The sequence below is a fragment of the Nipponia nippon genome, unplaced genomic scaffold (genome assembly GCF_047370975.1).
Source record: "Nipponia nippon isolate SJK-2023a ecotype South Korea unplaced genomic scaffold, ASM4737097v1 scaffold_3, whole genome shotgun sequence".
NCBI classification, from domain to species: domain Eukaryota; kingdom Metazoa; phylum Chordata; class Aves; order Pelecaniformes; family Threskiornithidae; genus Nipponia; species Nipponia nippon.
In genome coordinates, this window is record NW_028262347.1 from 48,180,199 (window position 1) to 48,252,287 (window position 72,089).

The following is a 72,089-nucleotide window of genomic DNA, read 5'->3' on the forward strand; positions in this document are numbered from 1 at the left end:
AGAACCTATATCAGTTTGTTGCAGGAGTTTTTGTTGTTGTTTGTTTGTTTGTTTTGTTATACTAGAAATTCCACAAACACACAAGAAGCCAAAGCAGAGAAAAAATTAGAAGGTGTAATGTAAAGCATCCAGTCATCACAATCTCTGGTTATTATGTAAACACAGATGGAAATAGGGAAGAAAAAAAAATTTCCGTGTATTATATTGTAGAGATTCTGTAGGGGCACACTAAGAAGATGAGCACTTAGTGTGCTGTATGTGGAAGGACTGCCCTACTGAACAGAGCAAAGTTGATGGTTTCATTAATTTATGGTGCTTTGCGAATCTATGCGCAAAACACCATGTCACTACATTGTACACATCATTGGTAGGAATGTTTTAGGGAGAAAACACAGAGGCTGTGTGTCACTGAGCGTGAATTAGTTTTAGAGTGCAAGACAGTACATAGCAAAATATTAAGGTTTCAAAGTTTGATTTTGAGTTTCTCAATAGAAACTGCGTCAGTTTTCACTCTTGGTAAACAGTTTAGGGGAATATTTAAACGGCTTTATGCTTCTTAATTAAATCATCAGGAAATTTATGACAGACAACAAATGTAGTTCAAGACATGATTCAGGAAAGAACACACATAAGCAAATCATTTGATTAATCTAAAATATTGAAAATATCTTTAGTACAGAAGTGTGGTGCTGCCTAAAAATCATCATGAGAGAACACAGAGAAGATCTGAGAGAAGAGCTCACCAAGGTCAAGGCTGATTCAAGTTCTTTTCTGTACCATTAAGCCACTCAATTGTCCTTATTAATATTTTTTCTGTATTGTCAATGCTATGCATTCATATAATGATTTTCCTAGGTAAAAAATAACAACTGAATCATGACTGATGCAAATTCTTTCATATTGTAGAATATAAATTTAGCATAAATCTCCAGTTCAAAGGAAATTTGCTGTTCCTCAATCATCTAACAGTTAACTCGTGAAAAGTTAATCATTTTATACTTTCTTGCAGAAACCCCTTTCTTCATCACCAATAAACTATGGTGAGTTGGCAAGAGGGTTTAGCAATTTTTTCCAAGAAGAGTTTCTTGTAAATTTCAAATCTAGTCAATGTTTTATTAGCTGGTTTCAGTTGGTTTGCATTTTGGTGATACAAGCCTCCACTCTCTCAGTAACTTCAGATCCATGCCATTCAAGCACTATGAGAGATATGCAGAGTCAAATGTTGTTGGAGATAAGGATTCAAATCTGTTTATTCAAAGAGTGCCCTAATGAATATACTTCATAGTAATACCTTTTTGCAGTTGTTCTACCTGACATACATCATTTATTCTCATCTGGTTCAACAGATATTCATTCCATATCCTGTTACGTAGGTCATTTTCTTCAGATGGCGAAGAATTTTATTCCTACTCCTGCTTTGAATCGAGTGCATGAGGATCATATAGCTTTCCAGCTTTTAGTGGGTGCTCCATCCAACAGGCTATAATTTACTTTCATCTGGGTCCAGAAATATCACCTTAGCGACATTTCTGTAGGAAACAGACATATGAAATATACAATTCTTCCTCTTTTTTCCCCAGTCAGTTCTAGAGACATGCCTTGAAGAAAGTGGTCCAAGCACTGCTTTACTTCAATAGTAAGTAAAGGCAGAAAATATTCCTTAATTTCTTTGAATTCTAGGTTTCACATTTATATTCCAGCAAATCGTGCTTGCTTTATTACAAATGCATGTAAATGAATGCATGAAGAAGCTCTCAAAGGTTTAGTGATTCATTTATTAGGAATCTTTTCCACAAACACTTACCAGAGGAACATTTTATGTCCATCTAATGATCTAGGTTATAAAAATCTGTTCATTAGAATTCATCTTAGGTGATCAGAAATATGTTAAAAATGTCCTGTTATACAATGCAGGTTGAAGCCTTTGCAAATTCAGCCTTTTCCCACAAGATGTTTATTTTCGTCAGTGCAGATGTGCTGAAGAGTCAAGTTAGCATATACCTTTGCTAATCCAGCTTGATAATGCTAGCATTATTTAGGTTACTCAAGTCATTAGCTACACAAAACAGGAACCGCAAACACAAGCGTTTTTTTTTTCACCCTGATTAATTTTCTTAGTACTTAATCTCTGAGGTTTAAGAGATCCTACTTGTTTTCCTTTTCAGTGATTGAAAATACTTCATTTAACATTTCCACACTTTAAATTCAGCATATTTCATGCAATATGATGCATTCGATTGCTTATGCATTGTAACTCCCTTTTTATAATGCAAACTCTGTCATTAAGACCTTAGAGCTCTCTTATATCAGCAGCTCCTGACAGGAATGTAAACCTGTGAGTGTGCTGGAACTGTTCAGTGTGAGTAGTAAAACTTCCACTCATGAACAAATTGTGGGGCACACTTAAAAATTTTCAAAGGCTTGGAAAAAAAAAAAAGGGGGGGGGGGGAAAGACCCATCACTTCTTAATAAGCATTGATGAAGAAATAAGCAAGCAGTCATAAACCAGTAAAACAGTAAAAATGTGAAAATCTAAGAAATAAAAAAGTGGATGAGAATAGATAAGCAACTTCAGAATGGGACAATTTTCTAAAAGATGGTGTGTTACCACACAAGTGCTATATAGCAATTTTAGTGAATTCTCTCAGAATATGAAATTTCTGTAAAGTGATTCTCCACTAAGCCTGTTAGTAAGATAATTTTAAAACTAAGGAAAGTCTTGCTATGAAGCCATGCAGCGAAAGCATCAGAAAAGGAGAAAGAGGATGACTATTCTTTCTTATCTAAACTTAGAATATTGTAAGAACTAGATATATTTAATTCAGAATTGTCTAGAACTGAGCAGCTTCATGTCTAAACCTGAATGGGACCAAAAACTAGTTGGAAAAATGCTTAAAAGAGTTTGAGGAAACCAATCTGGTAGACACACTGCAAGTAATCCTAATACCAAGCTATAGGACTGGGTTCCTGAAAAGAAAGAGATGCAGCCAGTCTCTATTAAAACAAAGGTGATAGTGTTCTGGGAATGTTTTCTAATATTCTAGAAGTTTTTGAATATCTGAAATTAGGAGCCCTGGGATTTCAGCAATATGGAGGCTGAATCCAAATTTCTTATATTCTTCAAAATTTCAGTATGGATTATAACATAACCTATACCATATTGCTAAGATTATACCAGCAAAATGCCAGTTTCTTGGAGTTAGGGCATATATAGAACTATATCGTGTCTGGAAATAGGCTCTTATCAAATATGTATGTTTTTTGTTACGTGAAAGAACAATGATTGCTCACAGTCCTAGGAGACATCACATGTATGGAAATGGAAAAAAAAAAAGTTTATGATGTTATCTCACTGGTTCTTAAAGGAGAAACTAAGATTGGTCTTTGGGCACCTCACATAGACTAATAATGTAAAATTACTTAGGCCAAAGAGACATTCTCCTTATAAAGCCATCCAAGAGCATAAGAGACAAATTCTACATTCAGTCTTTTTCTTCGCAATATCGAGTAAGTTAGGGAACAGAGTTTCTGAAGATGTGATCTCTCTATATCCTTCCTCCTTGAATTTCTCTCAGTATTTAGGCTTTTAGTCAGCTGTTTCATGTTTCCTTTTTTTTTTTGTTTGCATCTAATGTCTGGAGAGATACTTGATCCTCACCTCCGGAGATTCCAAAAAATAGGTGTTCACAGGGGATAAGGAAATTCTGACCACTTGCTACATGTTGTCATGTTCAGCAGTAACCCCAGTTATTCATGACGTAAGACTGTGTCACAGACAGACACAAGGAAGGTCCAGGTTGCTTTAAGAGAGCAGAGTTTGACCCTTGCTCACCTGCAACTGGCACTAAATCCCCCATCGCCTCCTTTCTGAATCATTGACATACAAAGTTGCCATAAGGTAACAGGGTAAGAACTATTTTCAGCCTGTCTATTTTTTTTCCCCTGAAATGCATTGAGACACCAAGCTGTCAAAGGGGCTATGGGTGACTGCCCGTGTCAGGACCCAGGTGGCAAACAGAGCCTATTACAAAGTCTCAGAAAATGGAGCAGGTAAAGCTGAAACACAAATGTAAAATAGCATGTGAACACAAAAATAACATAGTCATAGCAAAAAAAAATTACGTTCTTTAGTATAGTAAGGCAGGGATTAAAGTTAGATAAGAATAGAGAGTTTGTGCCAGCCCTGAAATAATACATCCAGGGATAAACAGATCTTTTTGAAAATGCATAAAGTTCAAGTGGCAATGGAAGAAACGGGGAGAAAACTGACACTAGTAGACTTCCCATAAGATGCAAGAGATCCACAGAAAGAGCACAGAGCTCATGGCCTTGTTGCCTACTTTTTCAATCACTCAGGTAAGAAGACTTAATTAGGAATCAAATGCTGGGATCACCTTTGTGTTTTACAGACAGAAATCATTGCAGCAGAGGAACTTATAGGCTCTATATAATGTCCGACTTTGGTAACCGCACAAAAGGCCGAAGTCTGACCGCCTGGATCACAGTATTGCCTTGGGGCTAAATATGCACTTCCTGTAGCTGCTTTCCTTTCACTCTCCCTTTCCTCTTTACTTCCTCCAGAAGCAGGAGAGAAGCTAGTCTTACAGCTCTGCTCCATGATTCCCCTTCCCTCAGCAACCTGGTACTGCAGGACCTGAGACTGTACCAACAATGTGGTACAAGTTGATTGCACCACACAGAAGTCACCACTAGCACCCAAAAACTCAAGCACAGTAATAGCAAATATAGAGGTCGGGGTCTTTATATGTCATGTCGTCATATGTTATTTGCCAGTTTTTTTTTAATAGAGACATTATACTGAAAGAAAGAAAATAAGAGAAAAATATTAAAATAGTACATATAGTAATATATGGACTGTTAAAATCACCTAAGTTTTTCATTATTGCTGAAGAAATTACTCTTCTGAGAAATGCCATTTTCTAAGAGGTTCTTTTCTCCTCTTTTCCCTGACTTAAATGTCTCCACAGACATTTCCACCCACCATTTGAAGTTTATAGAGAAGCAAACACAAATGAAGTTGATATGAGATGTTTACTGTGAAAAACAGTATTCTGCTTGTATCAACTGATTCAATTTAGCAGCTGAAAAACAGAACACACCAACCTTCAAAACTGAAGACTTTTCTGAAAATTCAACCAAAATAATTCTGTCTATAAGCAAAGCTCTTTGCAGAAAGACACATTAGATTTTCCAGCTGAGATGCATTAATATTTTAGTCAAGTCTTTCATGGCATTTAGTGTAGCATGTATAATGCAGGATTTGAAAAGTTGCCTGACTCTCTTAGGATCATAATTATTTCTGTAATTTTGAAACCTGGTAGGATATGGGTAACTGCAGTAATTATAGGCCAATTTTCTTAATTAATGCAGTCTGCAAAATACTCACACAAAAGCAATAGCAAAAATGATTAGAATTGATTCCTACCAAAATTAATTCATAAAAAAGAGACACTCAAACAATAACATAAGACTCTTCCTTGACCTCATTAATGAAATTTACAATAAAAGTAATGAACTGATAGATAGAGCATCAGCTAGAGCAAAGGGGCCAAATTCAAAATTTAATAGTGTAACATGCTCTTACCAGAGTACAGCCAGAATAATGAAATGGAAAAAAGAAAACTGATTTTTCTGCAAACATAATTTCCTAATTAGTTTAAACTGCTACTGATACCAAAGATATATATCAGCACAACAGGATTCTGTGGCTTTTGGTTTATTTTTGGCAAATAAAATGAAGTAATCAGAAATTTCTTTTATCCTTACCAGGTTTCAGTCATGATGGATACAAAGTTTTAGAAAAGACCAATACAAAAACAATCTCAAAGAGAATTAAAAATTGAGAATTAGTATTATAATTTTTCACACTCCCTGCAACACAACTGAAATAACTGAAGCAGTTCAGATCATTAGGCTCAAACTCTACCGAAACCAACAGGGGGGGGAAAAAAAAAAAAACACAAACAAGAAAAAAAACCCTTGCAATAATTCTGGAGGATTTTTTGATCAGAATTAAAACTAATATGTCCTAATGTATTTGAGAATTACTGTGAATATGATTATCATCATTTGCTATGAACACTTATAATATCAGAAGTAGCTGATATCTAGTGTTATTAAAGACAAATGTCTATTTACAAAAGATATGAAAGGAAATTTAAACTAATGATACATTAAATATAAATATCTAACAATATAGATAAATGTCTAACAAAACAAAACATTTTTGTAACTTGCTGACCTTCTTTTGGTATCATTTGCTAAGAAACATAGCAACTTATCTTACTCTGCATTGACAGATATTATATTGTATTAGAAAGAAAAAGTTCCCAGAAAAAACCAAAAAAGTTCAGAATGTTTCAGTGTTTTGTCAAATGAGCAACAAAGCCACCAGGATAATGATTCATTTTCTGAATTTTTAAATCTTTACTTTTTTTTTTTTATTACAAAGAAGCTTTTTTTTCTATTAATAGGTACCTCTCTCTCTTACTTTAGGCTCTTATGGAATCAAGAGCAACAGATTATGAAAATTTATATGAACTGTTACATTTGTAAACAAAAAAAGGTAACTATTCATACAATCCTAGAACAAGCCTAAAATCATGGATACACATGTAGAGATCTGATATTGGCTAGGACAGATTGCTTCCGCTCTGTTGCATTTTGCACAGTTCTGCTAGCACGAAGTGAATTTAAAGTGAGTTCAAAATGCAGCATGCAATTATCCAGAACTAGTAACAAACAGGCTTGTAAACCTACCCCACCAAGCATAGTCTATCACTACTCTGCCAGCAAAGCTTTGAGATGTTTAGAGATGAGAATTTTGTCTTGAATTGTAACTTAGGGTCTTGGACTATCAGCTTCTGACATGTGCAGACCTCTAGTTGCCTGCTCAGCTCAGGGAAAACTTCCAAGCTGCAGGGGAAGGCAGGACTCCTGACAAAGCTATCCTCAGAGCAGCTCTGTTATCAAGTGCAATACTGTCTTGGAAAGAGATAGTCTCATCTCAGCTTGTATCCAGCCAACAATACAGGTTAAAAAACATCCAAGAACTTTCTTGCCAGAACTTGGTCATTGAAGCTAAATGGATACAAGACAAGGCTCCATGTGACAAAGAACAAGCCTCCAAGACCCAACTGCCAAACTGGGAGAAGTTGCAAATGACCTGTATAATAACATGCCACATACACATACTGAAATCCAACGCATAAAGCCTACTTAATTTTGTTCAGCTTGGAGAAGAGAAGGCTGAGGGGTGACCTTATCATAGTCTATAACTTCCTTAAGGAGGGCAGCAGAGAGGGAGGTGCTGATCTCCTCTCTCTGGTGACCAGTGATAGCACACGAGGAAACGGAATGAAGCTGCATCAGGGGAAGTTCAGATTGGACATGAGGAAAAGGTTCTTCACTGAGAGGGTGGTCGGTCACTAGAACAGGCTCCCCAGGGAAGTAGTCATGGCACCCAACCTGTCAGAGTTCAAGGAGCATCTGGACAACACTCTTAGTCATATGATTTAATTTTAGGTAGTTCTGCAAGAAGCAGGGAGATGGACTCGATGATCCTTGTGGGTCACTTCCAAATTCAGATATTCTATGATTCTACTTATGCCCACACAGATCAACTACTGAACCAACATCAAACTAATTGTTTCTTCCTGTTTTAACCATATGTGCATAATTTCATGTATTTCAATGCTACCTGGCTGCTTTTCCAGGGACATGATAGTCAAATATAAAAAAAATGAATAAATAATTAGCATCTTGCCAGGCAACATAAGAGTCAAAGAACTTTTAGATCCTGTAAGAAAGCTAGAAGAAAGATGTTCCTATTACAAATCCCACAGGATCACAAAACAAGTTGTCTTGTTCTCTTATTGTCTTTTGTTTGTTTCTTCATAAATTGTGACTGAAGCAGCTAAGGGATGGTAAATGTTGTAAGAAACATCTGAAAAGGCAGATTAATGGCAATATCAAAACAAATAGCTAAAGATACACAAAAAAATATAATATAACCCATAAGTACGGCATGAATAACCTTTTATTCATGAGTATGCAATGCATTAATGCAACTCTAAAATCATAAAAGCCATGTGATTTAGAGCCTTTAGATTTTGTGTCTCCTGCACAAAATTATGTCCCTCAGTTTGCAAGCTTTACCTGAGAAAAAGTTACCTGAGTATCTTGCACTTTTTCATTTGTTAGAACTCAAGAACTGTGACTATTCTATTATCCTGGGTAAGAGACAAGTTTAAAAAACATGGTATACACCTATACCCAGCCACAGCATCATGGAGGATTTGCTGTAGGTGATGTTTAAGTTATTGCAGCTCCACCTAACTTCTGGTAAGGACAACTCCAGTGTTAGTGGGATGTAACAAAGTAGCATTCCCCTAAGAGTTCTATTCCCACATTGCATCCACAGAACTATTGTATAGGAATGGCTATAGCCACTCTCTTCTCTTTAGCTGAATTCACTGACTATTTAAGACTTTTGTAAAAAAGAGTAAATTTATCTTGTATTCCCATTCATAGGCAAATGCAATTTCCTATTGCCAACCAAAGTGCAAATATGACATCTATTCGGCAAGAAAAAATGTTCTTTCTAGCTTTCCAAAGATAGCTTATACATTGATCATTTATTGTTAAGAGTAAAAGGCATGCAGAGTAAAAAGGGAAGGAGGGTTTGGCTTTCCATTTAAATACAGTACTATTCTCCCTACATACATTTATCATTTGCTTCTTATGTTTTTACACTTAAAAAAAAAAAATAATTGCTAGAACATCCTTGACTGGTTGACCCTCCTGGTGAAGAAAGTAAGCTTGTTCCCATTTGTAATACACAGTCTGACTATCTTTTTCTTCACTTGCACAGCATTGCTTTACATCACGTGTACTTGTTTTCCAGATGGAAATCTTTCTGTGCAAATTTTGAGGAACTGATATGTTTACCTTGGATTTCCAGCTATGCAAGTTACACATATGATTCTTATTACATAGCTAATAGCATCAAACTTTTCACCAGTGACTGCCATTCTTCCAGAAACATCTGACATACACACACTGTAGTTGTAGAACGCCAAAGGTATGTCTGATGTTCTCTGAAAATGCTGGATGTAATGGCCATAATCTGTGCTATACAGTCAATGTGGATACAGAGTTGCTTCAAGAAAGCATCAGACTCCTTCACATATGATAAACAGTATGTTATGGTCATCTAGGAGATCCTCAATCAACATATGGTAACCCTACTCATGCATCACTAGATTCGGAAGGCCTGAGATTAGATATAGTTATATTCCTGTAATTCCTTATTCATAGTAATTCCTCATTCAATGGTAACATACAGATTGCTTCAGCACAAATTGTGGGAACCTTATAATACATTTGAGTTTGACTAATAACATGGGAACTTGCACTACCCTTCCATCATGATCTATCATTATATACTATTAAACAAGATTGATGGGATTTTTTCAGTTTTGGCTATCAAGGGATAGAGGAATAGGTTTACTTGTATTTCCCACTGTCAATTAATCTTGCGGGGGGGGGGGGGGGGGCATTCAGCAGCAAATAAAAGTATTTATTCTTTCAAATTAAGTATTCAGCAATTTATCCTTAACACAAGAGCTGTCTCCCAGTTCTTTGCCAAAGTTTGAAAAAATGCAAGTTTCAAATTAAAAAAAGTTCTCTGCAATTAGGATTCATATTTTCCTAACAGTCAGATGATCTAATCAAGATCAAGGCCATGAGGCATTATTATGCAAACTAAAAATAAGGAGTTCAGGAAGTAAAGGGAAATCAGTCACAGATCCTGTGCTATTTGCTCCCAGTAGTTCCCTGTATGCTGCCAGCTCTGAGCTTCTGGAAAGAAACATTGCGATGCTGCTGCACTCAGTAACTCCAATGGACTATGCAAAACAGGGTAGTGAGCATATCTTAAAAATTCTGTGGAAGTGTATTAATAAATAAAAAAATCTTATGCAGTAAGATACTGTCTTTGAAATTTTCCAGGCTTGTCAAATCATCTTGACAGCACGTCATGCCCTGTTACACTGGCACATTAGGTAAGGCTGAATGCCAAAATAAGAATGCATGACAGGCCAATTATCCTACCCGAGTGTCTTCTTAACTTTCAGTATTTCTCCAGTATTACCAAATGTTATACTAAATAAGAACTAAAATTGCATTGTTACTTGTGTGCAACCACAGAGGATCTTACAGTTCACACAGGTTAGAATTTATTTTCAAGAATACCAACTTTGCACCTAATGCCAAAGCCTGGCTATGCATTTCAAGTTTTGAATGCACATGAAGCATGGGCTGATTAAACTAATTTTTATCATGATTTTTTCTGTTAGTAGGAATCTCATAAAATAATTACCAGATAAAGCTCACACAGTCACAGCACAGAAAACTCATGATGTTTTTCAAAAAGGTTTGAATTTGAAAGGTTTCAGCAGGGGTGAGGTGATAAGTGAAGATCTACCAGTAAAGACTGACTTAATTCTAGCTATCTATAGGGTGTTTTTATGACAGTTTAAAAGCATTTCCTACATTAATTCCTTCCTCATCTTGTTCTCAGTCTGAAAAAATAAGTAGTCTCTCTTCACCGGCATTTTTCCCCTAACATTCTCAGTCACATTTGACAAGGCTGGCCAGCATCAGGATTGTCTCTTTTTCTACCTCCAGTGGATGGTTCAGGAACCATTCAATTAAGTGGCAGGTTGGTACTATAAAATACTTACTCACTATAGCTACCTACATTAGAATCTAGATAATCTGAAAATCATGATGTTATATGACTACTCATCCCCATCACCACAGTGATGGTTTTCCATTTCTGCCTTTATAACTGTGGATTTCCCATCGATTTTTTTTTCCCCACTAATTTTTGAAAATTAATCACTTACATAGGAATACCAATAACATGAACATTTTTACTTCTGAAATATAAAGTATATCACAAACACCCCCAAAATATATGTACAAGCAGAGATACTGAACCCTGAAAGCTTATTTTATTAATATTCAAATCACATTGTTTAAAAAATGTGCAGGCTTAACAAATGCACAAAGATTCATATGTCAATAATATAAACTGAAATTGTATTTATATATAAGTAGGATTAGGTTTTCAGCTAAGAAATGACTGAGATGATTTGAAGATGAATCACTAGCAACAGCAAGCTACAAAACAAGACAGAATGAGCAAATAGTCATCTTTAAGACTGATGACACAAGAACAACCATATAAACATTAAAACACACAAAGTTATAATGTAAACAGCCATCTCTTTACACTTGCCAATATGTATTTCTTAGAATTAGAATTAATGCAAGTAACATTAACAAAAATTACCGTGATGAAGTTGCTTAGAGATATTTAATTTTTTGAAGCTTCATTTACCATGTTCTCAGGTTAATTGTTTGAAATCATTCTTTCCATTTCCAAACTGAGAGATATTTTTAGATGATACAATATAAGCAACATTCTCCACGTGACTGGCATCTTCAAAACTTCTGGAGCAGTTTGTATCTTAGTAAACACATATATCTCTTCTGGAGTTCCAAAAGATTTTTCTAAAAAGAAGTTAGTCCTTAGTATGGCTGAAAACCTGCACATGAAATTTGATTTATTTTAGATTAAAAATTGCTGAGCAAAACATGTGAACATACAGAAAGAAATAGTTGTTCTGGGTAGCCAATAGGAAAAAGTACTAGGGTGGTAAACAATAACAAGGGCTACTGAGTTAAATCAGCAACACCAGATAACATTGATATACTTGCAGCTTAGATTCTCTTATGTACAGTCAAACTGGATGACATTGACTGGAAATGCTTTCCTTCAAATTTTAAAGAATGTTTTCCTGTTACCTAAAAGTAAACAGAACTGGAAAGCTGGACTACAAATTCCTGTTTCAGAAATCATAACACCACTTTCACTGTTTTCACCCTCAAATTTCTGTAATCATGCTTGTTTTCAAACTTTCATTATCTTTTGCTACAGTCAACAGGAAGGAGAAAAACAGGAGTAAGTGTCATTGATATTGACCTTATTCACCACCCAGGACAGTTTGGGGGTTGAGTTTATAGGAATACTTACAGAATCAGTCTTCCTAGCTAATTTTTTCCACTCAATGAAATAACAGCTGCATAGGTAATGATTCAGTATAATAATTAACTATTTGCTTCAGGCTAAACTCATCTTTAAAGCCTATTAATTTCAGTGACATTTAAAGTTCAGCACGGTTTTAGGTGCGTTGCTGAACTGGACATCCAGGTTAGCCTGCTAGCAGGTATTGTGTGCATCCCGTGACAGCCGTTCAGTCTTTCCTGACAACTGCTGTCAGTTCAGTGTTCCGAAATACCAGACATAACAGCGTTGTCCAGCGTGTACGTCCATTTTAATGTTAACAACAGACAAAATTTCAAGATCAATTACATCTGTTTGTCTCTCTAACAGAAACATATAAGTATTAAGACACATAATGAGTTTCCACTGTTCTAATGACTTTTAAATGTTAAACATGAAATACTGCCTGAGGTAGTTTCTCTAGCATATTTTTGGAACAGTTGCAATTGTCTTCAATATTTGGAAACAAGAATGATCACAAAATTGTCACTTCTTCAGAACAGCCTGCCATGGGAAAACAGCCAGTGTTCTTTACTGCAATGAAAAATGACCTAGCATTTAAAATTATGGTTAACAACTTGATACTATTAATTAACATTAACAGCTGTAGTTCTACTATCTAGGTTAAATTTGTAGCATATTGTTCATAGCGTCCTAGCAAACATATTAATACCTAAAAACGCAGAGTCAAGGTTTGCATTTCTTAATCAACTTAACAATAAAAACCAAAGATCAATTGTTTCTTTCTGCATTATTATAGCAGGACCCAATACCAGTTCCACTTGTAAATCCACAGAACAATTTTTCATGCATAAGAAAATGATTTTTCATCCATAAGACAAATATCTACATCAGTTGGTTTAGGGCAAGTTGGGCTCTTGTAAATTCTCTCCACCTAAATCCAAGCAGAGCTCAGACATGAGGCTGAACAGCAGACGCATAAAAGTGAGGTCTCTTACTCTCTATAGCACAGTCGTTAAGCAGTGGTTAAAAACACATGCAGGATCAGGTACATTCACCACCACCACCAGAGACTTCAGCAGAACCTGAAGCTCAAAAAGCAAATAGCTCTAATACCTCCAAGCTAAAACCCATGGTACAAAACCTGTCAGCTCCTGCCTTTTGGCTCTGAACTGGAACCAAGACTCCCTCTCCACACTGAATACTCTAAGAGATGAGCTGGAGTCTCTCTCATGCCTTTACAGAATTCTTTCTGCCCAGTCTCATACTATCAGTAGGGACAGTGGGATACATACTCATTGCTGAGCTTCTCGCTTTCTAAGTAGTCTTGGAAAGAATGATATGGGTGTTTGAGTCTGTTCAGCTGAGGAGGTGACCAAAACCACATTTCTTATTTGTCTGGAAAGTGCTCTGAACAGAAGACCTTTTATGAAAAAAGGATACAATCCACATATTCTCAGTTACCACAAGGTGAAAAGAAGATAGTGAGTTATAGTAATTTCTTTGAAATAACGGCATTGGCAACAACTGTCTCAGGAATATTCTGGACTGTGAACAGTAAATCACCCAACACCCCATAAACAGAACTACTTTTAACACACACTTTTCCTCCACATGTCCTTTTATGCATGTCTAAATACGATTTTTTTGTATTCAGATAGTCAAGTGATACATATTTTTGCTTCAGATCCCTACGGAAGAGCTGTCATAGCAGCATACAATCATATCTGGTAAAGAATTCTAGAGAATGAGGGGTTCTTAGAATTTATCAGAGCTATCAGGTTTGGTCCAGAGGAGCCAGAAGAGACCTGATATTTTATGCCATTTTTTGTGCTTTATTTTCTAACTTTTCAAAGCTCTAAATAGAAATAGCTGGAATTTTATCCAACTATCATTTGTGGCAGCAGACCAGCTATGCAGAGTAGTATTTATGGTTTTTTAGCCTATGTTATATTTAAGGAAAAAGAAGAGTGACTTAGGAAGGATTAGTGGTAATTCTCAAGGAAGAAAGCCTTAGAAGGCAGGAGGAGCAGTGTAACACACTAAGGAAAATATTTGCCTAGACATGAACAGAAGTTCTCCCAGTTGCTACAAATTTCTGTGTCAACCAAGAGGACTACACAGAGAGTAGAATTAATAGCCCAAATTATAAACTAGGAGAGGACGAATGAAAACAAGATAAAAAGTATATCATTTAATAATAAAAAGCACTCTGAAAATGACTATTATAAATCTAGAAAAGTATATCTTTATTCTGCAGATATTCAGCAAAGTTTATTGGGACAGTAGGACTTTCAAAACACTAGATAAAAAAGGTTTACACCATTTATATGGTGTGTAGCTGTACCCCACTTGTACGTGTAATTAAAACACTGGGTATTTTTCTTGTGAATTAAATCCAAATTGCCATTATATTGATGTAAAATTCAAGAGAAAAGACACTATGTTTTTTTTCCCATCCTGTTGTCTCTCATGAGGTGTTTTACATAACTCTAGAAAGGTGAGAAGAAAGAGCATTTAGTAGTATTTCTGGAGGTTTGTTTTTTCCCATCAAAGTGGGCTAGAGACGCACAAGATGCTAAAGATAAAGAATAGTCCCACTTATGGTCTATAGATAAGTTTTGTGGGCTAATATACAGACATTTTCAGATATACTAATCAGATATCCCTCCATAGTTGCAAAACATAGGTACCTGACACCTTTATCAGGTAATAAACAACCTTAGATCTATTTCATAAGTCCTATAGCACAAAGACCTCCTAGTAACATCTGGGGTTCCCAGTAACAAATAATCTACTGCTGTTGAACCTGTTCAGCAACCAGTTGGAAAAAAGTCAGAACTCATGTCTAATAGATCTAAAAAAAAAGCTCAACCAAACAAAAAATCCCAGGCTATTACAGAATTTTTCCCTGAAGAACACAAAAGTACTATCATTAGCACCATGAGAAAAGTCACCATCAAAATACATTTTTTACTTAATACTCATTAGAATCTATGAATTATGGCAAGACACAGAAATATGTTTTACCTTTTATCAAATATTTCATTTGCACAGATTTCATAATGATAAGTTTGGCAATGGAGCAGAATGTTCCCCAAAGACCACCACTGAAAGTATGCAAAATTATAAAGCACAGGCATACACCTTTGCAAATTTTTATAAGACAAGGAGGTAACAGCCTGTTTCAGATGGTGAAACATACTATCTTTCATAGATTCCTCCTGGCAGAGGTGTCATAACATAGTAAATAGTGCAAAAACTATGCCCTTTCAATATCATTTGGAGCACTACTAATGTGCTGTGCAGGAAAATAACCTGAGGCATTTACACATTTGCGTATCATTTTGGAAAGTTCATCAATCAGTCAATGTTGTCGTAATTTTCCCTCATTCTGCGGCGGTGACTGTAAGAGAATAGAACGTCAAAGCATTGTCTCAAAGCTTGCTTGTGTATTCTTGCCTGATAAGACACAGCGGAATTGCGAAACCCACGAAACCCAGAGACACCGCAGCCTGCAGGGAAACTTATGCAAACTTACTGAAGCAGCAGACCATTCTTTTGCTTATCAGGCACCATCAAAGCAAGATACCAACCATTGTCTGGGCTGAGCCAGCTGCCTGCCAAGAATATACATTGTTACCTTCTGATGGTCATGTATAGGCGTGACTTAGGCGAGACCTAAAGCACGTGAACAATGCAGGCATACACGCATGTACCAGACTGTGGACACGTGCTGTATATAAAAGACCATGGAAACAAACCACATTGTGTGCACCCACCACCGAAGAACTGAAGACTGAGGACCAACGGGACACCGCTGGATCCGTGGTGGTGACTATCCTTTGCTTGTCTTTCCAAATGCTTACTTAGTTTCCTCCTAATATTTCCTGCCTTTCCTATCGCTCCATTCTTCCACTTTTATCCAATAAAAACCTGATAGGTGGCATTTGACCTCATTTGTGTCTTAATCTCACTCTTGGGATCACTACAAACCTTCCCTGAGCCCAAAATCGGACCGGGACTTTACAGTGATATCTAGCCACAGAGTTGCCACAATTTATAAGACTGGAAGTTAACGTAAAAGCTAGCTGAGGTAGCAGAACTGTCAAGGGTTTATTTCACCCTTTTAAAGTCTCTGAAATTAAGGAAAATAAGGTGGGGAAGTAAAAATCTCTCATGTTTTTTGCTGCAGTCCTACACTACCATTGGTGACATACATATGAACAGAAATAAAGTTAGAGCAAATTTATTTCCAGAGACCTGAAACGTGTATCAGTCAATGTCCTGCTGATGCATAAAATCTGAGGTTGCTACTTAGTTTCATAAAACTGTCACTACAGTAAAAACTCCATGTTATGCATTACTTCTTGATATTTGTCAAAGTTGAATACAAAAGTTGTATGGCTCTATGTTACTACCCGTGCAGCAGACAGCTTGAAATCAGAGATGTGGGGCAGATTTTCTCTTCTTCAGGCAATGATTTTTAGATTTCAAGTTATGGCCTGTACCCTGCTGTAAGTATCATTTGAGCATTTTCTAAGACAGAAAATCAAGTACATATTTTTCCACCTTTTCTATTTCCCTGGATTTCTTAATACATGGGCATTACTTATTACTATTACTTAACTCACTAAATGATTGTGAGCCTTCACAATCACAATCAATGACTAAGCCCTTTATTTTTTTCCTTACTTGAAATTATCATTCAGAATGGCAGGCAATGTGCTTGCAGATGCAGAACTAACTTTCCTGCTCAAGATCCATAAAGGTGTTAAAAGAATCTAGTGAAGAGTGCTGATCTTTATCTCTACAGCAATAAACTCAAAGCAACTGGAGGATGTGTTATCCCAAATGCAGGGTCATTTGCCCGGTGTGCAGATGCCAATTAACACAGAGCCGAGGTATTTTTTTCCCTTCATATTTGCGCAAAGATGGGTGCCAGGTGGCAGTTCCACCAATCTAGCGGCACCTTCATACAAAACTGCAGTATATTTATCCTGCTACATGATTAGTATAAACCCTCCCAATTTACACTTATTGGTTAGTGATTAACATTTCATACGCTATTGGTTTACTGTATTTAAATTAGCCTTTCTTGCTATGCAAATTAGCACACATGCTCCTTTCAGGTGTGGGAGGGTGGGGGGGGCAAGTCTTTTCAGTCCTGAATTGAGTCAGTGGTCGTGATCTCCCCTTGCCACCTTTACTTTTCACCGAGTTACTGAAGTTTCATCAGACTTCATGTTTTTCTGGCCACCATCCAGTCTTTGGCGCTAAGACGTTCCCTTTTATCAGTCCGTTAGCTCTTCTTCAAGGGTATATCTGTTAGTTTTCCACAGTTCATTAATTAAACAAATATTCTTATATTCTTATATTCTCCTTCCCAAATTCCTTTCCCAGAGCACAGGTGGTTCATAGTTTTGCCCAGTGCAAAATTTTCACTTTCTGCAGGATATCAGGTGTGTGTAGTACAGTGCAAAGATACATATTCTTCATTCTTCATCTCTATAAATAACGGGTCAGCCAAAGCCTTTCACACAGAGGTCTATCAGTTTCTTCACAGTATCTACACAACAGAGGCAAAGACGTATACTCACTAGCTATTCAAAATGATATGCCAGTTCAGCTTACATGAGATGCATGGCTTTAAGCTTAGAAAATGAATCTTCCTTTACTTCATTAAGCAATTAACTTTCTCCTCTGACTTTCTACCCACAAAAAACAATACTAACTTACTGTAACCATACAGATTTCCAGAGGATGTGTTATTGCAAGCGCCTTAAGAGATCTTCTCACAGAAAAATCAAAAGCATTCTGGATCCTTATAACATTTTTCATTCTTTCATCTCACCTGAGAAAAGAAACCCTTATTTAGTCTTTTAATGTTTTCTTGTCCAGGGTTAAAAGTATTATGTGAGAAAGATGATACTTTCTTAGTACTAAAAACCTTTCTCTTAGTACTAAAAACCTTCAGCATGCTTAGCAGGATCCCAAAGTCCACAATATTGTGATCACTGCAGCCAAGGCTACCGCTAACCGAGATCCTACAAACCAGGTTTTCTTTGCTTGTGAGCAGCAAGTCCAGCAGTGCCTCATTCCTGGTTGGCACACTTAACATTTGTATGAGGAAGCAGTCCTCTACGCATTCCAGGAACTTGATGGATGGCATGTGAGCTGCTGTATTGTTCTTCCAGCAAATGTCTGGGTAGTTGAAGTCACCCATAAGAACCAGGTACTGTTGACCTGAGGCTTGCTTAAGTGACCCAAATATTGCTTCATTGGCCTTATTGTCTTGGTTTGGAAGTCAGTAGCAGATGCCTACTGTAAGATCCCCTCCTCCTTAACAGAGCGCACCTCCTCCTTCCCCTTCTTCCCTGCCCGTCTTTATGAAACGGCCTATAGCCATCCATCGCAATCCTCCACTCATGTGGGTTGTCCCACCATGCTTCAGTTATTCCTACGATATCATAACTTTCTGACTCAGCATGGAGCTCCAGTTCTTCCTGTTTGTTCCCCAGGCTGCATGCATTGGTATACACACACTTGAGATGGTTGGTCTTCTGGTTCTCATCTTGGGAGGCAGCTAAGGAACATTTGTTGCTGCTCTGGTTGGCCTGGCTTATTCCCCAGTTGGTTGCAATGGTGTGAGCTTTGCCATTTTGGACCCCACCCCCCAAGTCCTTCAGTTTTCTCCAATGCTTTCAATACAGTGTTCCATAGCCGCCTCCTAGAAAAACTGATGCGTTACAGTCTAGACAAGTGGTCTGTGCAGTGGGTGAGGAACTGGCTGACAGGCTGCACCCAGAGGATGGTGGTAAATACCTCCTTTTCAAACTGGCAACCTGTCACAAGTGAGATCCCCTAGGGATTGATATCAGGCCCAACGCTGTTTAATATCTTCATAAGTGATCCAGATGATGGGATCAAGAGTACCCTGATGAAGTTTGCCGGTGATACCAAACTGAGTGGGGAAGTGAACACTTCAGAAGGGAGAGCCACCCTGCGGTAAGACCTGGATAGGCTGGAAGAGTGGGTTAACAAGAACCTCATGAAGTTCAACAAGGACAAGTGTAAGGTCTTGCACCTGGGAAAACATAATCCAGGAGTGCAGCACAGGCTGGGATCCGCTTGGCTAGAGAGCAGCTCTGTGGAAAGGGACTTGGGGGTCCTGATGGACAACAAGCTCGATATGAGTGAACAGTGTGCTGCTCTGGCAAAGAAAGCCAACAGGATGCTAGGCTGCATCAAAAAGGGCATCACCAGCAGAGACAGAGAGGACATTATGCCACTCTACTCAGCGCTTGTCAGGCCACACCTGGAATACTGTGTTCAGTTTTGGTCCCCGCTATACAAAACAGACATGGGCAGGCTGGAGAGAGTCCAGAGAAGGGCCACAAAGACGATCAAAGGACTGAGAAGCCTGCCACGTGAGAAAAGGCTGAGAGAGCTGGGTTTGTTCAGCCTTGAGAAGAGGAGGCTTAGAAGTGATCTCATCACCATGTTCCAGTATTTAAAGGGTGGCTACAAAGAAGATGGAGGCTCCCTTTTTACAAGGAGTCACATGGAAAAGACGAGGGGTAACGGGTACAAGTTACTCCTGGGAAGATTCCAATTGGACACAAATAGGAAATTTTTTCACAATGAGAAAAATCAGTCATTGGAATCATCTCCTCAGGGAAATGATGGATTCCCCAACATTGGACACTTTTAAGATTCAGCTGGACAGGGTGCTGGGCCATCTTGTCTAAACCATGCTTTTGCCAAGAAAGGTTGGACCAGATGATCTTTGAGGTCCCTTCCAACCTGGTATTCCATGATTCTATGATTCTTTTGAACATTATGCTGATAACAATCTCTGGTTTATGAAGCATATGATCAAGTCTAAAAACTCAGAGAGGATTAATTCAGCCCATCTCTAGGATATTTTTTTTCATGTGGAATACTCATTCTGGAGATGTTCACTACTGTTATTATATACATGGGTACTAAATCAAAGCCATATGAAAAAGGTTATAATACTTTGTAGCTTTTTTTTTTTCCCCTCATGGAGTTTATTAGCATTATTTTTATAACAACAACAAAAAAAAGTCTTCCCCGATTAGAAACTCTTTCTATTGTGATTTTTTCGCTGAGCTTTCTCAATTCTATGCGTGTAAAGGACATGTTCTTTAAAGGAAATACCCATGATATTGGTCAGCAGCAGCAAGTAGCAGTTATCAGCAAGAATTCCTCCGTGTCAAAAATCTGCCCTACCTAGCAAAAAGTGTACTTTTTTTCTTTGTTTATGTTCTCAATCTTTTTCTAGAAAATAAGGGGGAAAAAGGATTTGGTATGTTAATCTTTCTATAAAACAATAATGCAACACAATCACTTATGAAGCTATACTGAAAATATTAACAAAAATCAAACAGAAGTTTCATCTTTTACCCCTTAGGCATATTTGCATCAAGGATCAATGACAAAATACAAAAATTAGTTATGTTTCAGCAGACCAGACTATGTACTTTAAATACATCAAGGATTTCGACTTCATAACCATTTTCAAAATCAATTTTTAAAAGAATCAAAGTAACTTTATAACTAGCTGAAAAAGAGGCAATGCTTCATCCCTGTCTGCGCTACAACTGTTATCTTTAGGTCACTCGGCAGTGGTTAAACAAATTTCTTTCTAAATAATTACATTGGTACAAATCAATAGAAAACCCCATACCGTCTTCAAAGGGAAGGGGGGAAAAAAAGAAAGTTTTCTATGAAAGCATTCTTCTTATGTCTCACAATAATAATTACAAATAAATAAACCTAGCTTAAATCTGTGTTATTCCTTATAAAAAGGAGATAACACAACAAAAAGGAAAGAACAGGAGGAAAAAACACAGAAGTTAAAAGAAAAGGTCTTTTTTATATGATATTTAATACGTTACTAAACTTATTAACTGGATAGATACCAAAATAAAACATACTAGGAAACAGATTATGTTAAACACATGCTTAAATAACACTTAGAAGCAGTGATACCTCACTCCACACTAGTAAAAAAATTTAGATCTCTTATTTTTCTTAAGCTAATTTTACATGGAAAAATCATATTATTATTATTATTATTTCATACTACTTTTTGTAGAAGGAGGGTTTATTCAATATAATTTTACTTTTGTGTTCTATCGCTGACTAGGGAAACCATTGGAAATGGTATGCAAATATCAAAAAGAAAAAGATAATTTTTTCCTTCCATTTAAGATTTGGTATTGAAGGAATATGTAAGTCAGCAGCAATGGTAATTCTTTGGATTATGAGAAAGGGTATTGAAGCATTAACCTTGAGGTTTGAGAGCAAAGTGAAGGATATTAAAAGTTCCAAAGGTAGGGAAAAGATAATGTATGTTCAAGTGTCTTGCATTTCATAAAATGCAATTTCTACATTTAGTATAAATTACATAAACTTGCACATAAAATTCCATATATATTATATTGACAAACAGCACATTTTTTCACAGTTTGAGAATGAAAATGTGGGGAAAAAATTGGGAAAAATATATATAAGAAATATTTTAGTTTGCTTATAAACATGAATGTTCTTTGGAAAATTCAGAAAGAATTTAGGCCTCTACTAGTGGTTTGAAAGCAATTCTGCCAATTTATCTGAAGGATAACCAGTACCCATTGAAGACATAATAATACTCCTCCTAAAGACAGGCCTCCTACAGACAGTACTTGTCAGCCCACATCTGTGCTTGAATCAAAACTTCAGGCCTAAGCAGCCAGCATCTGAAATATGACAGGGAAGAAAACTTCAGTCTGCCATAACATTTAGAGTCAATTTAAACTTGACTTGACCTATCTCATCAACTCTGCAGGTATCAGCTGTTTGGCCAGCTGATTCCCTCACCACATATGCCATTTTACCTTGCAGTGCCATTATAAGGTTAGAGCAATGCAGAATTGCTAGTGTCGTTTGCAGCTAACAGTGCAGGATGGAAATCAAGAAATACACTGTGCTTTAACATTCATCTGTAATGCGTAAAAAGTGCATATGCTGTCATGAGTAACTTCAGTATGATCAATAGTGATTTGTTAACTCTTGTTAATCAATGTTAATGTTAGTTCTGAAATAAAATTCTCAGAACTCTGACAGAGACACATCCCCTCATCTCAAATTTCCCTTTCATTGAATGTAGCATTCTACATCCCAGACCTTTCTTTGCTAAGAGTAGGAATTCATCACAGCACTGACAAGTGAATCTGGGAGTGGCAGGACCAAAACTGTGGTTTTCTACAGATTTGTGTCTCATGGTGGGTTGTCTAGCATATAAGATGATGTGAGCTCTGATTGAAGTTTTTCATAGCTGAAACATTCACAGTATCTCTCTCGCATCTGATGTTCAGCAAGAGGTAAAATGCTGAAATCTGTCTTCTCAATTTTCACAGAGTTTGAAGAAACTCCCTCCCTTAGGATAACTTGTGAGATTTCAGAAACAAGTGATCATGATTTAAACTCAGTCAAAAAAACAAAAAAAAAAAATTCTCTTGCTGAAATACACAGACGTGGTGTTTTAAGAGCTAGTGCTTTCACAAATTCAGCAAGCATCATCTGAAAAAAGAAACAAATGCTCTGATACATAGAAGTCACTTAAGATTTTTTTTACAAGATATGCAAAGAAGAGATCACACTGGATTAGAAAAAAAATAAATCACACTGGATTAAAAGTGCAGCCAAATTGAAAGCTTACAATGAATGGCAGAAAGGATAACAATGTTAATTAATGCAAATCAGGAACTACAAACTGAAGAAAATTTGTATGGTAAGCATAGGGACACAAGAGGAAAATAGCACAAACCACATAACAATGTGAGGAGGGTATTTTGAATGTACATTTAAAAAAATAGTAATCCTGATAAATGCATTAATATATTCCACAACAGAAAGAGTGGATAAAACTAGGAAGAACTAAGCATCTCTATTGTATGCTAGAAAAAGGAGAGTGGGAGGGGAAAGCTAAGTCATCAATCACAAGAACATTTTTAAAAAATAGGGTATTTCATCCTCATAGTCCAGACCAGGATCAACTATCCTACGCCATTCTAGACACTCATTTCTAAAACTAAAATTAATCCTCTAGCATGGGAAAGACCATATCTTTGTAGCATCCTTACTCGTCCTTGTAAGCTCCTCATCTGTGAGCTGTCTCCCTTAAAATAATCAAACCTCAAAATAATTTAACCTGAGTACTACTTGTTTTCACATATCTGGATGCGGAGACCATTTTGCCATTAATTAAACCCAGTTTCTAGTTACTTGGCTTGCTCATGCAATTTCAGGGGAGTGAAATTAACATTATACATTAAACTGATATAACGTGTAGACTGGGACAACCATTACAGCCTTCCTTCTTGTGCCATTAGAAGGTCATCTTTCTCAATATTTTTATAAGAAATATTTCTCTAGTAAACTAATATATATTATCTGTAATACTTTCACAGCTATAGGTCTCAGCAACAGGTAATCTTATTATGGGTATTTCCTATCACAATATCCTTAGAATATGATCTGCAGTGACCCTGAGACTGTGGAGTTTAAGGGAAGTGAGCAAGACTGACAGCAGAATTATAATCTTGAACTTCAGAAAAGCAAGCTTTAGCCTCTTCAGGGACCTGCTTGGCAGCATCCCATGAGAAACTGCCTCAGGAAGCAAAGGGGTGCAGGAGAGCTGGTTGATTTTCAAAGACAGTCTCTTCAGAGCACAGGAAGAATCCTTTCCAGTGTGCAGGAAAGCAAGCAAGCATGGCAGAAGGCCAGCAGGGCTGAACATGGAGCTCCTGTCTGAGCTCAGGTGGAGAAAAGTGGGTAGGACGTAAGGTGGAAGCAGAACTACAAAGACATTGCCTGCCCATGTAGGAACAGAGTCAGGAAAGCCAAACGTCAGCTGGAACTGAAATTACCAAGAGAAAACGAGAAAAGCAAAATGAAAGGTGTGTGCATCAGTAGCAAAAGGAAAGTTAAGGGAAGTGTAGTAGAAGAAAAAAAATGTTCAGTATCACTTAAGCCACTTGGTCATGCACAAGCCCCAGGTACCAGATGGGTTACATTCAAGGGTGCTGAAGGAGCTGGCCGATGTCATTGCAAGTCCACCCTCTACTATCTTTGAAAGGTGACAGCAATTGGGGAGGTTCTTGTTGGCTGGAAAGATGCAAAGCTCACACCCATCTTCAAGAAGAGCAAGAAGGAGCCTTACCTCAGTCTCTGGGAAGGCTATGGAGCAGATTGTCTTCTAAGGCTTTTTTTAACATGTGAAAGACAAGGTGATTGAGAGCAGCCAGCATGGGTTTATCATGGGCAAGTCATGCCTGATCAACTTCATCGTCTTCTGTGATGAAGCAACTGGTACTGTGAGCAAGGGAAGGGCAGTGGATGTTTTATAACTTGATTTTTGCAAGGCGTCTGAAAGTCTACCATAGTCATCTTATAACCACATCCATGAGCTATAGGCTGAATAAGCAATGAAGAGGATAGAAAATTTGCCAGACTCAAAGGCTGGGGTCTGACTATGTAGAAAGCAGCTCTGCAAAAAAGGATCTGGAGATCATATCAGAAGACAAGCTGAACACAAAGCAGCAGTGTGTCTTTGCAGCAAAGAAGCCCAAAAGCATCCTGGCTTGTATTGGCAAGAGCATAGCCAGCCAATCCAGGCAAGTTCATCTGGAGTATAGTATCCAGTTTGGGGCTCTCCAGTACAAGTATAATGTTGACATACTGGAACAAGTGCATCTTGGGATAGTTGAGGGCTGGAGAACATGACCTATGAAGAAATGTTGAGAGTTCTGTCTTTTTATCCTGAAGAAGAGAAGGCTCAGGCAATGAGAGGGCTGACTTCTGTCTACAACTACATAATTGGAGAATACAGTAAAGGTAGTCAGAGTCTTCTCAGGGGTGCACAGCAATAGAAGGAGAGGCAGTAGACACAGCCCTGAGCAACCTGATCTAAATAGATCTGTTTAGAGCAAAAGTTTGCACTAGATGACCTCTGCACAACCCTTTCAAACCCAATTATTATTCCAGGATTCTTACGTATACAGAGCAGAGCCAATAAACTTCTATTTCTAAAACTAAACAGTTATCTAAATTTTCTCTTAGTCCCCTAACAGTCCACATTTTAGATAGTGGTGTCCTCTATGTTGTCTTTTGTTAATTACTGCAATCACTAAAGATTTACACCAGCATTGGGGCTGAGATCATAACTTCATTGGTAGTATAATCCAGCTTGCTGCATCCTGTAGTACAAGAGGACAAATTCTTATTGACACTAACTGTTCTGCAAAATTAAAAGTGTGATTTGAGTAGCTTAATATTGATCTAGATTTCTAGAAGCTCCTTCTCTGCTACTCTCTGAGCAGTACTCCTAAATATTCTAATTTCTGATTAATGTACTGAAGCTGAAATTTTTAATGCTGTATATTAAAAAGTATATTAAATTATACTTCTTATTAAGAAGCTTTTGGAAAGTCTTCCTGTTTAGGATCTGCAGTCTGGAGGAGACAGCCTCTCTTTCAAACTGTTCATAATTCGAACTCAAAATGGCTGAAGAATACTAAAAGACAGAAAAAGTAAGGTGGGAGGGAATGATGAAGTTTTATAATAAAAGTAGAAGATGCTTCCAGCTGATTTTGTTATGTTTTGCTTATTTGGTGTATTACTAGGAAGATTAGAAATATGTAGGAACATTTTAATCATAAATTCTACTCTCACTTCCACCAGTGACTTCTGTATATTTAAGTTAGCGAGAGCATTGTATCATCTGCATTCTCTTCCATTATCAATGTAATAAGTTTCCAAAGGTGATATTTGCATAATTACACATGAAGAGCAACAAAGATAAATTACTGCATATCTAGCAGAAATGTATTGTCTATTCACACCATTGCTCCAAACTGTTTGGCAGAACTAAATTGGAATGTAGTAGCCCAGATGTTGTTTCAATGACAGGATCATCTAAATTCAGTGTAAATTTAATAGGCAACAGTTATAGGAGTTATTCTGCACTTATGCTTGTATAACTGGCAGCTGTACAAGATGATATTTAGAAGGGAATGGTAGGCTTTAACGAACAAAAAAGATGAGAAAAAAAGAAGGTGGTATGTAGGTTCTAGGTAGCGTAATGGTTCAAAATCCTTACAAGTTAGCAAAGAAGTTGAGTCAGACACCTGATGGCAGTTAAACATGTAATCTTTTTTGGATGTTAATTCAGTACAAAGTCAGCTCAGAGGATTAGAGTGCTCAAGGTTACTTAGTGTAGGCCGTCAAAATGAAAAGCCATATCTGAGAGCAACCATTTCCACATTTTGCTGTTGCAGAGTCTTCTAGAAACACATCCTAAGATTCTTTTTGCATGAATTATTCCAGTTCCTTCCCAATAAACTGTGAAATAACTTGTCAGTATTTCTGGACATTTTGGAAGGTGATGGAAGAAGATGAGAACTGAAGTAATTTAGCTTGCTTTATCACTAGCAAGATTGAGTTACCCACAAGTGTAAAACATTCAACCAAGTGTTAGTCATCCTACACATCTCTGCTGAAATTTCTGTGCATTAAAAAACAAACATTATTTACTTGCCTTTTCATAAGACTAGTATGCATTCCAGTCTATACTGTTGCATTACATGTGCAAATAATTTAATATGCAAATATACTATTGGCTAAACAGTTCACCCTTTCACTTCAGATCAGTGACATTATTGTATAAATCATTAAAAACAAAACCTTATCGTGCAGATCAGAACAGTCAAATATACGCTTGCAAGTCTATATAGATAGACATACACATACGTATAGGGAATGAAATATTTTTGGAACTATTTTTAACCAACTATTTTCGTAAAACTGTAAGCATAAGAGTATTTATGGTTAAGTAAAGACATACCTGTCGGGCACACTATTGCCCTAAGCCAGCTCCTAGCCAGAGACCTCAAGCTGTGTCTAACATAGTACTGTATCCAAGCTAATGAGACCACTAAGTGCTTGCAGTTAAGAGAAGGCTACTCTGCAGCATGGTCAGACTGAGCTTGTTTTATTTCCCAGAAATAATTTTCTAGGCACTCTTTAAGAGTGAAGATGCTATGTTCAAAACCAGTGCCACACACTGGCATATAGTTGAACCTAATCTCCCCCAAATACCAACTACCCACAGCTTAATCTGGTGTAAACAGCCATACTTTACTGGAATCAAGAAACTGGGACAGTGACAGAGATTCTTCATTAAAAGGGTCATCAGATGAAAACAACAAGATGGAAAATAACAGATTTTCCCAAGCACAAATATAATGGAGTAAATCAGTTATCATCTGTTCAGAGAATAATTTCATTAGGAAAAATAAACTCTAAAACATGCATAAAACTGATAAGTGTCATTGCATTAAAACATTCTGATTTATGTAAAGACTTTACAAAGTTACAATATTCTAGTGTATCTGTTACATACATAGACCTCACTAGTAGATAGCAGGGTGCATTTGAGTTCCAAGATTGATATTTAGAGACAGGATTTGAAGACACTTTTCCCTTTTTAATCTCAAAATGTTACTATAATGAGCAGCATGTTGGTAAAAGTATTTGCAAACAAGAAAAAGATACCTAATAGTCTGTACCTGTTTGTATTCAAGGCTTTTCTGTCTCCAATTCTTCCCCTCTTCTCTTGTGATCCTTTTAACAAGAGCTGCACTTGAAACAATTTACAGTTCAAGGTGAATACCAGGTTTCATCTCACATTATTCCAGAATCTGTAGGTTCTCAGTCATATTCATGTTGAATGTGATTCTCTGCAAATCAGCAACTGTCATACATATGCCTCTTTATTAAACACACACATATGAAGATAAGAAAAATTTATATGATTGGACAATGCACCACAGTTTTGACATACAAGATTATGTCCTCCACCTACTGAAATTACCTCTCACTATACCAGTAATCTTCTAAAAAAAAACAAAACAAAACACCACTTTGTTAGCTTTCAAAATCAGATTCAGTCATGTGGATAACTGAACTTGTAAATTCTTCCCTGTTAAAAAAAATTTCTGTAACTTTAAACTTGTTTTTCTACACTGAAAAACTGATGCATATCATTAAGCTCTTCCTTTTTCTTCCTTGAAGAATGACACCATTTTTTTTTTTTTCACTTTTCTAAAAAACTTTTTTCATTGAAATTTAGTATTCCAGTCACTGCAGCTCTTTCAACCTCTAAATGTTAGGATGCATTGCTAGAAAGAAGAAAATCACAAGACTCTGAAAATTAAGTTGATTTGTATTAATTCATCTACATAATTCATAGGGAAAAATGTTCTTTATTAGCTTCTTCACTGAGAAAAGAAATGCCTCATTAATTTTAAATACATCAATCTGAAAATGCTATCCATGTCAGATAGAATAATGACTGACATTACAGAGAGCACAATAAACTGCATAGAAAATACAATCACCCATTATTCACTGTCATGTGAATTTATACTCATGGGTGTAAATACACATGCTTTTTTGTCATATGAAATCTTTGAAAAGTAGAAATCTTAAGAGTAACTATAACGTAGGTGAGGAGAAAGAGAAAGAACATGGATTTAGAAATTCATTTAGGGACAGATAAAATACTGATTTTGCATATTGTTGAAATATTTGATGCTATCACGCATTCACTGCTCACCCCTGGTCTACGGACCTAGACATCTCTTCACAGAAAGCAATCAAGTTCGTCAGGTTTGATTTATTCTTGGTAAATCCAAGTTGGCCTGTCTCCACTCACTTCTTTTTCTCGTTTCTGGAAATGACCTCCATGTGACTGCAATGTTACATTATATTACTAGTATCAACCTGTTAAGTATATCTACCTGTCCTATTTAATTTCTGAAATCCAATCATTTCCGAAGCGCATTCTATCTTGAGGTTGTTACAAGAGAAGTTGTCCTTTTGCTTTTTGTTTCTTGTTATACATGGCATGGAAATGCCAGAAACAGCCTGACTGTTTTTCTGATTAAAAGTTTAAACATCTGATTGAATGAATGGAAGGTGGCGAAACAAACAAACAGTAGTTTCATAATATATGCAGACGTCAGCTAGGTAAGCTTTTTTGAAGATATCGGCTATCTAATTGGATATTAAAAAAAGTCTATCAACATATCTGTTAAAGCACACCCCCACAACACCTTTTTGTAGTCTCTATGGAGGCTTGCTCATCTCATCCAACATTAGTAGTCATATTGTGTTACTTGCTTTATTTCAACTAATTTAAGTTGAAGGTAAAAAAAAAAAAAATCAAAGGGAGGTGAAAAAAAAACGGTCATCTGGGATATGTGAAAAACAGTAATCCTCAGAGAAGGAAAAAAACACAACAACAACAAAGTAAAATAAAGTTTGTGGAGGGAAAAAAATGAAGGACTATTATAAGGTATGTTATTCACCAGCATATACAGTTACTTTCAGGCCTTTCCTTGCAATACTGAAGTTATATTTGCTGTTCTTAAAGCATGAGTCATTCTTCTTGTCTCACCTCAATATCTACTCATTTATTAATTTATACATAAAAAATAATAAATAGGTCAGCCAACTATTCAACTGATATGAAGGAAGATCACACCTGAAAAGATTTGCCTTACTAAAGACTTGTAAATTGTTATCAGCTTTGTATTAGCTACTACATCTCTATTTTTCTATTAACACTGGTTATCACTTCTCTGTAAATATAATCTTTAATGCCTGACAACTAAGGTCTATTCAGAGAAACTTATACTCCTACTGCAGACCTCTCATGTTTCTCAAGTAAAACCTCCTATCAAGCTATATTAATGTACATAAGTTGGAGAGAAAAGTGTATCTGTCCATGCAAGTGGGGACCAGTTCCAGAAGGAATCTATCTAAGGGAACTTTGAATTCAAGAGTTTACATCCACCCACCTCGTACTTAGCTGGAGCTTTCCTCAGTTTATCAATATTTTCCCTGTATTGGGTGGCCCAGAACTGGATGCAGTATTCTAGATGTGATCCAACAACTGGTATCATAAGCAATGGCTTCTCTCATGTTGAAGGAGTGAGAGACTTGTGCTTGACTTCTAACACTTCTGTGGTATTGTAAAAACAAGTCTCACATTCAGGGACAAGCCTGCCATTTCTCACTTACTTCCCCAAAGGTCTCACAATTCATAAGAATGTCTTCTGGGTTAATTATTTCTTTTGAATAGAAAACAATGCTGACAAAAGCAAGTTCAGAAACATTACAGGACATTTCTGAAGATATAGCTAGCAGCCAATGTATCTACTTTTACATTTTATTTCTTCCCTGTTCTCATCTCCAAATTCCTGGCAAGACACAATAATAGTTGGTTAAAACAGTTGTGTGTGGAATACACATCGGCCACTCTAAATGTATATAATGCACTGAATTTCACAATTAGTATGATCTTTGATCCTATTTCACAAGAATTTGAGTAGCTCCGAAGTGATGAAATTAGCAGGTTCTACAGATTCTATTAAAATATCTTCTCTACCCACAGGCAAAAACAAAAGTAATTCCTGCCCAGCTTTCTTCTCCCATATAACATTTTTCACACACATTAAAGAAAAAAATAACTTATGGCATATTCTACAAATAGCTTGACATTCAGTTTAAGATGAGGCAAGTGTGGAAATCTCCAAGTTGAAAAGACTTTTTTAAAGTAAATGGTTTTATCAAAGCTACTTCTATCAGAAATCCACTGATCTGAAGTATTTCAAACTGGGGTGTTAAAATACAAGACATCAAAACTTATTTAAGGATGCAAAGAAACTGCACTAACATTGCACTAACACAAAATATATACATAGATATATACCTTTTTCTTACAAAGAACTTTAAACTTCCCTTAAGTGATTTCTAAGACCCTTTCATGGACAAAAAGTGAAGCTGACTGGCTTGTAGCTCCCTCCCTTTGAAAAATGAGCCCAACATTTGCTTTTTGCAGCCATTGGGAATTCCCTCAATCTGTACACCATTTTAAAATTAAGAGAGATCTCTGACTTGATCAGCTTCCACTGCTGCTGTTCCTCTGTTTGAACTCTGTGGTTAGGCACAAAACTTTGGGAGACCTTATAGTGAATGCAGAGGCAAAGAAAGCACTGAATGTCTCTACCTTATCTGCATCATCTACATCACTAAATGACTGGTCCATTTTGTCCTGGACCCACATTTTCATTTATTCTTTTACTGCTCATGTAGCAGTAGAAGGTCTTCTTATTGCCTGCAACATGCCTTGCCATTTCAATTCTAACTAACTGAGCTTTGGGTTTTCTGACACCATCCCTGCAGGCCCAGGGAATGTTTCCAAGTTCCTCCTTTGCAGCCTGTCCTCATTTGAATCTCCAATATATGTCTTTTATGTATTGGAGCTTGGTCATGAGCTCCCTGTTCAGCCCAGCTAACCTGGGCATTTTTCTAAGTATTAGGATGAACCTACATATGTGCATTTTTCTAAGTATTAGGATGAACCATTCTTATACTTGAAGGCATGCTAAGTATGTATGGGAAGTCTCAAGGAAAAAAAAAAAGTATAGACATTACCCAAATTTATCATCTTATAATTCCTTTTTATATACATGTTTCTGCACTTCAGAGCTAGGATCAATTTTACATAAAATGTAAGCTTTTCCTCTTTTTTTTTTCCCCCTGAAACTTACTGCAAACTTAAAACTAGATTTCATATTTCACCAGGTATAACCCTGTATGTCCTATAGCGTTTGCAGACCTGAATCCAACATTCAGGTAACCTACTGAACTTCGTTGACTTCAGAGAATGTCAGAGGGGAATCATTAGTGATGAATAAACAATAAAAATATCTAAAGCAGGTAAAATATTAGAAATTAAAAATTAAATCATAAGAAACACATTGGAAGATATATAAACTTTTTTTAGTTTAAATAATTAAAAGTTATTATTTTGATTTATAACAAGAAAGTTTTTATACTAGTTGTATAATTCCCTAAGAAAAAAATATCTTAAAGCGTAAGATTTTTAACTGTGATAATATATATACAAATACTGTTTAGGGAGTTAATTAAAGAGAAATAAAGAAGAATAAATACTAATTAGTTTTTAAAATCCTGGCCGTCAATATATTCAGTTCATCTAAGACTTGGTTTAAAAAAAAAAAAAAAAAAAAAAAAAATAGTTCTTACAGGTCTCACCAGAAATACTGAGAATGATTGGTCCCTCTGTGCCATCAATACTCTAAGGATCGTCTTCATCAAGAAAATCCTTGAAATTTTTTTTTTTTTTTTTGCTATCAATCAGTTGTCCATAATTATTCAGTTTCTACATGTTCCAAATCCTTTGGATCACGCAGCAGTCAATCAAGTGAACACATCTTTTCCAGTGCTTCAATTAGTAAGCCTGTATTTTATATTAGCTTCTTAGCAACAGGCAATTAGACATTTAACTTTGTCCAGGATCATATCTTAAAATAAAGACTAAAGTTCAATATTCTCAGCATCTGGTCTTATTCAGTTTTTCCCTTAATAGACCCAAGTTAATGGACCATGGGTGAGGTGTTATTTATTAACTTGCTTTCTAAAACTCCAGAATTGACACAAAACTGCTTTCAACCAGTTTAATTTCTTCTGTCCCTTTTCTAAGTATTTTTTTAATGCTTTTTGATAGTGTCTATTTTATAGGGTGATGTTTTTGCTTAGTGAAACAGTCACAGAATCCAGCTTTCTGAAAATTGCAAATATATTTTTATTTACCCTCTTTGGCTCTTTGATTTAAACAGAACTTGCAGACAAGCATCAGCAACACATCTGGTTATTTTCTTCAAAAAAACATCAATTATTTTGACTAATACTCCTCGAGGATATTTGTGGATATTCAATCAAAAAAAATATAGTCACCTCTTGGGTTCATCCTTCACTACAGAGCTCTTTGAATAGCTATTCACACAAATGAATAGATGCATAGCTATCTGCCTTTTGTATGTCCATATAGAAAGTCTGTTATCCAGAATTCACATTTCATAGTTCTTTAAGTTCAATTAATTTAGAATCAGAAATGCTTTAATATAATTCATGACATATCCAGTTTAATTAATTAGTTAATATTCAGAAGTACTGATCACCAAATCATACACACCATTAAAGCAATTGCAATGATAAATATAAGCCATCTTATTCAGGTCCTTAAAAAGTATAAAAAAAAAAAAATCTGTATTTCTGATGGGCTGATGCCAGAGGAGATTGGGAAAAAAAAATTAAATTAAAAGTTCTTCTAATCATTAAGTATCTTACAATAACAGTACCTGTAAAATGAAGATAGAGCTACATTTGTCAAATACGGTAGTGCAATGAACTCTGAGAGCTCACCTATGTACGATCTTTTCAATTAAAAAAGGACTGCTGTCTATGGCTGGGAAGGTGATGTACATCTAGACAAAAATATATAGAGAGAGAGATTTCGTCTTGGTGTCTACTTCACACAGCTCAAGCTGTTATACAGATTATACTGCATGATCTTATAGGTCAATATTAAGAGTATTTGGACACAATTCATGTCTACGCTTTTTCTGGACATGATAATAATTCATAAGGCTATTGACTCATGCTTCTTAATAAGGAACCCTTAGGAGAATAACTGATGTTAACAACAAGCTGCTCCGAAATATTTCTGTCTCTTTTATGCTACTAACTGCCTTCAATTCCCAGCTCACAGCTCTTCCACAAGACAGTAACTACTACTTGCCTCTGCACATTCTAGGAAACTGGGGAACTGGAGCAAGTCTGTCATATCTGAAATTCAAACCCTTAGGTAACTGACTCAGTTTACAGACATTTCACTACTACTTAATGCAAATAAAGGGAAGGACGGAGACAGAGAAAGAGAGAGCTAGAAAGAGATAAATTACATTTAATGTCTCCTCAATTCAGATTATAATCAGCTAGCATGGAAACAAAACTAAAATTGACTCTGAAATGGACTTTGGAAATGAGAATTAACTTATTTATCTGAGTCTAAAAAGTTAAAAGCAAATCTTCCTGATTTCTAATTACTTCAGCACTTAAAACAATAACCGCACACACCCACAAGTCTACAACCAATTGTATCCACAGCTCATAAAACAGAGACCACATCTCAACTGTGCCACAGTCACAGAGAAAATGTATAGATACCTCAGCCCCCAAGGTCTCCTTTGAACTCAGATGCATCCAGGGAACCTATTCAAGTTATCTGTTCATACACAGAATGTATATAGTCTTCACAGGGAACAAAAAATACAATTTCCCATACCAAAACTGTTTCACATATAAATCTCTAAGTTAAATTTGATTAAGTATTTTGAGGTGCTGTTAAAAAAAGAGAGAAAGAGGCAGAGCAACAGAGAATGACAGAGTAAGAGAACAAGATAGAGACAGACAGAGAGATGGAGGCAGAGGGGCAACCAGGAGACGAGACAGAGAGAGAGAGAGAGGCAGCCTGAGACAGACTGAAAGAAGACTACATATGCTTCAGTGATGGGCACACAAGCCTTGGGCAGCACTGGGACTGCAGCCACATGTACACACCCTTGTCCCATGCAGTTAATTGTTGGTGCCAAGGGAACTGCTGAAAAACAAGAGCCCAGATAAATTAGGGCAGTCTTTAAACCAGCGAACAAGGACAGTGCTTCCTATTTGTACGTCTTTACAGAATATGATCTACCCAGAGAACTTTGCTTTATTTTACTCAAGTTTTCCAACTAAAGGCAAAGGGAAAAGATTTATACTTGAAGTTATCTTGTGATCATAAAGGGAACAAGCTATGCTCAGAAACACAGAGAAAAAGAATTGCATTTCCCTGAAAATGTCAGTATATCCCATCTGAAAGGCCAAGTCATTCACCATGGAAGGTATTGCACTCTGGATGGATCATTTCTTTAAACAATTACCTCTGCTAAAAGCAATGCAATTAGTAAAGCTGGACTTCAATACCAGAATAAGCTCTGATAGCAAACAATCCTTACATTAGGAGTCATTTCTGAAACTGTTCTAGAGTTTTCACTTTCTATAAGGCTCAAGTGGATTGAAGAGAGTCCAACTGGACATCCCTGCCTAGTGTCAGCACAAGATGAATGCTCTTCAAACTGGAAAAAGAAATAGAGTCCTTAGGAATTTGGTGAGAATTCAGAGAAATAACATATACAGACAACAGCACCCAACAACATACTCAATAGATAAGGCCAGTCAAAGCAATTCCTATAGATGTTAGGACAATAACAGCATCCTTTCTAAAGAGACTCATTCAACTTCCGCTCCCCCATTCCCACCTCTTTAGGGCTTGGTTTCAAACAGAGAGTGTAGCCCGATGATCTTGTCTTTGGTAGACATAATTACTGTGCTCCTTAATCAAACTGTTAGCAAGTCTAAGTATGAAAGTTGCTAAAAAAAGTAAGAAGGCATGACAAACTACTTGCTACAAAAGGAGCTTAATGTCTTTAAAAAATGTAATTAAGGCAACATAAGGGGAGGCCTCTCCACATAGTCAGATTTGTCTGTTGCTCAAACATGCTAATTTGCAGCTTCCTTAAAATGCAAGAACTAATTTGGTGAATTATGCTATTGCAACAACTAGACCAGGAACAGATAATTACTCCATGGTGTATTTCTAACCCCTCTCTTGTGGAATATGATGAAACAATGTGCTTCAATTTCTCCCTGAAGAGAACAGCCTAAGATATATGCTCTGATGTTGCAAATCTCAGCCAGGTCATTACTCATTAAACACCTTAAGTGCCATCAGTCCTCCTTGAGGAGAAAATGCACATAGCTAACACAAGGAAATACTTAGAGTTAGATTTATCCTGTGCAGAGAAGGAATTGCCAGAGTTTAACAAAAAGGGCCAGCATAACCATATATATTTGCTACTGTCCTGAAACTCCCTCAGAATATCCCAGCAAGCATTAGATTTAACAAAGATGGGGAATCAAAATACTTTGTTCAAAAAAATTAATTTATGGCCATCCTTTACTGGTTCCCTTCCATTTTCAGTGTCCTCACTGTTATGTTGAGGGCACTATTTCCAAGGTTTTCTTTCCAAATATACTTCCTTGCTTTTAAAGTGCACAACCTCTACAGTTCACATTTGTAAAAAATTGCAAACAATTATCAAAGTCTTCACATAGGCAAAATTGTTTTTAAAATATGCATAGCAAAATGAAAGTAATCTAAAAGAAAACAGAGATACCCTTAAATGTGTATGCTGATACTTAATTCACAGATGTAAAGTCAAATTCTTTATGGACAATAAATTTGTACCTTATTGACTAAGCTATCCTTGGTCAGAGTCACATATTTTATTGTTCTTTCTCCCTGAACAGATAAGTATTTTAAACTTGTACAAGACCCTGATGTATAGAAGGGTTTTGGTTTGGTCTGGGGTTTTTTTAATGATCAAACTCAGCTGCCAGTAAAATTCAAATTTATGCAAGATTAGACACAATATTACAATAACAATAGTAAACAATAAAAAACAATATTCAGATAACTGGCTTGATATTTGTCTTTAATTGTTCACATCCAGTTGATAATGACCTCAATTTGTGATACTGCTTTATCACCCATACATCTGCTGCATCAAATATTTTAAAATAAACATTCCAAGTTACCCAGCTTTCAGTTGACAAATCTGCTGGTTCCCACAAGTGTGAGACAAACTGGAAAGTCTGTCTTTTTCCAGAAGATCAAAAGTGGGATGTAAATTTAGCCTTTTCACCTCAACTGTTCTGCAGCATACAGGGATAACAGATTCCCCTGTTATGTTAGTGAAAACGAGGGCCAGGAGTTGCTGTCCAAGATTTCTGCCCAGCTGAGGGGGCAATCAAATTCTAACAAGCCTTTTCTTACCAATTCAGTGGGGCAATCTCTGGGCAGCAGATAATCAACCTCTGCCAGCACCACCTGTCAGAAATGGAACAAATCTCAGTACAGGATAAGAACAAAGGATGGATTTGAGAAGAAATGCCCTTTTTAAAGAAAGACACATGATAATAAGAAATGTTCGTTGTAGATGCTATTTTCTCAGAAAGTATTACTGAGATGCAACAGGAGAGAGGAAAATAGGGGAAAATTTAAAAGCATGTTGTTTCTCCCACAGAGCTGAAACTTGGTTTTATATCATTGTTCATTTAATGTGCTCCTTTTACAAAACATACGGGTTCAAAAACTTAACCTTAGCAAATTATATGGTAGGTAATGGGTAAACTGAAATTTCCATCAATCTGACTTTGCTGCCTGAGAACCCAAACCAACCCTTTTTAATATTCCACTGGCTACAGAACATCAAAGACCTATATTTGAAGCAAAATACCAAAGGGAAACACTGAAATAGCATTTAGGCATTTTTTCCTGACTCCTCTCTCTCTGTGTCCAGTTTTTGCCCTTTCTTAAACACATCTTCCCAGGGGTGTCACCATCTTAGCTGAGGGGCTCAGCTGTGGCCTGCGGGGTGTCCTGGATACCAGAACTTGCTTCTGAAGGTGCATAGTCAGGTTTTGTCCAAAGACAATGGCGTGCACCAAGTATTTAAGTTAACACTGCCTGAACTACACCCTTCTCAAACTTGCCATATTGCTTTTGAAAACCCTTACAGAATTAAGCTCCTTAACAAACTGATATTTATGAGTAATATTGTCTCTGTATTATGAAATATCATGGAGAAGAATTTTTAAATGGTTGTTTGAAAAGGTGCAATACGCACACATACACAGACCATAAATATGTTGTTTTGTTCAGTACTTAGAATTCACAAGACATTCCAGCTGGAAAAAAAAATTATTTACTACATGAGCAGTGTTTGTAACCTCTGAGAACAGTTGGAATTTTGAATTATCCTGTAAAAGGTCAACAGAATTAATAATTACAGCTGTAACTATGTGTGAAAAACTGTAATTAGGCTTTTTCTAAATAATAATAAAAGTAGTCTATAGAAAAGCAAACTAAAGCCTTGCTACAGGATGCAGAAATAATTTTTTTGGAAAGCATGCCTAAAAACCAGTCACATCCCATAGTTTTCTATGGATTCACATTAATTTTTTGTTCTTCAATGCTCTATTATTCAGTGTGTGAATTGGTATATAAATGGAAAGTTAGTTATGTGTACTTTATATCATATTGTTCATCTTTTCTCTCTTAGCTATTATTAAAGATCAATAATTTTCAGACAAGGCAAGCAGCGTGCCAAAGAAGAGTCAAAACACTGACAACGTGACTTATCCTTCAGATCCCAGATCACTTCAGAACCTCTCTCAAAATATTAGTCTTCCTGCTCACTGAAGACAGACAATAATTTTAGCCTACTGGACAGTCAAGAACCCCATGTAGTTGTCAAAGGGATTAAAAATATCCTCAGCCATTTTTTAGTCAAAGTCCAAAAGCAGAAAAACTAAAGTAATCCCTTTGAAATTACAAATGTACCCTCCAATCTGTCCATAGCCTGCTCCCACATTCCTTCAAGGCTCTCTCTTAAGGCGACTCAGAGTGCTATTGTCTAGTCCAACTGGCTCCACAGCCAAGCTGATTTACGAGCCCCTCTCCTGGACCTTTCAGGATGTTTTAGATCTAACATTAACTCTCCCTTGAAATGCTTAACTGCCTGTAACTAATTACTTAAAAAAGCCCTAAAATTTTTTCAGATGTTTTCAAACAACCCAGAGACCAAGACCTTTATTAATCCCCATCCCCTGACTTTCAGAAGGTAGAGTCTGGTTTTGGATGACTTTTTTCTCTCCCTTTCTAAAGAAAGGTCTCTTTTCCATACCCTGTGCCCTTAGCCCACATCTTGTGTTAGCTTCTACAGAAACAACAGTTCCCAGAAAGCTTGTACTTAGACCAGAAGTATTCTTTTCTACCTTAAAATGCCCATAAAGGGGCAATCACTTATGTTGATCCTCAAAAAAAACCCAAACAAATAAAAAAATCCATTGCCACTATGGACTCTCTAACTATCAGTAAGGATTCAATCAACTCCAGCTTCAATGGGACTTACTGTTGTTCACCATTGTAAGATCTAAAGACTAGCAAAGTTTCTCAGTCAACTGCAGGATGGATCTTCTTACTCTTTCCCAACCACTATAGGTATCCGACAGAAGACATGGAACGAATAATTAGTTCTCCTAGCAAGTAAAAGCAAGTTTGCCAGATTATTATCTTTATCAGCTACTGCAAATGAAAAGGGAAAGGAAAAGAAAAAAAAAAAGTTGCTACAGAGAATTACAAACCTATGGTCACTCTGTCTTGCTGCTTCTTTGCCTGCTTGCCTCTAAATTCAGATGAAACCATGAGGTAACAAACACCCTTCACACATCAAAGAGGAACTAGATCTGCCTATCTAGTAAAATGCTGATTTAAAGCCAAATGTACCATGGGTGATAAGTCTATTGCCAGAAGGGGGCCAGGCTTCCATCAGTTCCAAAAGTAAAGATTCCCAAACTAACATTTTGTAAACATCTGATGAGGTAAACAAAAGAACAAGCAAAATTTAGATCCCTCTGAGGCTTAAGTAACAGCAGAAGGCAAAAATCACAATTTGTTAAAGAAATGCTGAGGAATTTCACAGAAAATAAAAACCCATCTACATATTGCTTCAGCTACATTTATACAATTCTTTTTCTGTACATTACAAAAAAAAAAAAATAATTAGAAGACCTCATCTCAGGATTTTTTACTTGCTTACTCAGAGTAGTCCTTAGAAGTCATATTGAGCTAGAAGGTATTAAAAACATAACTAAACCACAGAACCATGCTAGACACGAAGCCCCACATTCTATTCCCTCATAAAACATACTAAATCTGAACAGACTGCGACAAAAAACAGTAAAACACTTTCCAGTTCACAGAACATTAGACTAAGTGAATAGTAAGCACTAGGACAAATAAGTGTTAAATAAATTAATCAAACATGAAATTTCCCCCAGAAAATGAAGACAAATTCTAGTAGTCTGAAGGGTACTGTCAAGAATTTTTATAAACCTAATAATGAAGTGAGAAGTGGCAGCTCCTTAATGAATGTTTCTTTCATCAAGCAGTTTTGTACAGTGAGGATGCACCACAAGAGAGACAGTCTGGTTTTTTTGGTACATTTCCTTTCCATACCTTTTCTGTTTCTTCCTTAAAAATCCATCTATTAGCAACATGTCTATGACTGGCTTATAAGCAATTAAAAGTTGCCAAATTAACAGATTTTTGTATAGCAAATCTTTTTATATTGCAACACATTTATTTACAAAATGAAGTAAAATGGTAAGATAAAACAGCACAGCAAAGCATCATACAGTCGCAAGAGATGTTAAAAAAATTGCAGAATAATTACAAAAAGTAATCAAAGCTACAATATGTAAGTCAATGCAATTTTAATATATCACATGTATAGCTCAGCATACCTATGTGAGTGTTTACCTTGTTCTGTGCCTCTGATACTGAGCAGATGCACGTTTTCAGCTGTAACTAAGTAGGCAGCTTGATTCTAGCACTGACTTGTAAGGTTCTGGAACTTAATCGCTCTTGGGAAGGAGGACAAAACAATACCATCAGCCATCATTGGCACACAAATAACCTCATCTGGCAAAGTCATGAACGGTTAAGTTCAACAGAAAGCAAATTTATTTTTTAAACAGTTGTATAGTTAGTTGGAAGTTCCACAGAGGATTTGTTAAAAAGATAAAGATCTAACAATTGGTAATTTGAAAAAGAAAAGAAAAGGTTTATTTGGAAGAGTGAACTTAATTTTCAAGATGAAGCATAGACTAGTATGTTCTCATCCAGCAAAATAGGAGCAGAAACTGTAAGAGTCATATTTGGAGAGAAAGAGCCAAATCAGTAATTTCACCATATCTTTCTCCACAAGATTGGGTTTTAGAAGCCACAAAACCTGGCAAGCTTCTGTCAGAGCCCAGCCATTACTGAAGTAGAAAGCCACAGGGAGAGTGCTCAGTACTTCCAACTCAAATCTCCCCTCGGAAAAAAAGGATTTGCTAGCAACGTATGTTCTTGGAGTGGACAAAAAACAGCATGACACATTTCCAAAGTAAAGTCTAACAATCCAGCCTTTCCTTGAGAGCCTACATGACACAGAAGAGCATGTATGTCTTCTGGGTTAGGGTAAGGGTTTGGCAAGAGATAAAGCACAGAGCCCCAGTGGTTGTAGGGCTGCGAAGGGCCTGCCAAGGGAAGGTGAGGTCTGCCAAAACCTTTCAGTCCTGGCCCCTTTTTTGTTGGAGCTATAGCTGCAGCCCTGTGCTCTCATTTCCATCTTCCATATATAACAGCAAAAGCAGATCAAGAAAAGATGGGAAAAAATAATAGCTTTGTATCTTATGCTTATAAGAATTGGGGCTGCAATTCTATTCACATGTTACTACTGTACCATTGTAGCTACTGCAGCTAAAGATAACAACACTGTCTCAACAAGCTGCCCAGACTGCAACTCTATTGAATTAAAGACTTCTGTTGAACTCGGTCACCATTACCAGCAATCAGGTTTTCTCCCACAACATGTCAACATCACCTCCCCAGCTTTCAAATTCCTCAGCCATTAGAATCACAATATCTATTTTGCTTTGCCTACACTATTCCAACTCTGCTCCAAAGACTGGATCTGCTCCAAAGACCTGGTCTCCTATATGTTCATTAAGTAAAGAAGTTGCACCTTATGTTTCCCTCTAGTAACCTTTTTGTATTTTGCCTTTTTGGAAGGAACATTTTAGCCAAAAGCTTTGAGACAATTTGAAGACACCGAGAACTGCAGAATAGCTCATCTCCTTTAGTGTCTTATCCAGATGGCAAACAATAGGTGCCCAAACTTTAGTGTTTTAGCTCAGGAGTGAGCTTTTGAAGATCTCCAAATCATCACTACTCACAACACATCAGTTTGCATTGCAGAAAGGCCTTGAAGAGTACACACTGTAGTCTTTCTGTCTGAAGCCATACTAGAAAATGTGCTCTATTAGTGGATCTTCAGGACCTGAAACCTTAGTTTCTTCATTGATCTTGTCTTTGCACGAGGGCTGCCGTTTGAGAAAGTTCAGACAAGAATAATATTTCCTATGAAATATTAAAGACACTGCCACAGATAAAGTTTTGCACCTATGAAAAGTAATAGTTAGATCCAGTATTTGGATAGCTCTTTTCATTATTATTATTAGACAGACTCAAGAACAAATGAAAATCACATAATGCACCATGAAGAGGAGTGTGTTAATTGATCAGAGGTGCTGTAAGGCCTTATAAATACACATTTCATTATAAAATATGATGACTTATTAAGATCAATTCTAGATGAAACAGAAATAATTCACAGAAAAATGAGAAAATTCCTGTAAACTTGCCATTTACTATATTTCTGTTTACCTTTCAATGGATGACTCGGATCACTCATTTTCCTAAATCCTTCAGGATATTGTTCAAATATAAGGACAAGGAGAGAGATACTGGTTACTGAAGCAATGTGCCTCTCACATTGAGAGGAACAAAAGAACTGTAATATGCAGTATGTTTAGGTTTTATCGTTTGCTATCCCTTATGAACAATAATAAATCCTTAGGTCAGGCAAACATTAAAGAGACTAGCCACTTTTAAGACAGAGATGTTTCTGTTCAGATATCAAAGCTAGATTTCTTTTCCCTTCAAGTTCCAGCTGCACAGAAACCGGAGTTATTGGTTTATCTTCACTTAATGCATGATCCAATAAAACAGCGCCCACATGAAATTCAAATCAGGCTGGCAGGAATAACCAGAAATCAGACACGGGTAACAAGAGATACTAACAATGCAAACTCTAAATTGAAATAAGAATGAAAATAATCAAGAACTGAAATAGAAAGCAATGATTTCTTTTCCCCCCTCACAGGGGGGATATTATGCCCTTAAAAGGATGGTAAATGCTTATTTCACCACTGGATTTTTTCTGCATTGCTTATGAATTTGTTACGTACTTTTCCCTGTTGGAAGAACAGTCTCAGAGGAACTACTCAGATCTGCAGGTGCTCATTGTATGGAGGAATACGAGTCAGCTACAAGGCAGAGTCAGAAGTGCCTGTTTACAAAGTCCCATGGTAGCCAGAGAAGTTGTGCTGGAAGGGCTGGCACTGCTCCACCGGGCTCCTCTCAGTTGCAGGTTCTGAGTCAGCTGAAAGAGCTATAAAAAAGCAGTCACCTGCTTCTCTTCCCATCCTTTTGTATTCTTAAACATGCAAGATTCTGCAGTACCACAGTCCATTGATAGTCTGATGAAAGTAGAGAAAATTCCCTTTGTATTGATGTTGCTGTTTAGTGCAACCAGCAAACATTCTGTAAGCGAATTTAATTTAGCTCTTCAGGTCTAAGTTACAGGACGCTGAGCAAAGAATGAAGAATAGCTCACAGGAGACTGCAGTCAGGCTCTCAACATACATACTCTCTAGTAATATTTAGTACAAATTTAGTACAATTTAGGACTCTGACTCTTTCTTTTTATTCCATCTATTTTCTTTACTGATCAAGGGTATCAGTCAGACCCATTACACAAGAAATTGTATTCATGATTTCCCCATGATGCTTCAAGAAAATCAAAACAACACAGAATACTTAGGAAAAGGTAATTTATATTACTTTAGCATTAGGTGGAAAATTAGCTCACTTGTGTTCCCAAGGTAAGATGCAGCTTTCTTTAAAGTCCTAATATGCAAGTTGGCAGTGGCTTAAAGAACAAAGCCTAGAAAAACTGAAATGAAGTAAGTAAAGGGAATAAAGAAAAGGCTTTCAGTTCTAAAATATTCAGCATTTTAATATAGGCATGGAGATAAGGTATTGAACTAAGGCCTGAAACACAACACAAATTCTTCAGGAGAGGAAACTTTTGTCCAGAAAGGGCTCTTGCAGGATGAGGACTTTAATTTTTTTTCTTTTGCCATTATCAGTATAATTTAGGGAAACTGAATGGATTTTAATAAATAAATATTTTGGTCTGACTGCTAATGCAGTAATTTTATTCTGTTTAATATATGCTGACATTTCCACAGTACAAAATATCATGACATACAGTGTCTACCTATACGGATATTGTCAGATGCCAGCTTGATACACACTGAGATATCCTTGTTCAATCTTAGTACCCCAGCTGAAGTGGCCAATAAGCCTTTTGGGCAAAATACAGAACATTTTACCAGAAATGCAGTATCAAGTAACAGAGCAGTTCACCTGTTATTTGTTTTCATGTTTATCCCATTTTTACTTCCCTCTCTACCGGGGCACAGACATATACTATTTATCGAGAAATCATCTTTGCAGTACAGCCTTAAAGATCAGATTCCTTTATTATGTTTCCAGTACAAACATTTAGGAAAGTATGTTCTATGCTTTTAGTAATTTCCAGTTTAAACCATTACATGGCAGGAAAGAGATACGAGTACAGGTGCAGGAGTCAGTGCCTTTCTTTGTATAAAGATAGGTGTGGGAGAGGTGGGAAATAAAGTACAAGCACTAGCTACATTTTTAAAGATTCTGGAATTAGGTATTCTTGCCCTACAAATCCTCTCACCAGTCAGTGTAAAGGAGGTAATTTTAGATGTCACAGAAAGTAAACAAGCAATCTCTGCCCTTGAGATACAAATAAAAAAAAAAAAACTATTCTGGAGATTTCACCACATTAAACTGTAGTTGCACTAAAGCTGGATTAAATATTTCAAGCCATGTCTGAACGCACTCAGTACATTTCTAAGCAGCATGAAAAATTTAAATAGTAACACTTAATTCATTAATTCTTTATAAATACATAACAGATTTGATTTTAGGGTATGAATGAAAAATTTCACAGAGGTGACCTGTCTTATCAATCTTATCACAAAATCTTCCATAACCCTCACAGCAAGAAAACATAAGTCACAGAAGACAACCACAAACTGGAGTTGCATTACAAGAAATATTACACATAAAATTCAAACTGTAATGACACTGCAGATGATCATCTGTCTGTTCCAGTTATCCAACTGTCTAGTTTTTGCTCCAAGATCTGCTAATATCAGCTAATTTGCATAAATTTGAAACTTAGGTAATTATTTATAGTGCTCACTATTATTGTGTGAACTACCCACCCAGCTGTTAAATATTTCACTTGTACAATTTCCATGCCATTAGAAAGGAAATACGAAGTCAACAATAGATACCTTCTACCTCTTCACCCCACACATATGAAGGTTACATATACATATAACAAGGCACACTTTGCCTTTCCCCCACTGATATTTTCACTTCTTTTATACATTATGAGTTAGAAGATAGAAGTCATTAAATTCCTGTGTTAAGATAATCTGCATTTCTGAATCTCCTGAAATAGGAATAATTTTCTGAAAGGTAATCTCTAAGCTCTGTGACTGTCACAGTCCTAACACAAAAGAAGTTGTTTTGTTTTTTTTTCCCCCCTCCTGAAATGAAAATAACATCTCTAAAGAATGCACAAGCAGGTTTTGGGAAATTACATTAGTTTTCACTTTTAGTCCCAAATATATAAATTCATATTCTGTAAGAACAACTTCTAAACTAAATAACTATTAAAGTTTACTTCTTAATAGTTCCTTCCAATTTTCTGGCACTTACAGAAGGAGAAGCAACATTGACTAGTCAAGATAAGGTCTACAGGAATGTTTCTTGAGATGATAGGAAAAGAGCATCCAGTTTCCTTGATACTAGGTTAACTATTTTTAATTTTCTACTTCAAAAAGATAAAGCATTACAAAGTAGAAGGGAGAAAGGAGTTGAACAGTAAACTGAAGTGAAAGGTTTCAACGCAAGTCTGCCTACATTAGCGAGGGGGTGGATCTCAACTCTGGCAGTTCCACTCACTACTTCCCCTGCCACTTAAAGACAGACACCCGGCACACACACACCCCTAAAAGACACAACGGCAGTAAAATAACACCATGCCCAGGCCCGCTCTGACTATTCCATACAGCCAGCCAGGTTACATCTCCTGGACCTCCCAACCCATGGTCATTTTCCCTTCCTTGAAGACAGTAACAAAGGCGGCTGGAGGGAGAAGACAGGAACAATTCAGCTAGTCTGAGTAATGCTGTATTACTGAGCCTGCAAGCCCCACAACATCACTCCAGTACCATCTTTTACAGTCCACCTCCCTCCCCACCACTGGCCCCATCCGCAGCCCTTCCTCCTACCACCATAAAGTGAAAAGCTAAGGTATACAAATCAAAGTACAGCCACCATCTTAACCATTATCATTTTCAAACAGAAAGAATAGTTAAGTAGCTGTTTTCTTGAGCTGTGCTCTTGATTGATGGACTACATGGATTAACAGTCTATTCTCTGTCTCTGGAAATAGAAATGTTTATTTTGCAGTGACTGTGGTTTCTAGCCCTCACAGCTGAAGACTTAGAGTGATGCTTCCCCCAAGTCAAATGTGTCCATTTCTTCCTCTCAAATTTCTCATCTTATGGTTCTGTAAAGCTTTATTATTCCCTGCCACGTTAAGGAAAGATGATGGTAAAATATTGATAAAATTGATTATACACAGCAAGATGCAAGACAAATAATAAAGATTACTCCCAAACAGTGTAAGTGTTCATATGTAAGTGTTCAGTGCTTACCACAGCTTTAGAGATTTCACATAAGGCTCTTTTCAATAGTTTATTGGTTTTAGTGTTACTATCAAACATAACGTTTAGAATTGACAGAAAGAACAGACCCCTAGCTAACACATGAAGCCCTGTAAAAGCATCAATGCAGCGTCAACTGGTCATATCCAGTTAATAATAGGCATGTCAAAGTGTAAACACAGGGACAAATCCAAATTATTTTTCCCTCTCTAAAACCTTTTTCTGCTACACTTTAACATAGTCCACCACAAAGCAAAATATAATAAGTAACAAGTGTTTCTAAAGAGCCAACATGTCATTTTATTTAGACCTCTAAACATGCCGTCAGTAGTGACTTGAACCCTTCTAAGCTGTCACAATTACAGCTGGTTGCATAGAAGCCAAAACTTTCACATCCCTGGTCTTCAGCTACCCTGTCCCAGCCAAAAAATTACATATATGACCTTGAATTAGTATTCAGATAGAAGTTTCTGTTTTGGAAGAACGATTCTTTTTGGTAATTGATCCCATACAGAGCTATGACTGACATACCAACCTAATGGGACAACCATTTATACACACTGCTCTGTTTTCATTTTTAAAAAATAGAAATATGGTGATAATTGACTATTTCAAGATGCAGAAGGAAAAAGAAAAAAGAACACTTAGTTTAACTGCATTTAGAAAGCACTTTAAAGCTACATAACTTGTAAAACCCAACAATTTTATAGCATTATTGGATCGTCGATATACGCTATAGCATAAATAATACTTGTCAGAAAGATTTCTAACTGCTTACACTTTCTTCAAAACATTTTATTGTATCAGTCTTTTAAAATTAACATTCCTATGGTTGTGGGGGCATCTAGTGGCAAACTAAACATGTTTATGTATAAAGTAGCTGATCATCAATTATCAGAAATCTGTATTCTTCTACTTCTGAAGAACTATTCTCTTACTTGCATAACAAACACTCATCTACGTAAGATGAATTTCAACACAAAGCAACATCAAGATATAACAATTGAACATAACACACTGGCAATTCCACTGACTCTCCCCTCCTCTCCCACCTCCCCAGCCTGACATGTGTCTACAGGAGCTGAAAAATAGGCTTTGAAAATAAACCCCCTTTTTATCCTGTATGCCCTGTCAGAGACCATTACCCTCTGAGCAGCTTCTTTTAGACATTCCATGAGAAGGGTTTAATGTTTAATACCAAACTTACTTATTTGAAGATATTTCATGTTACACTGGATTTTGATTTAGCAGAGGGATATGACAGTGTGGTGAAATCACAATACAAGCAGAACACAGCAATTCAACATACAGTTGGATCACACTACAAATATGATTTCTATTACTAGTCTTTATATGTTTATTATCATGGCACTGGGTATCCCCAGTCACCAGGGGGGAATACTTAAGTTGAATCCAGCTCAAGCCCATTGTTATCATCTTCTAAGTTCATTCTGTTGACTATTAGATTTTATACTCCTCTACTGAGAAACTTATACACTTCCTCCGTGCTGGTCTGGCTAGCTCAGGAAAACATTCATATCCTTGATTAACTTGGGAAGAAAAAAAAAATTTAAAAAAATCAATTATACAACCAGTTGATCAACTCAACTGATACAGCCAGTGATCTAAAACAAAGCCCACCCTACAGTCCCTTGTGTTGACCTAAATTCAGCTTTCTTTGCAATAGCTACAGTCACTCCTTGTTTTCTTCCCTGAGCTGATTGCCTGTGCCCACCTCCTCTGAGCAGTCTTCCACAGCAGTGCAGCTGTTGATCAGTCACAGCACCATCTCTTTTTTTCCCTGCCTCCATCAGAGAGGGACCATGCAGGGACAGATTGCCAATTATGCCAAAGCTGTGCACAGATACAGTGAGGAGGAGACCATCTGGAAAACAGTTTCCTCTCCTTCATCCCAAGCTGTGCAACATAATATATGCAATAGTTACAAAGGTCAGGGAAGAGTTTTTCATTTGCAAAATTTTCCTAAAATTGAACACCTTGGCCATAACAATAACAAAGTGGATTTTCAGCATAAACTACTTTTGGTGTTCCCCTGTGATGAAACAATATTCTTGCTGCCCAAAAGAGAGGCCATTTTGAGTGTCCTAGACAATACAAAGGACCTCTGTCTGTATTTGAGGTAGCTTTTTTTTTCTTCCCCTCTTACTGACATTAGCATAAGGTTTTTTCTTCTAGCAACCCAGCACTAGATTTCCACAGAAGTTATTCACATATTTAGATCTTATAAACTATTTCCTCATTTCAAAAATTAAACATTTTATATGAACAGCAAATGCCACTCTGTAAGTTTCATGGTTTGTTTCTTCTATTCAATCTCTACATGCAGTTTTCCAATAAGCCTCCTAAGTTGTCTTCCTTACGGCTTTCTCCCTGATCAGTTACCCAGATTCTTCTGCCAAATTGCTTTTCCTTTCCTTGTTTCTGCCCAAGGCCAGTGTGAAAAAAAACATCCAGGGCTTCTTCAGGCAAGCAGTCTGGCTTAGCCTTCATTCTATAGAGCAAAATCCTAATGTTTCCCAAAGAGGCATCATATAAGGATGTTTTACTTGCTCCTCACAGAGTCCTTGGCACTAAGTTTTGGCCTGCAGATTATTTGGTGGCACATTCTGGGTGCCAAAGACACTGACGCTTCGATTATTAACATTTTACCAACACGTCTCCAGCTGCTCAGAAGCCTCATGCTCTAGCCATATCATTACAGTACTAATTCATGAATGCCACCTTAACTAGATTTTTTGGCGGGGGGTGTGTGTGCGTGTATTTGTTTTACCTAGATATGCCCAGCAGCAAGTAATATGTCCACTCCATCTCCACTGGGCTGTGCAGATCCTGAACAGAGTCTTCAAGGCTGGTAATAGGCACTGCAGCTGCTGTCTAGGGAATCACAGAAACAAACAAAGGAAGTATATTTTCCTGTGGGAATACAGCACAGTTTTATCATGCTTAGGAACAGAAAAGATGAGATAAACTTACAGTCTAAATCCAAATACATACCTATCATATGATCCTGTACTAATACCTCCAGGAGTCCACTTCCAGAAGTCAGAGGCTTCCCCAGGGCTCAGTAACCACCTCCCAGCAACCACAGAGTTCTGGCCACTCAACCTGCTCCTCACAAGCAAGAAGGAACATTAATCCCACTCTCCTCAGTTACCTCATGTAGCTCAGTCACCAACATCATTTTGACTAACAACTCTTATCAGCTGGATCTCATCAGCAGCCACCTAGCAAGTTCACTGAACTCATTACAGAGAGCAGATAGGAATCACTTGTTTGTCTTTATGTCAGGATATAGAAATCTTGTGCAACTATGTTGTTGCATTGTAAGTTTATCTCTCCATAAAACTGCACATGTTTTCACATGTCTTTCTTAAGCCTGCTTTATCAAAGAAGCCTTTTCATCAAAGAGCTAGAAGCATTTATCTATGTATAGAAATCATTGATTCTTTTGTCCAAATTATTTTATCAAAACTGTCTCTCACCATTATCATGAAACATTATGGAGCAGCTATAAAACAATAAGGAGTGAACTGCCCGCTAGTCTTTTCCAGCCCACATTAGGATAGTATAATTGAGTAAACCTATTAACATAAACAAACACAGGAAGAGATTAGTCAATTAGTCAACCTGATTTTCACTGCTTATACAGCTGTAAGGCAATAATTTCCATGCATGGATGAAATAACTGAGATATGCTCAACCAGAGAGAGACAGCCATAAATGTAAAAAATACAAATATTTGTGTGAAGATTTTACTTTAGTTTATATGTATAAAGATATTGCATTGCCTCATGTATGACAATTAAACTCTTTTTACTGTACTCCTATTGTAGTGCTGAAAAGGTGACCTAAAAATACTTGCTGTACAATTTAAGTACTGGAATTAACTCTTTCCCAGATTATTTGCATCAGAGGTGATATCCTTTCACAATGGCAACAGAAAAGGGAAGGATCATTTTTATCTACAATGATGCACAAATGTGGAAAATCACAGGAAATGAAAAGTATGAAACAGATGAACAAACTTAGAAAATTTAATGACATACTACAGAAATTGCAAATGCATCCACAGGACACCTTTCCAGTATTGCTAAAGAGTATGTTGTCATTGTTACCTTTTAGTCTTTCCTTGCCCATATCTAGATATCTTTTCTCTGTTTAAGTGACATATCTCCTATATACACTCTGTATTGTACGCATGCTATGGTCTTATCATTGCAGTACGGAAAGCATACCAGACAAAGTTGACTTCAACTAAGATACCATGATTTATGAAGACCACAGAGCAAGAAGGAGTCCTATTAAGACTTGTTTTCAGCACTGAGGAGCTATTCTGGTGCATTCATTCACATGTGGATCAGGTCATGGCCTAAAATGGCCTCAAACAGAACTTCACAGTTTTCCCGCATGAATACTCGTCTGTATTTATTGTTAGTCCAGAAACTCCAGCTTAAGATCACCCATATCAGAAGATAATAAGTACCCTCTAGATTCAGGCGACTTGTCCACCTAGCACTGTACTCTGTCTCAGACAGTGGCGATAGGAGACGTTACTTCAGGGGAGAAGACAAGCCTGAACATCTTATTAAGTCTGCTTCCTTTCTTCTCCCCCAGCATCTGCAACTACTATATTTGCGATACTAGAGGGTGCATCCTTGCCTATTCTTTTACTTTCCATTAACAGAACTCTTTCCTATGAATCTGCTTAATTCTTTTTTGAACCTGGTGACGCCCTCTGCCTCTACAACCTCCTGTGGTAGCAACATTCAGAGGCTCAATGCCTAGTGTATAAAGAATTACTTTCTTCTACCTGTTTAAACCAACATTTTCTAGTTTCAGGTGCCCTCTAATTCTTGTATTATGGAACTTAGTGAATAACAGCTCCAAAGTCAACTTCTTCCTCAGCCTTCTCTAAGCTGAGAGGTTCCAGTCTCTCCTCATTAGGCAGCTGTTCTATCCCACTGATGGTTCCAGCTGCCTTTTTCTAGCTCTTCTTGTCTCCTTACAGTACTTCAGTTCTGTCTTGGTCTTCATGTCCTTCTTGATGTCCAACATCTTGTTGATCATTTTGATTGCTGCTGCATGTTAAGGCAATGATTTCAGAGGACTGTAAAAAATGACTCTGAGATCTCTTTCCTGAATTGTAAACACCAATTCCAAATTTAATATTGTGTTGACCTGGATGCATTCCTTAGATGCCTTACCTTAAAGTAGTCAAACTGAAGCTCAGCTGCCACCTTTTGTCCAGTCTCTCAGTTTTATAACAACCTACTTGAAGCCCTTGCCACTGGCATGGCACTCGGCTGCCCAACACACTATCTATTGCACTTTGTGCAATAAATCTAGCAGCCTTCATTCTGCCAGGGGACTTCTACCTGCATATTAAGCTAAAAATGTATTGGGTTTTGGAAGTTTATATTAATTTAATTTCTCTTTTGAAGCAATGCTTAGGATTGCTCTTATCTTACCCAGCTGTACACTTATTAGGCTAGATACCAATACATGAGAAATATCCAAGTGTATCAAGACAACAGGAATAGGCTGACCTGAGGTGCTCTGCACTTTCACTAATACATACTCCCAGTGCAAACTGCCCTTTTGGTTGCCTGCAAGTCATTAAGCTACTGCCCTTTATCCTCACCTGGGCATGGTAAGGCTTCATCCCTTTATAAGGGTCTTTCTAAGCCTGTTTACACCCTTTTTGCACAGCCTTGAGAGGCAGGCACACAGCAAGCCTTCAGCTATTTGCCTTTAGCAAACATGCCAACTGCTCTTCAGAAGTGCAGGACTGGTACCAAAGAAACATCTTCTGCTCCCAGGAGCTAAATACTCCCTGAGCTTCCCTGTCCTCCAAACCAAGGAGTTCTTCCTTCTGCCCTTTCTGAGCAAAGCTGCTGTGCAGACTGCCCTGTTAGCTATGTTCTCATCATCACTCAGCTACCGCTTTTTGTCATTGCCTGAATAAGCTTTATATTTCCCCTTAGAGGGTTCATTAACTCAGAGGGAGGGGAGCCTAGTTCCAGCTATCACTCATCTTACCTAAACGTCTGCCAAAAAATGATTACAGTTTTGCCATTTAAATTAATTATCATTTAACAGTTAACATAATTAACAGAGATACAAGAAATCTACAGCCAGAAGAACTGACATTTCAGCTTCCGTACTTTCCTTTCTGGGCTGAGTTAAGCATTGCCCACGAACAGCCTGCCCCATTTTGAAATGTGTTTCAGACTAACACGGTTCACTCTGCAGGGGTTGTCTATGTGATCTTAAAATAAGTGTTGAGAGTTTCCTCAGGGTTGATGTCAACCAGGGGCCAGCCTTCAGTCTTTCTTTTTCTTCCCTTCTCCCATCAACACAGACCTTTTCTGTTCACCAGCCTACAAATATATATGCCTGTGTACCACATTGTCTTCTCCTTATAGCACCTTTTCCTTCTAGCACCGTGCATGCATGGAAAAAGCCAGGATGTAAGATGTAGAAAGCGAATGTGCAAAGATTGAAAAGTATTATTTCAGGCAAGAAGTAGGGAATGTGAGCTAAGATCTCTTTGATTTAAGCACATTGTGGGAGGATAGGTAGAATCACAGAAAACTACTGTCAACAGTGCAACCTGGGAGCAGAAAATGAAAACTCCTAACAAAAGATGCTATCCCAAGAAAGTTTTCTGTAAATGCAGACCGATGGAAGATTATGAAACTGACACAGACATGTTTTACTGAAAGAGGATTAGAAATATCAGGTTGGCCAAAGCACATATTCATATCCAGAGGAGAAAAGTCTGCAGTCAGTCATGAAAAAGGTGCGTATGTTTCTGACAGAGGAAGAACAGGCTTCCAGTTTCTTGCTTGTAATCTGTTTCTGTCAAAATCTTAGACACCCAGAGGAATGGTTACTGGGTTGCAAATGAAGACAAGAGGACAAGAGTTGCCTAAATTTGAAACCACCTGACATGTTCCCACGACACATTTTATAAAACTAATGTGAAGATTTCTCTTGACTGAATCCACCATTCAACTTTGTCACCCCACCAAAAAGGTGCAGGTTGGGAAATAATCTGCTATAAGAGAGTAAAGGCAAAATGTTAACCCCTAGGTCTTTAATTTGCTGACATTTAACTGCATCCCTACATGTTTTCCTAAATGTAGTACTGAGAGCTATTCAAAATAGTATGGTTAAACTTGCATATGTGCGTGCAGTATTAGAATTTATGCCGCTGTGTGAAACCTATAAAGGCTAAATGGAATTATATTATTCATAGATGTTAAAAGAGCAACACATAACCTTAACTTAAAAGTGTCTTAGGAAAAAAGGTGTCTTATTAAGGATACTTTTTTCACTAATTTAGGTGAAGAGGGAGGCAGGAGGTGAGGAAAAATAAGTGGTGACTTTTTGCCAGTAAATATGACATTTTCAAGGAAAAGTAAACCAACCAGTTTTCAGCTTTTAAAAATGAGTGTATCTATAGGTTACCTTTTTTTGTTTTCAGCTTATTTTGAAATAAAGAAATTCTCAGTGATGTGTTTTATTTTGTTCAGAAATATCATTTCATCATGAAACAAATCTGTGACAAGTCTTATTAACAAAGGCCTGAATCCTGCAAAGATTTATGTACGTGCTTACAGTTACAACATTTGGCTATTCTCATTGACTTTGATAAACCTTTTCAATATCCAAGATTTTCTGTGTCTCCACAGAGTATATATTTCAGTGTGTGTGTGTAAACTTCCTCTTCCTACATTTTTAAATTTGTTGCCTCTCTCCAGCATTGATCTTTCCAATTCTGGAACTGGTTAAGTCTATGCTTCACTTTGTTTCTCCCCCATAAAACATTTCCAGAAGACCTCACATAAATCAGAGAAGTAGCTGGCAAACAAATGATAATTTGTCTAACACTGATGATGATCTAAGAATACTACCATTAGCAATACCAGTAGGATTAAACAATGCCTTTGTGAGTAAATTCAGCAGTCTAATCATCCTGTCTCAGACCTAAAGCTGCAGCCTCCTTAGTTACTTATAAAACAAACACAAAACCAAAGATTTTTGTCCTTGTTTTTGCAGTAAACTATGGATCTAAGAAAGTTAGTTTCTGCCTTATATTTCAGATATATGTTAGCTTTCTTTAGAAAGTTGATTTCATATAACTCACATGGCGTTTGTGAGTAACAAAATAACTAGTGTGTTCATTTCCAGAAAAAAAAAAACAAAACCAAAAAAAACATGTTTCAATAATATCCCATTTGCCCACTTACTTAAATACAGTTTTGGCAAGATTCTTTCACTCAGCAAAAAAAAGAAAGAGCACAAGGTACAGTAGGGTTCATAATTTATGCAAGGAGTTATAGACACTGTATCTTAGTACATTCTTCATTCATATAGTTTATCATTAAAGAAAGAACTGATAACCAACATTTTTGTTATAACTTATTAAATTTTTCATGGTTAGGCTTTAATTCAGAACTCTCTATCATATGACTTATGTCTTAAAAAACAGTCCTCTATTAGATTTCGTCTTCAGCCATTACTGTTCTCAACTCCAGTTTTATAGTTTGTTCTCAGGTTGTACGAATGACAGACATAATACCACATAAAAGTGAGGAAAAAAAACGTGCACACATTTGGAAAAAAGGTTCAAGTTAAGCCTAAAAATATGAGAGGAAATAAAATGTCATTTTAAGATTAGATTACATTTCTATTTTCTCTAATTCTTGGTCTGACATGCAAATTCCTTATCTGTTATGCATAGTACACAGAACTTCTCATATGAAACATAAAATACAGACTAAAGATTCTCCATGTAAATGTACAAGATCAAGATTATAAGGGGTTAACAGTAAGAACATTCACACTTTTTAAAGACTCTTCCTTACTAAAGTTCCATTTCACCACTTCTGTATAGAGAAGCCTGTCCTTTGAAAAGTTTTTAATTGCTCAATACAAAAGCACATGTAGATGGAAATAAAAATAGCTATTATAGTATAGCACAGCTTGTATTCTTTGCTACTTGAGGTATCATTTTGGCTTATCTTCTCATTTTCGAATTATCTTCTACATAACAACAATAGCACTTCCCTAAAGATCCACAGAAATGGCTGAATTTGTCTTTTCCTTAGGTAAAAACATTTCCTTTTTTCTTATTTTTATATTATATTTTGTTTTATTCAAGCTGATTGATTTCCGGTGCATGTCATCTTCTTTTGAGACAGAAGGGATATCATAACTGTGTCATTTGTGCCAGTGAAAGCTGTTTAAGAGGGAGAGGTCTGTTCACTAGCCACTTGTTTCATTAATGTTCTTTCTGGGTTATTTATAGGTGAGGAAATTGTCAGACAGAATCATGGACCTTATTGCAGCTATTGTCAGCCATTGCAATGGATCTCATGACAGTATCAGTTAAACAAATTTTTAGGAATTTGCACAGCTGCAGTGAGTCCATTGAGCTCAGGTTACAACATGATAATAACTAGATGTTTATTTTAATCACTAGCCCCACATACACAATGTGGGATCTGAGCACAAAACTACAGCTGATTGAGAACAGATGAAATTCACTGGCTGACTCCATCAAAATGAGCAGAGTCATAGCAGCAGTAGTTACAGTCATACCAGTAGTTCTCAAAAGCTTTGATTTATAGACATCTAATTATTTTCAGTGGACATGCAGGCTCAAGTATAGCAAATTGAAACCAACTGACAGTTTACTTGCTCTATAAGTTGCCCATTATATGCTTTGAACATGGTATCTGATCCCAGTTAGAAGGCACTACTAGTGCCTAGACAGGAACACATTCAAAAAACTCACTGTTACTTTCTCAGTACCATAGTTTGGACACCTAGGATATGCTAAAGAGACTTAACCTATAAGAAGGTATGATTACAGCTAACACCTGCAGGGAAAAGGCAGGAGTCCTAGTTCTTCATTTGCTGGATGTAAAGTTGAAATGGTGTAAACACTTTTTTAAATAGTAAATGATTACATCTCATTTTTTTGAATTGTATTGCAATGACTTGGTGATATAGAAAATCATTCTGCTTCTGCATTCAGTCTTGTAACTGTCTATTTTATCTGGAGTATTATATCCACACAGAAATTGTAAGAAGATAAGGGAGGATGGGGCAGAGGAGGTTTGTTTTCTTTTTATTTATTTCAGTAGCATTTGACAATTCACTGGGCTGTTTTTTTATGTACTAGACTTTGCAAACCATGTCAAGACAGCTTGCAGACAACTCATTTTTTATTTAGGAAATGTATGCTTAATGGCTTTAGTGTCTGAAGTTTCATCTGAATCAAATTTTGTGTAGTGCCAGCTTTGGTTTCATTTCATTTGGAATCTGGCAGAAAAGAAGTCACAGAGGGGAAAACAACAAAACCCCACATTCCTTGTTTATGTCCTTTCCCTCAGCCGCAGTTGAGGCAGACTATGAATTAATTATGAGTCCATATGAAGCCAATACCTTGGTGACTGAGGTTTTTATGTGTTTTGATGTTTTATTACAATATTATACTCAGTGATTTTATTTCCCTTGGTTTTGCTTACATTCAGAGTTGCAAAGATCTATGTGCATATGTTTCTCAGGATTTTTTTAAACAGATGAGTTATCTGAATGTAGTTAATTTTAGTGCTAAATGTGTTCATTTGGTACATATTCAAGTAGTTGCTCTGAAAAAAAAAAAAAAAAGAAAAAAAATTAATACCAAAGGGGAAAGCTGAATAGCCTATTTAGGTCTAAGAATTGCTATTCCCCTGCAGGTCCAAATGAGCTATGGGAATTAATACTTTCTTTATCTCTGGAAATAAATACAGACCTGCGCCATTAATTATGGATGTGTCTTTATGGAAAGTATGGATCAAAAGAGGGTATATACAAATAATTATACAGCAAATGTATTCAATGCTGTCCCAGAAACAGATGTAAATCACATTGTAACTCACAAAAGAGTAGTAAATAATTAGAAAGCTACTGTTAAAGAGGAACATGAATTGTTCAATAAATGATCACAGTGCTACAATGTTACAATACAGTCAAATACTGGAGACCTGTGTCCAAGAACTCAGATGCAGGTTACATCCTTAGGGTACAAGTCTATTGACTCAGAAGGATTTTAACAGTCTTGTAAGTAATTGTCTCACGACTCTACAAAACATCTTCTAAAAGAGGTAACAATAACCCCAAAAGATCTAAAACAGGAATATTGAGTTTATTTGGGAAATTAAGTCATGTCTCCGCAACATCAGACACTGCTTGGATTGTCTACCGTGTCTCATATAACCAGTTTCTCCTACGTGGACACTGATACTGCAACTCTCTGCACAGGGGTTCAGCTGGTACAGCACAGCTACATGGCCAAGGCTCAGATCTGCTAAGAACATTGTTGCTAAGCTGAAAGAAAGTTAGTAAGCTAAAGCCACTCTAGATAACAGAAGTAAAAACAGAGTGTGGTTGTTGAGATAGTGAGTAGCTCAAGTATTCAGAAGGAAAAATACTGACATGAAAGGATATAAAGCTCTTAAGCTGTGTATATCCTGTTTTCATTGTGCGTAGTAAAAGATCTCAAACAAAAGTGACCCAGTGAGCTGAATTACAGATAGCATCCTATCGCAAGCAGTGTAGGACTTGAAGCCTTAACAAGTCTTTGGGTTTGATGTAAGCCAGCAGTGTAAAATTTGATAGCCTGTCATACTGAGGAGGTAAGACTACATGATTTAGACATCCTTTCTGCACTTAGCTTCATGAATTTAAGTCTCTCTCAAGGACAGGATAGCTTTGATGTTGAAAGAGAAGCAGTAATAACATTAGAATGCCTCAATGGTAACATCAGCATCTTGCCCAGGCTGGCAAGGACCTTGTAAGCAGAGGACCCAGAACAGCTTTGTGAATAGCTGCCATGACAATATAAGATTGTGCTTGACAGAGGTATGAAAGAAAAGTACGCTGTAGAATGCCTTAACTGTCTGAAATAAAGAGGATTTTAATATGCCTGCATATTATTTTCCAAAAGCAGAAAGAGCATGCCAGAAGTTTCAGCCCACAAAGATAACAGACTAGCCAATGCTTACCCCCATATGGTAGGATCAAAGAGGGCAAAATATTTCATATATTGGCAAAAAAAAAGAAGCTTTGAAAGTGCAAATGAGCCACCTACAAATTGCAAATCTCAAACCTTTGAATTCAAAAAGTGATTTAGAAGTGAGCTAGACAAAATTTCATATGAAGGTATTTTCAGAAGTGCAAATATTGTTGAGATGGGACAGTAAGGAGCTCAGTGATTTAAGAGTAAAAATACTTACAGAAAAGGGTAAAAAGCTTCAAGGGGAAAATTAAAAAAAAAGCAGAAAATAAGGCAGCAACTCAATGACATGAAGGATTAGCCTATACTAAAGAGCAACAAAGGCTAATACCTCTGCACCTGATGGGCAACTGTTGGGTTGGCAGACTCTCCCTTCATTGGACCTGGTGAGCATATTAATACTTGGCCTCCTAGCTAATTAATCTTAGCTATCTGTCTATTGTGTGAAGTCACCAATAAGCAATTGCCACAGAGCCTCTCTGTGATTGGTAAAAGATCCCAAAGTGGCCCAAAGTAGGTGGAAAGAGAGCTCTCAGCAGAGTGTGCTGGTGTCCTGGCTATTTTCTCTCCAGCTAAGTTAAGCCTCAATTATCTAAAAGAAGATGAGATAACAAAACCATATTTTCCACATCCTATTATTTTATCTGTCAGGAAATAATCTAAAAGGCAGGCAGTACCACGCTGACGCTACCCTCTCCTTCTACAGCAGTCATGCTTTGAAAATTCAGTGATTAGCTCTTATTGGTCCTTTCAGAGAATGCTGAAAAAAGTTAGGGAGCTACCCTCAGGATAAGATTCTGCTTTCTGAATTTCAAGCAGAATCACGTCTTTTGCTGAAGAATGGTATGACTTCAGCGCTGAAGCTCCGCAGAAGAAACAGAGATTAGATGTTGTATTTACTGTTTCCCACCAGCTGTAGGTAGCCTCCAACCAAGCTTGGGATGTTTTTTTAGTCACTTTCTGAAGTTCTAGTTCTCCCAACACGCTGTATAAAGATCCTCATCAGCCTTCATAATCCTCTCTGAGACATCTACAGTTTAGGATTCTGAGTGTGTGAAATTATGGACACATGCAAACTGTTGCAGGATTGGAGCCTGGCCTAATGCACATTTTCAGAGATAGAACAACTGATTTGTTTTGCTTATTTCAAGGGCAAGTGATTCTTGTGGTTTAACCCCAGCCAGCAACTATGCACCACACAGCCGCTCACTCACTCCCCCCCAGTGGGGTAGGGGAGAGAATTGGAAGGGTGAAAGTCAGAAAACTCCTGGGTTGAGATAAGAACAGTTTAATAATTGAAGTAAAATGAAATAGAATGGTGGTAGTAGTAGTAGTAATAATAATAATAATATAATACAATAATAATGTACAAAGCAAGTGATACACGACACAATTGCTCACCACCCACTGACTAATGCCCAGCCTGTTCCCGAGCAGCAATCCCTTCCCCACCCCGGCCAACTCGCCCCAGTTATATACTGAGCATGACATCATATGGTATGGAATAGCCCTTTGGCCAGTCTGGGTCAGCTGTGCTGGCTGTGCCCCCTCCCAGCTTCTTGTGCACCTGGCAGAGCATGGGAAGCTGAAAAGTCCTTGACTGGTGTAAGCACTACTTAGCAACAACTAAAACATCAGTGTGTTATCAATCAACATTATTCTCATACTAAATCCAAAACACAGCACTATACCAGCTACTAAGAAGAAAATTAACTCTATCCCAGCTACTAAGAAGAAAATTAACTCTATCCCAGCTGAAACCAGGACAGTGATCAACACTAAGACAAATATATATAGTACACATTAAAATCCACATAGATAAAAACACATTGAGTCTTATTAAAAGTCCTCTTGCTTCAAAATTCAAAACCATGAAGAAAAATTAAAAAAAAAAAAAACACAAAAAACAAACCATAACCAACAAACCAAACCTCTTTATTCCATGGAAATCTTAAATATTTATTACAAATTGGTAGGATTGAATCACTTGGGGAATCAATAATTAATTAGTAGAAATGTTTCAGATCTCTTATAAATATCAAAGGCTTTTAATAATTACTTTACAAATCCAGATCAGCACAAGTCATGAAAGCTTTAAACATTGTGGGAGGTGGAAACAAGCTAAGAAGTTGAGAACCATAAAATTTATAAAAAATTAATCAAATATGTTTTGATCCTATACTGCCTTGTTACGAAGAAAATTAATACTATAAGCATGATGTAGCATGGATCTTCTGATGCTGACCGGAGTTAACAGCAAAGCTTTTCACAGCTTTAATGATCCAGAACCAGGCCTATAGAAAGGTCACAGTATCGATGATATACAGTTTAGATATCATTAATAGCACTTCAAAGCAAGTGAGATAGCAGTTGCTGTTAGAAAGTCAACTTACTTTTGAATCTTATAAAAAACACATTAAAGGTTTCTGAAGTACCATTTTATGTAAGCAAATGAGTAAAACTCTAGAGAACTAAGTTCAAATGTGAAAAAAAAAAAAAAAATTCCTTTCCCCCCCAAGACTGAAAAAAACCCAACAATAAAGACCTCAGTTTGTGTTCTTAAAGAAAAGGAAATTGTTTCAACTGGAATGTCAATGCTGATCATTTCTAATTATGAAAAAAAGCATAATAAAGCTATTTAAATTAGACAATATTACTTAAACCCCAGTTCTGGCTGTTGTCCTGCAAGGGCAGGATATCCATGAAGCATCTTTTTAACTGTATGCAAAAAGTACGATTTTTCCTTAGTTCATTAGATTGCTGTATAAATGCTGTGAAATCTTCTGTTACAGTTCTTGATACTGGTATTTTCATAAAGAAAAACACAACAAAAAAGCATTAGAGTAGAAAATCTTGTCCAAGCTTCAATGGTTTTATTAAACATAAGCACATATAAGTCCCATTACTCTCCCATTGGTAGAAGATGGAACAAATTGCAAATAACTAAACAGTTCACTGTCAAGTATGCTATTTCTTGTATAATGTAAGTATGAAAAAATTCCTGTGAAGCTGTAAGAGCAGGAATCTATAATATACATCAATTTGCACCAACACCAGAGAACAAACAGATGCTGAAGAATCATAGAATCATAGAATGGTCTGGGTTGGAAGGGTTGAAAGATCATCTGGTTCCAACCCCCTTGCCATGGGGGGTATGACACCTTGCACTAGACCAGGTTGCTCAAAGCCCCATCCAACCTGGCCTTGAACACTTCCAGGAATGGGGCATGCACAACTTCTCTGGGCAACCTGTTCCAGTGCCTCACCACCCTCATAGTGAAGAACTTCTTGTGAAAAGTCCCTCTCCAGCTTTCTTGTAGGCCCCCTTCAGGTACTGGAAGGCTGCAATAAGGTGTCTCTGAAGCCTTCTCTTCTCAAGGCTGAACAATCCCAGCTCTCTCAGCCTGTCCTCATAGGAGAGGTGCTCTAGTCCACTGATCATCTTTGTGGCCCTCCTCTGGACTCGCTCCAGCTGGTCCATGTCCTTCCTATGTTGGGGGCCCCAGTACTTGAACGCAGTACTCCAGGTGAAGCCTCAAGAGAGCAGAGTAGAGGGGGAAAATCACCTCCCTCGACCTGCTGGTCATGCTAGAACTAAGCTAATCTAAAAACCAAGGCAAGACTGAGATACTGAGAGAGAATGAAGGATTCCTTGAAGGAGAGACTAGAGACAAATCTAGCGCCCCTCTACTTCATTCTATAAAAATAGTGTCAATACAATAACCGCAGTAAAAGTCAGCACAGTTTAATTAAACAATCATTTTCCATTTGTGTGTGTTGACTGTTTTTTTTTTTTAAATTGGAAATTGCCAGTTTATATTTAATGGAAGTTAATAGTTACATAATCCCAATGTCTATGCTTATAGACTGTGCTTGAACATAAATTCATGTATTTCTGTCATCTTAAGCTGGCACATCTGAAGTTTCCTCCTCTTTCCATTTACTACTCTGTGAGTGTTTGTCAGGAACATGAATACAGTTAATTCCAACTCTTGGAACCCAAGCACAAATACGGAGGTTCATAACGTTAGCCAGGCTAAAGCCAGAGCTGAACTTAAAAAGCACTTGACACCATTTATGTGTTTATCAATGAAAGACCTTTTAAAAAAGGGATTTCCTATCTTAACATGAAAGAACAGATTACACTAAAATACTTGCAGTGCTTCTTGGGCAACAGATGTTATTAACTTCTTAAATGGTTAATATTGTTAAATCTAAAATGTTAAAAGTAGAAGTGTTTTAGTAAGGCTGGTAGGCTAGGACTGTTTAAAAGGTGAAGAGAGAAGAGGGAGTTCTGGAGAACATCTGGGGAAGAAACAAATCTGTTGTGCATTTGCCTTCCTGAATAAAAACCTTATCCACTTCACCATATCCATGCTATCTAATATCATAAATCCTGCATCATTCTCAGCAGCCTTATACTTATTTAAGGAAGGATCTGTTCAGCTCATCTCTAACAGCTGCTAATCCCCCAGAAACTAATAGTTTATTCACTAATTAATCCATCCTCACTGGCAATACTATACTTAGTATTCACCTTCACCCTTCATTAAACCCCATTTAGTTGTATGTTTGTATCCTTTTGCGTCTAGACTATTCATGTTAAGCATTCTTTCTTTTTAAAAAATTATACCTCTGGTTGAGGGGAAAAAAGCTGTGTGTGTGTGTGTTGATACAACTGGAATACATCCATATACCATTAACTACGACTTGTGCATGTTGCACATTCTGCTTACAAGCATTACAATGCAAATAAACAGGAGTGAGAAGATCTGTTTCTAAAGAGTAGAAGGTACCCAAAACTCAGCTCCTTTTGCAAGCCTCACAACTGAGACTTCTGCAGCACCAGACTGCAGAACCTAGGAAGTGTCACAAACCACTCATGTTGTTTCCTCTCCTAAATTTATGCACTATATTCCTTCTAAGATTAATCTGAAGAACTTTGCAAGCTCCTCTTTTCTATCATGCATACTCACTCAAATGTCGGCACTTTTATATTTTAATCATCCCTTTTACTGGCCTCAGGAGAAGTTACACAGATTGTTGTCTAATCTTTGTAAATAAGAGCCTAACTGCCACTAAAACAGCACACATCAGTAAGTCGACTGCCACAGGAGTTTGCCAGGGAGAGCAAGAGAGAGTTTTCAAAAGGATTTCTCTGAGGTCTAAGCTCCCAAAACCAAGGTATTTAAATATAGCTGTTGAGATAAAGAATATGTTACAATGACCTTAATTTGAAAGCTGTATTTGTCACTATCTCCTCTGTTTCTTCTTTCAGCTTAGGAAACAAAATGGCATTTCCATGATAACATATTTGGAAAGGCCTCTTCCTCTCTGGTTTTCCTCTCCCTCCTCTCTTTCTCAAAGCCCATCTGTCAAAGGCATTATCATCAGTTATCCCACAAAAGACATTAAAATCCTATGTTCCATCTCAAGTAAAACAAAACACAAGGATATAACTTTCCTTGTGTTTTCATGATACTTGTATTTTTTTCAGACATCCAACAGCATAAGCTATCAGACTTCTGAAAAGGCAGGTGTTCCTCAGATAAATCATACATGGTAGTAAGTTCAGTGTTAAGTTTACCTTTGATCTGTGCATACTTAGCAAACCTGACACATCAGACATACTCAGCATGCAATAAAGAATCTCTCAGAAACTGCATAGTATATCTATCCCAGCCTATGAACTCCTCCAATCAGTACCACAGTCAGTAACCAAAAGGATTAAAATAGCTCAGAGAACAGAAAGGGGCTGATAACAAGTGCATGATCCTGTACTGAGGTGCGGAGATACAGAAGTCCAGTCATTTATTCTAACCTGAACAATTGAGTCTATTTGTCACTTTATTCAGTTGCCAAAAATCTCTTTATTGTCAAAACATGCCTCATTATGAAGGTATACAATTATATGGTAGCTCTTTGCTTGGAGGAGAAGGCAAAAGCATTTCTCTCTCCCACATTCCATTACACCTCAGTAGTTCAAATTTGCACCTATTATTTGGAATTTATCTACATTCCTTAATGAAAAAATTGGAAGGTGTTAATAAATAGACATGTATAATTTAGATCTTATGCTGTAGTCCACCCTGTTTACTTAAGAAGTGAATGCAATTAACTGTAGTATCTGGCATAGATTAATTCTGGATATTTATTAGGAAGAAGAAGAAGAAAAAATAGAACTAGACTAAAGCAGCTAGATAGAAAAAAATCATTCCTGGTCATAATTGCAGCAGTAGTAGAGGATGGCTCTAACTTTGATTATTCAGCAGAGCCACAGTCTGTGGCCCACCCTAGAACATCATCAACACCAATGAAGGAGAAAAGAGCAAACTAAGAGGTCCACTGCATCAATGCATTTAAAAGGCAGCATTTGCAAGTGGAGTTCCTGGTGGAGCCCCCACACAGCTATTTCTTGGTGAAAAAAGCTCACTCTGTTATAGAGTGAATTCCTGGTTTACAGGAATATGTGTGTTGTGCCTACCTGGTATAACGTGAACTAAATCCTTTGTTGTATCTGTCTGTATTTCACCAAAGAGGCCGTATTGTGTTGATTACCTCTTCACTAAATAGTTTTTGTTTTCTTCACTCTGACAGATTTACACTTCTATTTTCTCTCAATCTGTATTTTACAACAGCTCAAATACAAGCATCCTACTTTTTTCTTTCCCCATAATTCATCAGTGCTAACACTTACATTTCCAGCACACCCTTTTGCCAAGAGTGGATATCATGCAATGCAGATTAAGGTCTTAATCTTCTTAAACTCTGAAGTTGAGGTTATATAACAGAATTCAGCTCATGAGTGATTCATTTGCAGAGCGAAGGTTGGACAGAAAGTAATATAATTACAATGATTTCCTGTGAGACCTCAAGAGGCAGAACCTTGCAAGACCTGAGAGTTTAACCTCATAAAAGATATAGCAGAGTCTCACAGGAGATCAGGCAAGGCCAGAGAAGACTGGCCACAAAATAAATGCCTTGATTGTTGTTGAACTGTTTTCTTTTGGCGAAATGAAAAGTATTTCTTATTTATTAGGTACTGACACAAGGGTGACAGCAGATATTTATGGAAAGTTGGGTAAAGTACAATAGCGCTTTTTTCTCTACTGCACTACAGAGTATCAAGGGCAGAAGACAGTGAGAAAGAGTAAGACTTTGATCACTACTTAGCAGCTCAAATGAAGCTATTATAATAGCAGGATTTATTTTAATTCAAAGACCCAGAAGTGTAAATAAACAGTTACCTTGTGTTTTATTTTATAGCTACATTCTATGATTTGTTCTAGTTTTTAATCTTCTTTCAGAAATAAACCAGCTCCCAAAAGAAATGGCACATAAGCTTCATATTTTTGTATTTTTGCTTCCACTTTGTGCAAAACGTTTTTGACTTCCAAGAAACTTGTAGAACAAAAGAACAAGATCATAAAAAAATATCAGAGTTCCCATAAATGCTATGAAAAAGTAGGCAGACAACTACAAGGGGAAAACAAAAAAACCCAAACTTCCTTTGCCTAATTCTGCCCCCTCTTCCCAAGTTACAATAAGTACTCAGTTATTATTAAGTATCAAAGAACCCACAGAAGTCCTCAATCTCAGGATGCATTTCCAGAAAAAAAGATCTTTAAAAACCTCAGGTTGTTCATCTTTTTCTTTTGCTAACTTTTAACTTTCTAACGTATAAAATCCACTTGTAGGCTAGAAGCTGTAGTTGTAAGCATCTAGTCCAAACTCAATGGCCATAAAGGATCACCTGTTTGCATGAAATTCACAACATTGTTTTTTCTCCTCCCCTTGACTTGTTCTCCTACAACTCCTTCACCTGCTAGTACTTGCCTTGTACATCTCAATCATGAGCATATTTTCATTTATTTGTTTCTCGATCTTATGTTAGACTTTTCCTTCCATTTTCAATGTTTTTCTCCCTCCCTATTTAACCAAACAGTTATAGTTTCATAAACTCTATCAGAGCAGCAAGCCTCAAATATTATTCTAACAAGCGTAGTAGGAACATAATCTAAATGGGTTAATAAACCCCTGGGTGCAAACGGGTGACACACACTAGGTAGACAGAAGTGGACTGGGGTTGGTAATCACAGATGTCACCATTAGAATGAGCACCCGTAATGTACTATGCAATAAGGATGCAGAGGGAAGGATGCTCCCATTCTTTACAAACAGAAAGATAAATACAAAAGGCAATTCACAGTACTAAGAAAGATGAGGTACCTCCAGCTTCTGCAATAGGTACACCGGTGGTACTGCTTTTCTCACATTTCATGTCTGACCAGCTTACCATCCAGCTGCTCCTGAGGACTTTCCCTGATGCATTTTCGCTTTATCTACCTGGCAGCCCCGGTGTCTATTCATGCTTGGGGACTGTATAAAGCAGAAGGTACCAAAGGGTCAGGTAGTACATAATTTGAGTTATCCAGTGGATTTTTTCCCCCTGAGATGAGTCTTCCTCAGCTATTTTGCCTCCAACATCTCCCAAAGAACTTCTGTGATTCATACTTTGTCTCTACCTGGCCCACACCTAATACTTTGGTTATCTTGGTTACATTTTGACTAATGTGGCTACCTTGGTTTTTTATTCCAGAAATGAGGCTAAATCTTCATCATTTCTCAGTCCTTACCTGCAGAGTACCTCTGCATTCCAGTCCCCATATCATGCCTCAGAGAGTGACTGTAAACTGCTGCAGCCTTTTATGCTACCTAGAGTTTTCTCTTTGTCTAATTTACAGCTCACCCTGCAAACAAAACTCTCCTCATAAGACCTGGACCAAAACAACTGTCCTCCCTGATGCCCCTGGGAATGGCGTAGCTATTCTACATTTGTTTGTAAGTGAAAATCCTGGGGGCAGGTGAAAAGGGAGAAATTGGAGAGCAGAAAAGCACTGTCTCACCTAAGGATAACAGAAGCGTCACTTGACAGGGAAGGCACCATTTATCCAATCACTCTCACACTTCTGCAGTTAAATGCCATTCAGCTACAAAAAAAACTTATGCAAAATAAGCAATGCTTATGTACTCCCCCCCAACACAGCAGAGAGGCTGAGCAGGATGCTGCCTCTTCTCATGCTTCATTAACAAGCTTATCTGCTAAACTCTGCTAAACTATACCTCAGCAATCCTGACTGCAGGTCCTGCGTTTGCCAAGGTGGTGTTAATAAATTAATCAGGAGTGGAGTTTGCACAGGAGTCATAGAGAAGTTAATTTAATTCCTCCTCATTTTCAGTATTGATCATTCCTTGGGAAAGAAAAATAAAACTAAAAATTTGATATTTCTGGAGGCCTAGTTGAGTTTTTAGTGTTAGCAGATTGTAATGCTGGGGGGTTTGGGTTTGGGTTTGTTTTTTTTAGTGGGTTGACCATTAATATTAGGAGACTATCCAGAGGTAACACTCAGTTATACCATATTTACATCCCTTTGCAAGAGCAATATTCAGTAGGATGTGTAACACTCCTCCTTTAGGAGGGAGAGTTTCTTCTGACACTTGCTTTTAATCATACTTCCAGGACATGACTGAGCAAGCTATGATGAGCAGGCTTTCTCCTGGACAGTACTCCTTCAGGAAGTAATTGAAAGGTAAATTGGAAATATAACTTGTGTTGATATTGAGCTATAAATGTATGCAAAGATTCATTCCTACTTCAATGCTTTAGTAGCTGACAAATTTCTTTTATAAGCAAGCACTGGCAAGAAGAATTGAGCAGGGAACCTAACAGAAGACAGCTGCTTAATCTGCTAGAAAAATGAATCTAGTTTAATCCATGTTGTTTTACAAGCAGCAAACTGTTACACTGCAAAAGCCTGAGAGGCTAAACTGATCTCTCAGCAGTTGCCTACTAGATGTAGAAAATCTTCATCCATGAAATCTAGATCATTTATCCACTTAAAAGTCTTTCCATGCTGACCACTCTAATACTAAACTTCTTTTTTGTGGAAAAAAACTTTAAAAAATTTTCCATGTTACAATACATTTCGCATTTTTTTCCCTGTGTGCTATTTGCTCTTTGTATTTGCCTGTAGGAGACAGCCTGTGTTGTTTGGTTGGTGTGCTCAACTCACAGCACAGTTTGCAGACATGGGGTAGAAAGGCCAATTAAAAGCACATAATAAAAAAATAACAAAAGCCCAAAACATTGAGCATTTCCACAGCAGCCAAGAGGTTAGTTTTTCAGGAAGCCTTCAGGTTCCTTAAAAACAGAACATTTAAGCAAAGGCCACAGACAATTTTATAGGACTGGGATTAACAATTTAAATGAAGGAAGTTATTTTGCCATGTCTTGTCCTAAGCCATGTCACTGACCAGTTGTGTATCAGATGATTTTTAGGGTAATACTAGGAAATAATTTCTCCATACATCATACAGTCTGCAGTAAAATGTGGGCTTCTGAGGGACAATTCTTTGAGAAAACTAAGGACATGCCACCTTCTCCTTAGTATTTGCTCCTCTGGTAACTTGCAGCTGGAGTGTGTAATTGTGAGAGCAAGGAGGTGTCACAGCGATGACGGAGAGGACAGGTCTCTGTGTGGAAGACATTACCTCCTCTCTCCCGGGCGGCTGCTGGTACAGTGTGCTCACAGAGTCCCAGACCAAATTTCAAGCTGTGCTCCTTCGGAGGGAAGCCTGATTGCAGTACCACTGCCTGCCTGCCTCACAGAGCTCAGAAAGAAAAGATAATGATAGACATTGGGAAGAATAATCTGACCTACTAATGCACCTTACAGGGCTCTAAATTACCTGCAACCACAGGGGGAAAAAAGGACTCGAATACTTCTCTGAACAACTCAATAACAGTCTCTGCTCAATACATGGCATCGATCAAAAGAGCAAACAGAATGTTAGTATGCAAACGGAGAGATGTTGAAAACGATATTGAAAGCGAACACCATCATAAAAATCAATGAGAGAGCTTCCTCTGAACCACTGTTCTGCACTGATCAAAAAAGGATGTGGCAGAAGGTTTACAGACAGACAACAAAAATGAAGAGAGGCTTGGGAAAACATCGATTATGTGGAGAATGAAATGACTGGGACAGTTCAGCTTTGAGAGGTACTATTTAGGGTGCCATGAATAATGCATTCACTAAATTGAACTTAGGGAGAGCTGGGAATTTTCTAACCACCTAGTTCCAGTAGAAAATGTGAATTTGTCAAAACAGGAGTATTTTGTGGGAATGTATCATTTAAAAAAATGATTTCAAATGAATCACAGACAAGGTTTCTGCCTGTCAAGGACTTTTCTCCCATTAGAAACATGCCTTATTTCCTCCAAGCAGGCTATCTGGGATCCCAACTTTCTGTGGCAGATCTGTGTCATGGGCCTCCTCAGACATAGGACAAGCAATTATTTAGGTTCAAAACTCCAGGGCAAAGCCATTCTAGGGACAACCAAGAATCTGAAAGTCAAAATTTCCAGTGCTCTGGGAGCTTTGGATCCAATAGAACTGTGCTAGTAGAAAGGCAGGAAATCTTAAATGCCCCCAAGTTGAGTCTCGTGGGATTTCACGAGTATGGCTTGAGCATATACCATCCTTCACTGTTCATTTAGCGTACTCCTCTTCATAAAGGAAATGAGTAGGCACACACAGACAGGAATCCAAGGTGAACCAAAGGGTGCAAGCACTGTGTCTTTTCCAAGAAGCCTTCTAAGAAAACAGTGAATCTTCACCAACAGTCCTCCAAAGCCCAAAGAGCAACTTAGTGGTAGACCTCACAGTTTAGGTCTGCTCCTGTGGCTTAGGTGCTGGACTGGGAGTGCATGATATGTGCAGAATCCAAATAGTTTAGGCATTCCCAGTGAGAAAAGGCTTGGATGATCTCATTCATGTTTCCCATTAACACTGTCCATAAGAATAGGGTTGGAGAATGGCTACAGATACCTTGATGATAGCTTTCGCTGTCTTCATTTGCTTTTACCTACCTCAAAATGGTCAGTTGCTGAGTAGCCAGGTTGGGTATAATAAGGCTATGCAGAGTGATAGCCACCATCTTGAACTGTCACTCCTGAAATGCTGTTGAGCAATGGCAAAGTCGTGGTGCTAGTTCTTGGCAGAAGGCCTCCACTGTGCCTCTCCACAGCCAAAGGTCTTCCTGCATCCATTGCTGGTCACCCGCTGTCCTGAGGACAATGTTGCCCCACAAGCTGGATGTTGCCTCATCCTCTAGACACAATCTCTGATCAACAAGTGGCAGAGCAACTGCAGAGACTCTGAGGATGTTATTAACCCATCTTCCTGACCTGTGAGGGTTGGGAGTGGGCCATCAAGGTGTCCTCTCAGATGTATGCTGCAGCTGTGTAAGCCTGTCATTCCCTCACCCTTCACTGAGCCTTTGCAGTGGTCAGCAGTGATTCAGGCAGCAGGCACTACAATGTCGTCTATAAGAAAGCTGGAAATGGATAAACAAGAACAGAATTCACAGTTCATTGAGGGTGATGGTCATAGCGACCGTGATGTGCAATCATCATCTATGCGGGGCAGGCGAAAGGACACAGTAGCATATCCTCATGAGGCCCACTGTCCTGATGGGGAGGTTCGTGGGAAAAAATTTCCTTTGGGAGTGCTTGGGAATGCATCTTTTCCACAAAGCACTCTAATATGCACAATTACAACTTTCTGCCCCTAATCTGAGGAACTTCCTACTTTATCCTTAAATCCAAGAAATTTTTACAGTTTCCCAGTTTTCTGACAACAGTCTGTGGAAAGTTGCCCTCTCAGGGTTCAGGGGAACATAGGCATAGTGGCATCATAAAATTCCTAAGAACTGAGATAGCAAACTGCTCTGATTTCACAAAAATGACAAGGGGCGGGGGAATGGCACAACTTATGCAAAGTGAAATATTTAATTATAACCTTTTTGAAATGTCAGAATTTTTAATAGAATAAAAATACCAGTTGTCTGTCTTCATTGTAGTTACTTGTTTATAAAAAAAGGGCACATCATTTAATGGAAAGTCAAGAATTTGAAACCTGAGTTTAAAATCCAATATACTTAGTACATCACAAAAAAAAAAAAAAGCTGTGGAAGACACCATTCCAATAATATTAGACAGGAGAAAAATATATTTGGAAAGAAAATAAAAATCGCTCACTTCAAGCCATAAGATCACTACTAAACAAACTTTCCAATGCATGTACTGCTCATTATTTCCCTGCTTTGGAAATGCCTGCAGTTTTCCTGAAGCACCCTCTTTTGGTCACTCTTGGAAACAGGTTATTGGGATATCTGGATGGGTAATCTGCCTGAATAAACCCC

At 37.3% G+C, this 72,089-nt stretch overlaps 1 long non-coding RNA gene across 2 annotated transcripts; it reads right to left on the reverse strand.

The window, feature by feature from the left end:
• Positions 1-11,150: 11,150 nt before the first annotated feature.
• LOC148054567 (uncharacterized) lies at positions 11,151-49,881 on the reverse strand. 2 transcript variants are annotated; one of them, XR_015706810.1, is made up of 3 exons: positions 49,745-49,881; positions 49,521-49,624; positions 11,151-11,636 (listed from the first exon to the last, which is right to left on the reverse strand). It is a non-coding gene; the product is annotated as an uncharacterized LOC148054567 (long non-coding RNA). The 2 variants fall into 2 exon arrangements; XR_015706809.1 differs by lacking the exon at positions 11,151-11,636 and adding an exon at positions 36,726-37,049.
• Between the last annotated feature and the right edge of the window lie 22,208 nt (positions 49,882-72,089).